The 72,089-nt window shown below is 37.1% G+C and overlaps 2 protein-coding genes and 1 pseudogene across 2 annotated transcripts; 2 read left to right on the top strand and 1 right to left on the bottom strand.

Annotated features, from left to right (window-relative positions):
- Nucleotides 1-34,047: 34,047 nt before the first annotated feature.
- LOC122732179 lies at nt 34,048-36,843 on the bottom strand (annotated as a pseudogene).
- Nucleotides 36,844-41,673: 4,830 nt separating this feature from the next.
- On the top strand, nt 41,674-46,027 carry LOC122732178 (probable E3 ubiquitin-protein ligase TRIML1). The gene is made up of 5 exons (XM_043972311.1): nt 41,674-42,090; nt 43,145-43,375; nt 44,196-44,218; nt 44,393-44,490; nt 45,480-46,027. The coding sequence occupies exons 1-5, from the start codon at nt 41,674-41,676 to the stop codon at nt 46,025-46,027; spliced, it is 1,317 nt and encodes a 438-aa protein (XP_043828246.1).
- A 10,354-nt stretch (nt 46,028-56,381) lies between these two features.
- On the top strand, nt 56,382-62,267 carry LOC122732177 (probable E3 ubiquitin-protein ligase TRIML1). Its single transcript, XM_043972310.1, has 4 exons — nt 56,382-56,798; nt 57,884-58,114; nt 60,661-60,757; nt 61,729-62,267. The coding sequence occupies exons 1-4, from the start codon at nt 56,382-56,384 to the stop codon at nt 62,265-62,267; spliced, it is 1,284 nt and encodes a 427-aa protein (XP_043828245.1).
- Nucleotides 62,268-72,089: the final 9,822 nt, after the last annotated feature.

The following is a 72,089-nucleotide window of genomic DNA, read 5'->3' as shown; positions in this document are numbered from 1 at the left end:
GTGAAAGAAGGGGGGAAAAAGTACAAAGGGGGTAAATAGAATGGAGGGGAAAAGACAGTCAGTAATAATAACTGTGAATGTGAATGGGATGAACTCTGCTATAAAACAGAAGCGAATTGCAGAGTGGATTAAAAACCAGAACCCTACAATATGCTGTTTACAAGAAACACATTTGAAGCAGAGAGATACACACAGAGTAAAGGTAAAAGGCTGGAGCATAATATATTATGCCTCAGCTAAAGTAAAAAAGGCAGGGGTAGCAATCCTTATCTCAGACAAAGTGCAGGCAAAAATAGATCTCATTAAAAGAGATAAGGAAGGAAATTACATCTTACTTAAAGGTACTATAGATAATGAAGTAATATCAATATTGAATATGTATGCGCCAAGTGGTATAGCATCCAAGTTCTTAGAGGAGAAGTTAAATGAGTTACAAGAGGAATTAGACAGTAATACTATACTAGTGGGAGATCTGAATCTCCCCCTCTCAGAATTAGATAAATCTAGCCAAAAAATAAATAAGAAAGAAGTGAAAGAGGTGAATAGATTACTAGAAAAGTTAGACATGATAGATGTCTGGAGAAAATTGAATGGGGATAGAAAGGAATATACCTTTTTCTCAGCAGTACATGGAACATTTTCAAAAATTGACCATGTATTAGGGCACAAAAACATCATAGTCAAATGTAGAAAGGCAGAAATAGTAAATGCATCCTTCTCAGATCATGATGCAATAAAAATTACATGTAAGAAAGAGCCAGGGAAAAGTAGAATGAAAATCAATTGGAAACTAAATAATTTCATTCTAAAGAATGAATGGGGCAAACAAGAAATCATAGAAACAATCAATAACTTTATCCAAGAGAATGACAATAATGAGACAACATACCAAAATCTATGGGATGCAGCCAAAGCAGTGCTTAGGGGAAAATTTATAGCTCTAAATGCTTACATGAATAAGAAAGAGAAAGAGGAGATTAATGAATTGGGCATGCAACTTAAAAAGCTAGAAAAAGAACAAATTAGAAATCCCCAATTAGACACTAAATTAGAGATCCTGAAAATTAAAGGAGAAATCAATAAGATTGAAAGCAAAAAAACTATAGAATTAATCAATAAAACTAAGAGCTGGTTTTATGAAAAAACCAATAAAATAGATAAAATATTGGTTAATTTGATTAAAAAAAAGAAAGAAGAAAACCAAATTACCAGTATCAAAAATGAAAAGGGTGATGTTACCACCAATGAAGTGGAAATTAAAGCAATAATTAGGAAATATTTTGCCCAACTGTATGCCAATAAATTTGACAATCTAAATGAAATGGATGAATATTTACAAAGATACAAACTGCCCAGGTTAACTGAAGAGGAAATAAAATCCTTAAATAAACCCATATTAGAAAAAGAAATTGAACAAGCTATTAATGAACTTCCTAAGAAAAAATCCCCAGGGCCAGATGGGTTTACGGGTGAATTTTACCAAACATTTAAAGAACAATTAATTCCAATATTATACAAATTATTTGGAAAAATAGGTGAAGAAGGAGTTCTACCAAATTCATTTTATGACACAAATATGGTGGTGATACCAAAACCAGGCAAAGCAAAAACAGAGAAAGAAAATTATAGACCAATTTCCCTAATGAATATTGATGCTAAAATCTTAAATAAGATATTAGCAAGGAGATTACAGCAAGTGATCACCAGGATAATACACTATGACCAGGTGGGATTTATACCAGGAATGCAGGGCTGGTTCAACATTAGGAAAACTATTAACATAATCAACCACATCAATAAGAAAACCAACCAAAATCATATGATTATCTCAATAGATGCAGAGAAAGCTTTTGACAAAGTACAGCACCCATTCCTAATAAAAACACTAGAGAGTTTAGGAATAGGGGGAGCTTTCCTTAGAATAATAAACAGTATCTACTTAAAGCCATCAGCAAGTATTATATGCAATGGAGATAAATTAGAGGCCTTCCCAATAAGATCAGGGGTGAAACAGGGATGTCCATTATCACCCCTATTATTTAATATTGTTCTAGAAATGTTAGCTTTAGCAATCAGAGAAGAGAAAGGAATTAAAGGAATTAGAATAGGCAAGGAGGAAACAAAACTATCACTCTTTGCAGATGATATGATGGTATACTTAAGGAATCCTCGAGAATCAAGCCAAAAATTACTTGAAACAATTAACAACTTTAGCAAAGTAGCAGGATATAAAATAAATCCACATAAATCATCAGCATTTCTATACATGACCAACAAAGTCCAGCAGCAAGAGATAGAAAGAGAAATTCCATTTAAAGTAACGGTAGGTAATATAAAATACTTGGGAGTCTACTTGCCAAGACAAACCCAGGAACTCTATGAACACAACTACCAAACACTCTTCACACAAATCAAATCAGATCTAAATAATTGGAAAGATATCAATTGCTCATGGATAGGCAGAGCTAATATAGTAAAAATGACAATACTGCCTAAATTAATTTACTTATTCAGTGCCATACCAATCAGGCTACCTAAAAATTATTTTATACAGCTAGAAAAAATAATAACAAAATTCATCTGGAAAAACAAAAAATCAAGAATATCCAGGGAAATAATGAAAAAAAATTCACAGGAAGGTGGGTTAGCGGTACCAAACCTGGAGCTTTACTATAAAGCGGCAGTCATCAAAACTATCTGGTACTGGCTAAAAAATAGAGTGGTAGATCAATGGAATAGGCTAGGCTCAGGAAAGGCAGTAGTAAATGACACTAGTAATGTAGTGTTGGATAAACCCAAAGACTCCAGCTTCTGGGATAGGAACTCAGTATTTGACAAAAACTGCTGGGAAAACTGGAAGATAGTATGGCAGAAATTAGGCTTAGACCAACATCTTACACCTTATACTAAAATAAGGTCAAAATGGATACATGATTTAGACATAAGAGGTGATACCATAGGTAAATTAGGAGAGAAAGGAATAGTGTACCTATCAGATCTTTGGAAAGGAGAACAGTTTTTGACCAAACATGAGATAGAGTACATTATAAAATGCAAAGTGGATGATTTTGATTATATTAAATTAAAAAATTTTTGTACAAACAGAAGCAATGCATCCAAAATTGGAAGGGAGACAGAAAGCTGGGAAACAATTTTTGAGGCCAGTGCTTCTGATAAAGGCCTCATCTCTAAAATATATAGGGAATTAAATCAAATTTATAAGAATCCAAGTCATTCCCCAATTGAGAAATGGTCAAAGGATATGAACAGGCAGTTTTCTGATGAAGAAACCAAAGCTATCTATTCCCTTATGAAAAAATGCTCTAAATCTCTAATGATTAGAGAGATGCAAATTAAAACAACTCTGAGGTACCACCTGACACCTATCAGATTGGCTAAAATGACAAAAAAGGAAGATAATAAATGTTGGAGAGGCTGTGGGAAAATTGGAACACTAATGCATTGTTGGTGGAGCTGTGAGCTGATCCAACCATTCTGGAGAGCAATTTGGAATTATGCCCAAAGGGCGATAAAGCTGTGCATACCCTTTGACCCAGCAATCCCACTTTTAGGTCTTTTGCCCAAAGAAATCATGGAAGGGGGAAAGGGACCCACATGTACAAAAATATTTATAGCTGCTCTTTACGTGGTAGCAAGGAATTGGAAGTTGAGGGGGTGCCCATCAATTGGGGAATGGCTGGACAAGTTGTGGTATATGAATACAATGGAATACTATTGTGCTGTAAGAAATGATGAGCAGGAAGAGTTCAGAGAAACCTGGAGGGTCTTACGTGAGCTGATGATGAGTGAGATGAGCAGAACTAGGAGAACATTGTACACAGTATCATCAACATTGAGTGTTGACCTACTGTGATGGACTATATTCTTCTCACCAATGCAATGGTACAGAAGAGTTCCAGGGAACTCATGATAGAAGAGGATCTCCAAATCCAAGAAAAAAAAAGAAAGAAAGAACTGTGGAGTATAGATGCTGATTGAACCATATTATTTCTTTTGTTTTGGGTGCTGTTGTTTTTTTTTTTCTATTTTGAGGTTTTGCATCACTGCTCTGATTCTTTCTCTTGTAACAGGATTAATGCAGAAATAGGATTAATGTTATTATGTGTATATATATATATATATATATATATAAAACATTAAACATATTTCTACATTAGTCATGTTATAAGAATCAGAACAATGAGGAAAAACCTCAAAATAGAAAAACAACAGCACCAAAACCAAAATAAATAGTATTGTTCAATCAGCATCTATACTCCACAGTTTTGTTTTGTTTTTCTGGATTTGGAGATCCCCTTTCATCATGAGGCCCCTGGAACTCTCCTGTACCATGGCATTGGTGAGAAGAATGTAGTCCATCACAGTTGATCAAGATTTTACACAGCTTTTAATGAACTTTTTTTTTCTTTTCTTAGCACAGTAATGTAGATTTATTTACCAGATCCTAGATATAGGGTTGGAAGGGTTGAATTCAATCCTTTCATTGTACATATGAGGAAATTGAGGCATAGAGAGATTGTGACCTTCTCAGATTCACACAGCATATAGTATATGAGGCAGGATTTGAACCCAGGCCCTCTTGACTCCAAGTCCAATGCCCTATCCACTCTACCCTTTTGCCTTAAATATAGAAATGGAGATGCTTATGATAGCACTTTAGCATCAAGTCATCATCATCAGAAATTACAGAAAAGCTGTCATTGAAGAACCAGATGTAATGATCAATGCAGATCAGTACAATGAATTTCCTGGTTGTTTCTGTCCATGTGGTGGTTTAGTCTGGAAAGGAAGGAAACTCTGTGCGTCCTCTCACAGGCCCCTGGTGACCAGCAGAGGGTGCATGGTTTTGGTTTGTCAAAAGGACAGAAAGCTTCCAGTTAACTCCCTTCCTCTGCAATACAAAGGGTCATTGAGAGTATGAATCCATGACTTCCAGTAAGGGTGAGGGGATGGTTGTCCTTTTCCCATTCTGATGTTGTGAAGACTCTTCGCATAGTGGGACTCTACTAGGGAATTTTGTGCTTGCCTTTTCCACTTTGTCCTATTTCCCAAGTAGTGACCAATCTCAAGATGCCTATTTCCAGACTTAACCTTGACTGCTATCAAGGGAAGTTGTTTCATCGAAAAAGAAACTCCAAGTTGGAAGGATTACCAGGAGCTGTTTGGACTGTGAAGAGATGAAATGAAATGTGGTCATGACAATCTGGCAGTCCTACAAGCTGCATTATGTTCTTATGAAGTTTAATTTTCAGTCTCCCAGGAGAAATTCTAAATTATTATTGAACCACATTTTAATTCATTCTATTAATATGTGTTATGGGGCTTTTGTGTTTAAGAATTCCTTTTGGGTATAGGAAATAAATTCTTGTTTCATAAAAGATTCTTATCATATATTTGAGCACCTTTTTACACCCCACTTTTGGAGAGACCTAGACATGAGCCAGAATATAAACTTTAGGGGCAGCTAGGTGGCACAGTGGATAAAGTACCAGCCCTGGATTCAGGAGGACCTGAGCTCAAATCTGGCCTCAGACACTTGACATCCACTAGCTGTGTGACCCTAGGCAAGTGACCCAACCTTCATTGCCTCCCTCAAAAATATTTACATATACACACGCACATATTACATATGTTTTAAATTATAGTAATTAATTATATCATATTACATATAAATATATGTATATTTGTGTATATATTTTTATATATACATACATATACATATATACATTTACATATATAAACTTTAAATAATTTGCCTCAGGATTTCAGGGTAGGGATTTAATGAACTGAAGATTGTGATAAAAGGGAGCCTAACTTCTCTCACTGGAGGGATACAGTGACACTTAACCTTGTTGGGTGGTCAGACTAAACACCTCTCATTTCTATTTGGAAACATGTCTAGTCAGTAGATCATTAGGTTATGGCAACTCTTATGGTCTCAGGCCCCCACCAAGACTGAGAGGCATAGACACTATGTGGCTGGGATTTATTTATTTGTTTGTTTAAATTTATTTATTGTGCTTCTAGATGACCAGGAAGATTTGTTAGAGAAACCTGGGCCAATTAGCTCCTGGACACAGCATTGTTTTCTTTTTGGTAAAGCCTTCCCATGCTGTTGTGGGAGGAAAGAAGTATCAGGAAAATGCTGGTCTATGATAGTATCTGATAAGATTTCTCTTTATACTTCTCTTGAGTCTTGTATTTGGAGATCAAATTTTCTGTTCGGTTCTGGGCTTTTTTTCAGGAAACCTTGGAAGTCTCCTATTTCATTGAATGTTCATCTTTTACCCTGAAAGAGAATAATCAGTTTTGCTGGCTAGTTGATTATTGGTTGTAATCCAAGCTCCTTTGCCTTCTGGAATATCATGTTCCCAGCCCTGTGATCCTTTAATGTTGAATCTGCCAGGTCCTGTGCAATCCTGACTATGGCTCCATGATATTTATTGTTTCTTCCTGGCTACTTGGAGTATTTTCTCTTTCACCTGATAATTATGGAATTTGGTTACAATATTCCTTGGAGTTTTCCTTTTGGGGTCTCTTTCAGGAGGCAATTGCTGGATTCTTTCAATAATAATTTTAGCCTCGGATTCTACAATTTCACGGTAGTTCTCCTTGATAATTTCCTGAAATATGGTGTCCAGACTCATTTCTTGATCATGGCTTGCAGGTAGTCCAATAATTCCTAGATTACCTCTCCTTGTTTTATTTTCCAGGTCAGTTGTTTTTCCAATGAGGTATTTCACATTTTCTTCTATTTTTTCATTCTTTTGATTCTGCTTGCCAGATTCTTGGTGTCTCATGGAGTTATTAACTTCCATCTACCCAATTTTAATTTTTAAAGAATTATTTTCCTCAGTAAGCTTTGTACCTCTTTTTCCATTTAAACAATTTTTTCTCCCATTTGGCCAATTTTTTTCTCTCATTTGGCCACTTGTATTTTTTTTTAAGAAATTGTTTTCCTCAGTCAATTTTTGTGCTTCTTTTTCCAGTGTAAATCTCATTTCTCTCATTTCTATTTCCATTTTTTCTACTACCTCTCTCATTTGGTTTTTAAAAGACATTTTGAGCTCTTCAAAGAAGGCTTTTTGGTCGTGAGACAAGATCATCTTCCCACTTGAGTCTTCACTTGTAGGCATTTTGACAATCTCATCTGAGTTTGTGTTTTGGCCTTCCCTTTCACCATAGAAGCTGTCAATGGTAAGGGTCCTTTGTTGTTGCTTACTCAAGTTGTAGCCTATTTTTTTTTCTTTCTTTTTTTTTCTTTTTGTTTTTTAGTGAGGCTGGATTTGAACTCAGGTGCTCCTGACTCCAGGGCCAGTGCTTTATCCACTGCTCCATGTAGCTGCCCCTATTTTTAAACTTATAAAGTTGACATCTGCTCCTGGGACATGGGGGTGACTGTTGCAAGCCTCTTACTGCTCCCAGTTGCCCCACTCTTAGCTGTGTCATTCTACTGCTCAGGGCCTGTAAGACTAGGCTGGGATCTTTCCCACTGAGCAATTGTGGCATCCTAGAAAAACTACTTAGCAGGGATGTATAACTGTAACAAGGATGGAGAAAAGAGGGAGAAAATGTCTCATTTCAGGGGCTAAAACTAATGTTCCCAGTAGCTCACCTCTACAGATACTTTGAGCTAAGAAAAGTCAAGTAGAACTGAGACTTGGAAACAAAAATGAAAGCTACTGAAATCAACCAATGAATGTTAGTATGCATGCACTGTGCTAAGGGTGAAACAATTCCTGTCCTGCAAGAGATAGACATTTAAGGGGGAAAGACAACATGCATCTACATAGAGAGATAGACAGGCAGGCAGGCACACCAAGAGAGATATAAATATACTTTATATATAATGATATAAATCATATACATAGATGATAGATCAAAGGACAGAACACTAATTTCTTTATATATGCCATATATGCAACAGAAACAGTTCATGCACTCAAGGTGTTTACAATCTACTGGAGGGAAGATGATATGATAAAAGGAGCTGGCAAGGGAGTAAGGATAACCCCTAGGGACAAAGTGGTTGGTAAGAAACATGGAAAGTGAATTAAGGAGTAATATAAAGTAGCAAACAGAAGTTGACCTTGGAGGTGAAAGCACTAGAAGCTAGAATAACCAGGAAAAGCTTCATGGAAAAGGCATCACTTGAGCTGTCAGACAATAAGCATTTATTATGCACCTACTTATGAGCCACATCTTTGGGATAAGAAAAGAGGTTAAAGATATTCCCTTCTCTCAAGGTTCTCACAACTTGATGAATCAATCTAATGAGCTCAATCTTAAGGGAAACCAGGGATCCTTAGAGATCCTGAGTTTAATCTCATTTTACAAGTATGGGGTGGAGGGGAGTGAATTATAGAGTGCTTAAGGTGATTAGACCAAGGTCACACTGGTATTTCATAATAGAATCAAGACTAGAACCCAATCCAGTTCCTTTTCTACAATACCCAAGCACTATCACCCATAGCTTTGGATGGAAACAGAACTTTGAAGGTCTCAGGACAAAAGATCCTATAAGAGTGATATTAAAGGTGCATGGTTGGGGCAGCTAGGTGGTGCAGTGGATAGAGCACTGGCCCCGGATTCAGAAGTACCTGAGTTCAAATCCTGCCTCAGACACTTAACATTAACTAGCTTTATTACCCTGGGCAAGTCACTTAACCCCAATTGCCTCACTAAAAAAAAAAGTGTATGGTCTACAACATATAGGAAACAAACATTATAGTTATAGCATATGATAAAGAGGACAGCATCAAGAGGGGGAGAACTAGACTAAGAGAAATTTCCTTTTTAAAATGAGATGAAAAATGGTAATGGTGTCATGCTCTTGGCCTTGTATTTAAGAGAGAGGGCAATCATTTATTTTAAAACTGCTAAAAAATAATGGGGGGGGCAGCTAGGTGGCGTAGTGGATAGAGCACTGGCCCTGGAGTCAGGAGTACCTGGGTTCAAATCCGGCCTCAGACACTTAACACTTACTAGCTGTGTGACCCTGGGCAAGTCACTTAACCCCAATTGCCTCACTAAAAAAAAAAAAAATAATAATGGGGGGAGGCAGAGCCAAGATGGTGGAAAGAAGCCAGCAAGTTGCTTGAGCTCTCCTGTTCCCTCAAAAAGAACATTATATCAGGACTCTAGACAGATTCTGAAACTACACAACCTGCAAAGAGACAGAGAGACACAGTCTTCCAACCAAAGATAATTTAGAAGACTTCAGGAAAGGTCAGTCTCATTGGGGCAAAAGGGAGGTGCAGTGCACAGCAGCACCGCACTGACAGGATCAGGGCAGGTGAGCAGGAAGCTGTGGGCTACAGCCAGGCAACCGAGGCCCCTGGATCCTAGCTCAACAAGCCCCACCTGCACCAGCCGAGAGGGCAGGTTGCCAGGTGGAGGGCCAACCACAGGACAGGCGCAACCAGGCCTACCAATCCCAGTGTGCAGCCAGCAAGCCCAGGGAAGTGAGAAATCCACAAGCCATAGAGACCTCAGTGTAGAAAGCCAGTGACACAGGACCTAAACCCTAGCACAAGAAGCTTGAAACAGGGACCCTGGTGCCCCAAGAGCAGTACTCAGCTTAAAAAAAAAAGAGCTGAAAAAGGATTTTAAAAATCAGTTGAGGAGAGAAATGAAAGCAACACAAGAAAATTATGAAAAAAGAATTGGCAGCTTGGAAAAGGAAGAACAAAGATTGACTGAAGAAAACAATTCCTTAAAAAATTCAGTTGGCCAAATGGAAAAAAAATGAGTGCATAATATCACTGAAGAAAACAATGCCTTAAAAATTAAAATTGGACAGTTGGAAGATAAGCAATCCATGAGACACCAGGAATCAGTCAAGCAGAATTAAAAGAATGCAAAAAAAATAGAAGAAAATATGAAATACCTAATTGGAAAGACAACTCACCTGGAAAATAGATCCAGGAGAGACAATTTAGAATCACTGGACTGCCTGAAAGCCATGATCAGAAAAAGAGTCTAGACACCATATTCCAGGAAATTATTAAGGAGAACTGCCTTGATATTATAAAATCAGAGGATAAAATCGTCACTGAAAGAATACATCAATCACCTCCTGAAAGAGACCCCAAAAAGAAAACTCCAAAGAATATTGTAGCCAAATTCCAGAATTATCAGGTAAAGGAGAAAATACCTCAATCAGCCAGAAAGAAGCAGTTTATATATCATGGAGCCACAGTCAGGATTACTCAGGACCTGGCAGCTTCAAAATTAAAGGACTGCAAGGCTTGGAATATGATATTCTGGAAGGCAAAGGAGCTTGGATTGCAACCAAGAATCTATTACCCAGAAAAACTGAGCATTCTCTTTCAGGGGAAAAGATGGATATTCAATAAAATTGGGGACATTTAAGGCTTCCTGATGAAAAGACCAGAACTGAATAGAAAATTTGATCTTAACATACAAGACTCAACAGAAGTTTAAAAAGGTAAATGGTGGGGGGAAGTTACTTAATAAGGTTAAACTGTTTGCATCCCCACACAGGAAGACAATACTTATAACTCTTGAGAACTGTATATGTATTTGGGCAGACAGAAGTTTTACACACAGAGGGTATAAATATAAACTGTCTTTGATGTGATGATACAAAGAAACTTAAGGGGTTAAAAAGGGAGTTTATGGGGAGAAGAGGAATGGGGAGGTGGAATGGGGTGAATTACATCATATGAAGAAGTGAAAAAAAACCTATTGCAATAGAGGGAAAGAAGAGAAGGGTGAACATTGTTTCAACCCTATTCCCACTAGATTTGATTCAAAGAGGGAATAACATTTACGTTCATTTGGATAAAGAAACTTAGCTTATTCTTTAGGGAATAAAAAGGGCAAGGGGAAAGGGGGGGACTGATAGAAGGGAGGGCAAAAGCAAGAGAGAAAATGACAAAGAAAAGGGAGGGGGGTGATAAAAAGGGAAGGCAGATTGAGGGAGGCAGGGGTAAGAAGCAAAACATTGGTGAGGAGGAATAGAGTGAAAGAAGGGGGGAAATACAAAGGAGGTAAATAGAATGGAGGGGAATAGACAGCTAGTAATAATAACTGTGAATGTGAATGGGATAAACTCTGCCATAAAAACATAACTTTGGAAAAATAAAGTATATTTGAAGATTTTGAGGAAAAAAATGATGAACGGCTTGCAGCTACACTATTTAGAGGCAGAGTTCTCAAGGTGAAAGGAAAAAAGTTTCCACTTTTGAACAAGGACTACTTAACCCTTTCTTGGCTCATAAAGTGAGAAAATGTTTGTATGAGTCTAATAAAATAATAAATTATAAATAATATAACAATGATGATAATGATAATATAATTATAATGCAAGAAGAGAGATAAAGTTATGTGAAGTCTTATGTGATTTTTTCATGAGATAATTCTCAGAGACAAATAAAGGAGGCAAGGTATTGAGAATTTATCCAGCTCTGTAAGGAAGTAGAAAACAAGGTAATAGAAATTTGGGAAATTGTCACCATTTGATGCTTAGAGAAAGAAAAGAAAATCCCTTTGTTTATTATTATTAATAATAATATTTTATGTGCTGCATATTAAGACTTGGAAATTAAATTTATTACCAGTAGTGATTATAAATCTAGTTTTGATTTGATTTAAGCTAAAATATGTCCTGAAAGAAATAAGAACTGGTACAAGAGTTTTCACTCTGTATCAAGATGATTACAGGAAAGTAGGACATAAAAAGATATTTCTTATATGGCTTTAAGAAATTTGTTGGCTGTAATTTATTTGCCTCAGTTTACTATTCTGTAATAATGTGGGAATTACATGATATAAAGTGTAAACTGTGTTCAGTATAAGTAAAATACTATATGAAAGTAAACTATTTTTTTATTTCTTTAATTAGATGTAATTGTTTCATACATGTTAACTTTATATGGGTTGTTAGAAGTGAATATTAATAATAGAAATGGTTTTCTGTGTAAGGTAATTTGGAAATACATTCAACTAAATTAAGTTCACCTGATTGGCAATTAATAGGCTTTATTTCAAGTTTTACATATATAAAATTGTTTAAGGGAGTATCATATTTCTAAATTTTCTTATTTGATAAACAATTGTTAGAAAAGCAATTTCTTTTATAATCTAGATGTTATTAGATTAAGAATTATACTGTTAAAATAAAAAGAGAGAAAAAGAAAGAGGAAATTCTTTTAAGAAGTAACATTTAAGGGGCAGCCAGGTGGTGCAGTGGATAGAGCACCCACCCTGGAGTCAGGAGTACCTGAGTTCAAATCCGGCCTCAGACACTTAACACACACTTACTAGCTGTGTGATCCTGGGCAAGTCACTTAACCCCAATTGCCACACTAAAAAAAAAAGAAAAAAAACTTAAAGAAAAAAGAAGTAACATTTAAGTTAAAAACATTTTATAAAAAAAAAACCCAAATCTTTTGTCTGTATATTTAAGTAAAAGATATTTTGTGTGATTTTAGAAGGGCTACTAAATTTTATTTGTAAGATAATGTATTGTAATAATTTGATATTGATAACAGTTATATCCAAATCTTCTGTGATTTGTGTGGCTTTATTAATTTCCCCAGACCTGCATATTCTCTTTGAGTTTCATTCTGAAGTTTTATATGTCCAGCTTTTACTATCATAGTATATTTGTGGACAAAACAGATGGTTTTATTGCAATACTGAATTAATTGGCTATTAGAATTGCTGCTAAAGCATCTCAATTACTGTAATGAATTGTGAGAAGTATCTTGCTGTTTTGATCTGAATCTATGGGTATTAAGCAATAGTTAAATTAATGCATGAACTTGTCATTTGTATAATTGATGTTAGTGAACAATAGTAACTTATGAACTATCTCGTATCAACTTAATGGGAAACATGGGTTTATTTATGATTGTTACTTAATTTGGAATTAGAATATGTGTAGAAATGCATGAAAACTAGTTGAGAAGATGTTCTCATTGTTTAAATGAATTCTGAGTGCAGTATCCTACTTTTATGCCTACATGGTCAGTAATTGAACCTGTTTTACTATGTGCTATTTATTATGTGAAATATTTTCTAGTTTGTACTCTGTATGCAATTTGGGATTATTCATGCTTATTTCAACTCTTATTGTTTGTTATTAACCATCTAAAAGCAAATCTATTTGTGTAATGTTAACTTAGGGATGAAAAGCATCAATTTAACATGGGTACAAGTATGGTTAATGCTTGCTACCCACAATATATGATCCTTGAGAAGTGAATTCACTTGAAGGACTGATTGTTGGAATTTGCTGTTTTTATTCTGAGTTTGACTCCAGGTATGATCATCAAGGCATGGTGCCAGCATCCTATGAGATTTTTACAGGTGTGCACTGCAGGTAGAATTCTTATGGGAAAAGCTGGGACAATGGCTTTTGGCAAAGGCTGAGGTTGCATTTTCCTGGATCAGTTTCCCCAATAATGAAAACCATCCCACCTGCCTGATTTTAAATCTGGACCACTTCAACTGGCTGTCTGCAGAACTCCTGCCTGGACCAGACATGAAGTTTGGGGAAATATTATTCCCTGAGAGCTTTGTTTCTTTTATGGAAAATTCCTATAATCATGTCATCTGAGCAGAATGAACACAATATTATCTCTCCATCCCTTAGGTTAATACTATAATATCTGGGTGAAATGTTTAACCTAGAAATTCTAGTCTCTGTTAGATTCTAAACAACTAAAGTATATAAGCATTGAGCTTTGTAAACTGTCTGTTATTGGTGATATATGTTTTAAACTTAATCAGAAATATTTTAAGTTTGTTTTGAAGAAAATAATTTTAATATAAATCAGAGGGGGTACCTTAGAGAATGTTTGGTTATACCGATGGAAATATTAACTTTAAGTTTATTATGTAATATGGAAATAACACTTGTCTGCAGAGCATGTTCTGTAATACAAATATGGTTTATTATGGACAATTTATTTCACATGCACTGTTTTGAAACTAATTACTTAACTGCCATCATAAGTTCTTTACTACAATTAAAGGTAACGGTAATTTTTATGGAAGTTCATTTGTAGTCATTTTCTTACAAAAGTATTCTGTAACCTAAGTTTTGTTTGAAGTTTAGATTTTAAACAATTGAGTCGAAATTTTTGGAGAAACAAAGTCAAATGGATATGCACGCATACACACACATGTAATTTGGAAATGTTTAAAAGTTCTGTTTTCTGTATTATTATGAAATATTTAGCTTATATATCTTACATGTATCTCTTTGGCTTGATATTAACAATGTTTGTGTGAGATACAGAATTAGATAAAGTTGTGAACCACACGGGGCAATCATGCTATAAACACTTATGGACTAGTTGTTGGGAAAAGGGATTTGAGAGACTGTACCAATTTGTATTGAGATCTGTTTTGCAAGAGATTTTAACATGACTATCTGAGGAGTCTTTACAAGTAATTTAAAACTAGAGAAGTGAATCTACTGAAGAGAAGAGGTGTTCTGGAGACATCTTCCAGACTGCACCAAGAAAAGGAGTTCCAGAGAACAGACAACTATATGGGACATCTGAGATCCAAGATGAAATTGCTTATTAAATTGACAATGGGAGTGTATTACTGAAATTGTAAAGGGGTTTGAAATTAGCTAACACTGTTAACCATGCTTGCTGTTATAATTTTGGTAGATATAGACATTTGTTTCTTGTGCTGTATGAGTAGGATATCTTAGAAAAATAGAATGAGAAGATTCCAATATGTCCAATTAGTAAAGGAAGGATTGTGAGAAATGGTGATGGTTTCATACATGGTAGAATCTTCTCAGAATAGCTTGATACATAGTTAAGGGGAAGCAATATACCCCTGATGAAATAATAAGCAAAGCATTAAAAAGAAATCATTTTTTGTATGTGAATGTAGAAGGTTTGACAAGAAAGGAAAAACATGGAAAAACTACTTAAGACTATCTTACCTGCACAAAAAGTGGTAGAAGCCTGGAGGCTAATAAATGGGAAGGTACTTTCACTTTAATAATTTGGGGAAAAGGGTATGCTTGTATCTACCTACCTACAGATAAGACACAGTGGGTTCCAGTGAAAAGAATCTGGCTCTTCCACCATGAGCTGGACCAACAACATGAGGAATCCAATTCCACAACTGAACAATTTGCAGCTGAATCTGGTCCTTAACATTGAACCTCAAGAAAGGAAGCTGCTAGGGGAAATCACTGGAAACATGAATGACAATTCAACTTCCTCAGGGCTTACCTCTCCCAAACTTGTTATGTTTCATACTAAAAGTAGATTGTAAAGCACTGACCCTGGATTCAGGAGGACCTGAGTTCAAATCCAGCCTCAGACACTTGATACTTACTAGCTATGTGACCCTGGGCAAGTCACTTAACCCTCATTGCCCTGCAAAAAAATAGACTGTATTCTCCCATACATAACAAATTCTGGAGAATGGAGTACCCTTCTATGGGAGAGAAACTTACAAAATATTTTTCTCATAAATATGCTATCATTAGCACCCCTCTTCTGAACTTCACTGCAATAACTATTTGTACTACCCATCCTTTTGTTTTTCTTCTAGACCCAGATTTTCAAATATCTCTTATGGATGATAATGAAACCTTAAGATTATATTTTGAAACCTCTAATTTTGCTGATTGTATTTATCCAGAAAATCTCACTGCCTTAGATATCAATTATATATTTGCTTTTAGGAAACAATCTTTTCTATGTGTCCCAGTACAATTAGGTTGTCCATGGCAAGATCCTCTTTTGGGCTTTGGTTACCTTACCCTTATAGAATGGAAAATTCAGATTAGGAAAGACCAGGAAAAATGTGTACTCTTTACATTGATTGCATTAATAGTTTCTTCTCTTGTTATTATAGCCTCAATTTCTGTTGCTATTGTATTTCTTAATCAGTGCATACTGCTAACATTATACAAGCTGTAATGATAGATGTGACACAGGAAATGCTTGAGCAAACAAAAATAGAGGAGCAGATATTATCTAAACCTGAAGCCTTAGAGGCTGCTGTACTATATTTAGGGGAAAAACAAAATGCCATATTAGAAAGACAAAATAATTTATGTGATTCCAGTTATCATGGAAAAATATGTTTCTCCCCTTTACCTTATAATGAAAATACACATAATTGGATTATAGTTCAATAAATGCTCCATAGGTCTTCCTCTGCTGTATTGAAAAGACAAGTGAAAACCTTAGCTAAGGAGTTACTATCACAATTGCATACTCTACAAAATGAATGGCCTTTACCATTGACAAATGAATTGTCCCAAGGTTTTGACTGGCTACAAAATTTGTTTTCTAATCCCTCTTGAATGTCTTGGATGGCAGGAGGAATATAAATTATCTTACTTCTCCTGTTCTTACCTACTATCCTTTAGGTTTTCCAATGTCTATGCTAGAAATCTCCATAAACTACTAGGAATACTGCATTTTATTATTCTCTTTGCTATATAAAAATGGGGGGATGTGTGGGCTAGTTAGGAATGGGTTAACAAAATATAGTATGATTTCTATACTTGAGCAACAGCCCCTGTGTCATCACCTGAAGACCAGCAGCATGATGTCAGGGCTGTAGCCAAGATATAGAAGTACAAGATATCAAGAACAAGGGACAACCATATGATTAGATAGAATGCACTAACAGAGTGTTTTGGTCATACTACCCCTAAAATACCCCCTTCCTCATAATCATCATTGTGAAAGTTCTAATGTTACATTGCTTAAGTTTGCTCCACTGAAATAGATACACTGACTTGTCTTCTGATAGGTTTTTGTATATATGCTCAAGATCCTTTGATTAAACTTTGCCTTTTGTGGATAACTTGATATCCCTGCTCTTCTCATTTGTGAACCCTGTAGATTTTCATGATGCTATTTTACACTTTTGCTTGTACCCTGTAGATTATCCTCTCCCTCTTAAGAAATGATTTTAAAACAATAGTGGTAGCTTCACTATGTCTCCAAGAAGTAATGGGATCTGTTGTTCCCAGTACCCACTGGTTTAATGAATTCAGAGTAAAATATCTCTGGCCTGAAGGTCTAGTATGTGAACACTGTTGAAGAATTGTAGACGGAGGTGATACAAAGGTGAGAATTCAGTCCTATACTAGACATAGAAAACATTGTAAAAACATAGAAGTTCTCACCTTTTGTGGGCAGTATAAAGGAAAGACAGAAAAGGAAGTTATATATGAAATTCAGTTCTAAAAAACTTCTGATGACAGAGCTAAAGAGAAAGGGCTTGCATTATCTATCCTAAGAGGAATATCTCAAAAGGAAGGAATCAGAGGTAAGCTTTCCTTGGAAATGGGGGACAAGAGAACTCCACCCTGAAGGTCTTAGGTGTGAAAATCATTGTGAATTATAGCTCATTATTATGCAAAAGGATGAAGATGAGAAGCCAGCTCTAAAGGAGTTACTAAAATACCATCAAAACTCAAGAGATGGGGCAGCTAGATGGTGCAGTGGATAGAGCACCAGCCCTGGAGTCAGGAGGACCCTGAGTTCAAATCCGGCCTCAGACACTTAACACTTACTAGCTGTGTGACCCTGGGCAAGTCACTTAACCCCAATTGCCTCACTAAAAACAAACAAACAAACAAACTCAAGAGATTTTATCTTTTATAGGTGGAGTAAGGGGAGGACCTAAACAAAGGAAGACATATAAAAAGACTCCAACAAGTCACTGCTACATACCTTTGCTGCTGCTAGAAATTGAGGGGAAGAGTGAACATTATCTACCTTGAGAGGAATATTGGGGAAGGATAGAATCAGAGGAAAGCTTCTCTTGGAAAAATAGTTTTTCTATTTTGGAAAAGACTTTCTTTTACCAGTAAGGAAATAATAAGCTAAAAGAAGACACAAAAAAAGAGAGACCAAGGAAAGAAATACCTGAGTTTATTGCTTGTATTGAGGGGGAAAGTTAAAAGAATTAGGACAATGATTTGGGATTTTCCTTGTTTGTTCCAAATTTTTTCTCCCTCTCTCCCTTCCACTTCTCCAAGAAAGAAAGCAAGAAATATGATATACTTTATATATGTGCAATCACATTAAACATATTTCTGAAATAGACATGTTGTGAAAGAAGAATTAGAACAAAAGTGAAGGGAAAGAAGGAGAAAATATGGAACTCAAAATTTTATAAAAAACAAATTTTGAAAACTAACTTTACATATAACTGGAAAATAACAAGTTCTTTTATGTTATAGAATAATAAAAAATACAAACAAAAGAAATGAGGAAGAGAAGGTACATGCCCTGTCACCTAGAACACTACAAGAAGGGTCTCATATCCATTTAGTAATAGGGGTCAGTTCATTTTTCAATGGATTCTCCAAATGCATTTTTCTTTTCTGATGAGCATGGCTGTGTACAAATCTATTGTAGCCAGATCATGCAGAGGACAGGCGTTCTCAAAGATCAGGGCCCTTCAGCACAAAAGTGTGTTATTACTTTCAATACCTATCTCATATTAGGTAGAATTTAAATTTTCAATCACATGAACATTCTTGTATCTTTTGCTTCTCCCAGAATGACCACATGCCTCATTCCTTCTTGAAAATGTTGTTAGGTAGATTTTCCCTTGACATTCCTTTTCAGAAGAAATAGCTAATAATTCCATACTTTCATATGGCAAAACATAATTTTTGAGCATGAGCAACTATATTAAAAATGCAACCAATCAAGCATTTATAAAGTACCGATTGTGGCCTCAGTACTATACCAGTCTTGGCAGATTACAGTAAAGAAAATGAAAGAGCCCAGCCTGATAAGCTTCCTCATTTGCTCTTCTCTCATTCAGAGTAAGTAAAAGATGACTTTCAAGTGAGTTTTCTGTTTAAGGGAGGGAGACAGAAGAGCTGTGTAGAATGGCACTCCCCTCACAATGAAGTCATATCTTCATCTTTAGGAGGCAGGCAGAGGCATGAGGCCAATCTAAGAGTAAACAAAGGTGAATTCTAAACAATTCTGCATAAACTTAAATTGTGCAGATATGGTAATGTTTCTGGTAAAAACTTCTAAGGGAGTGATAGATATGTGGGGAGGTGAGTCTGGGCTCTATGAGAAAGACAATATTGTAGAAATAGATTAAGGAACTGAACACTAAGTCTCTTTATTTTCTTCCCTCAGGTTATGAAAATCCCATTGGAAAGGTAAGTTTACATTCTCTTTTCAACTAATTTCAAAATTCAGAATCAGTGGAGAATGTGATTATTAGAAGTGGCTAATTGGGATCTCTTCTGCTGGAACATAATGAAATATTTGATCCAGATAGAGCTCTGGAGCATTGAGTTGAGCAAATTTAACCAAGTGCATCCTATTTGTAGTAATAAGGAACAACTACATCAAGAACTGAAGGTTGAGAATGCTACCTGGAGCAGAATACGCATCACCTGATTGAGAGAAATACTCATGAATTAACAGAGTAAGTTACCCATATCACTCTCAACTGATATTTGGGAAATTCTCAGGACTTCCCATGTTCTTTGCATTGGATTTGCCCAGTGTGATAGCATGAACAAATATCCTTAGCCTCTAAAATACCATTGGAGGCTACTCCAGTTTTCCTGTTCTGTATCTTGCCACTGGACCCAGATGGCTCCTCAGGAGACAGTCAGGCTCATGACATTGCACAGCACTCCCTCACTTAAATCCAATTCACTTGCAAGTCATGTCATCTCCTTCTGATATCATGGCCCCCTTTGAGAATGAAAGACATACAATTGCAGTCCCATATAGATTATTTCAACCTTCACATGATTTATTCAGTAATTTCAGTTTTATCTGTCTCTTTGTGACCCGATTTGACATTTTCTTGACAAATTGAATGAATTGGTTGGCCATTTTTTCCTCCAGCTCATTTTACAGATGAGGAAACTGTGGCAAACAGCATTAAATGACTTCCCTAGGATCACACCCTAAGCAAATGTCTGAGGACAAATTTGTGCTCATGTATTCCTGACTCCACTTCTGATTCTCTAGGACTATGCCACCCAGTATTCTACCCACTGTGGCACTGACGTACTCCCACAAGGCTACTAAGGTGCTTTCTTGTTTTCCAGTTGGTTATGTCACCAGGTCTGAATGAGCCTATTTATTTCACTCATTAACTCAGCTATTTTCCTAAATAGCTGGACCATTTCATAGCTGTTCAATAAGTAAGTTCATATGCCTAGAAGATCTCTTAATTTTATATACAATGAGACTATGCCACTGGAAACCTATGTTGATTTTCCAAGTATAGGTGGGAGGGGGAGGATGATCTCTTCAAGAGTTCTTATAAAATCCCACTTAGACTGTAACTTTAGTCTCAGTGTGAGATTATCCAGCATTAGAGAACTTTTCTTTTTTTAACCCTCTAAGGTCTGCAACCCAAGGCTAATCATCGATTTTTTTCCCTTTTTTTTAGGAGATATAACTATGGATCCTGAAACATCCCATCCTTGTCTCATCTTGTCTGAAGATTTGAAGGATGTCAACTGTGGAAGTGATTCACAGGACCTACCTCACAAGGAAGAAAGATCAGATGATGCTTTCAGTGTTTTGGTGGACCAGACTTTTACTTCAGGCAAACAGTATTGGGAAGTGGAGTTGGGCAATAATACAAAGTGGGAAGTAGGTGTCTAAAGATTCGGGTAGCCAAAATGGGAACCCCTCCATATTACCTGAGAATGTAACTGCCCTAAAAGGCTTAGATGTGTAAAGGATGTCATGACCTGGAAATAACAAAATATCATTATTTTGAGTGAGCCCATAAATAAGATGGGCATTTTTCTTGATTGTGAAAAGGGAAATATAGTATTTTACACTGTTACACCCTTATTTTGCTCTTTCCATTCAGGATAAAGAAAGAATTCCTGCATCACTCAGTATATGTCCCAGGAGAAATACATGACAAGTGACTAGAAATAACTCTAAAAATGACTTTCTATTCATTTGAACTCATGTTGAAATGATCAGTAAAGTTATGTATGATTATCAAAAACAATGACAATAAAGTTCGTTTTGTTTGTATTTTGTATCAATAATAGTGTGCTTCGTTTTGTATCAAAATTAATTATTTAACTACATTCAATTTAATTGTATAGCAAATACAAATGGTATTTCTAAGATAGAATCATATTTTATATATGTGTGTACATACAACCAAATATAATCATATATGAATGGATACACATTTGGTTCTATGTAAGCACAAATAAGTGTGTATGTGTTTATCATTCTTCATTCTCCAAAGTATGTATTTTTTTCTTTTAAAAAAAGTGTTTTGGGGGGCAGCTATGTGTCCCAGTGGACAAATCACTGGCCTTGGATTCAGGAGGATCAGAGTTCAAATATGGCCTGATACACTTGACACTTACTAGCTGTGTGACACAGGCCAAGCCACTTAATCCTCATTGCCATGCCAAAAAAAAGTTTAATTTTATTTTTCTCAATTACATGTAAAACCAATTTTAAAAAATCATTTTTTTTTATCATTTTTGAGTTCTGGATTCTGTCCCCCTTCTCCTTTGAGTGTCAAATTCCCTCCTCCTTTTTGAGAAGGCAACTATGTTGCTGTAGATTATACATGTGCTGTCAGGCAAAACATATTTCCATTTTAGCCATGTTGCAAAAGCAGACAAAAATTTAAAAAATGAAATTAAAAAACTATGCATCAGTCCACCTTTAGAGTCTTTTGGGTTGTTCTCTTGGGGTGGATAATATTTTTCATTATAAGTCCTTTGAAATTGTGTTTTGGCATTATATGGCTGAGAATAACTAAATCATTCACAGATGATCAGCATACAATATTACTATTAGTATGGATGATGACCTGGCTCTGTTCACTTTACATAAGTTCATAATAATCTTGGGTAAAGAAAGCACAAAGAATTGTTGTTGGTTTTTTTTTTAAGTTGAACAAAAATTGACTGAAAACAACTCATTAGGATGCAAAATTGGCCAAATGGAAAAGTAGGAACAAGAAGTAACTGGAAAAAAAATAACTCCATAAAAATTAGAATAGGCTACTTAGAAGCTACTGACTGCACGAGATATCAAAAATCAATAAAATGAAATAAAAAAGAATGAATAAACAGAAAAAATGAAATATATTGATGGACAAATAACTTATCTGGAAAATAGATCCAAGAGAGATAACTTAACAAAGATTAGACTACTGGAAAGCCATGGTCCAAAAAAAAATAGCCTGGATATAATCTTTCAAGAAATTATCAGAAAAGACTGCCGAGATATACTACAACTAGAAAGTATAATGAAAATTATTATTTTTTCCACTGCACATGACTTTTTATTTAAAGTTATAAATTCTAAATTCTATCCTGCTCTCATTCCCTCTCTCCCTACCCTCTCCCTCCCCCAAAGTTTCAAGTAATCTGTATAGGTTGTACATGTACAGTTATGTAAAACAGTAACATATTAGTCAATTTACATAAAAAGACTCAAGTAAAGGAAAGAGAAATCTCAAAATAGCATGCTTCAGTCTGTGTTCAAGCAATATCAGATCTTTCTCTGGCGGTGGATAGCATGCTTCATCATTAGCCCTTTGGGATTGTCTTGGATCATTGTATTGCTGAAAGTAGTTAAGTCATTCACAATTGCTCATAGAGCAATAATGCTATCACTGTACACAGTGTTCTCCTGGTTCTGCTCACTTCACTATACATCAGTTCAAATGAGTCTTTCCAGATTTTTATGAAATCATACTTATTGTCATTTCATTTTTAAAATTTTTTATTTTTTTATTTTTAGGAGCAGTTAGCAAGTTTAATTTGGTGAAATCAGAGAGGAGGTAGGCCAAAGAGGACATGTGGTGGGGGTTGGAAGGAAGGATGTTGGTAACTCTGACAATATAGTTAGTTGCTTCAGGGGCAAGAGGATCATTTTCCCACTGAGAAAGTTAGGGGATTCTTTGTGGAAAGGGAACTTTTGTTCTCATCCATTCAGCACCATCTGGACTAGCTCTTCATAGTTGATAGAACCGTTGCTGTCCTCATGCCCTGCCACCAACACTTCCACTTCTTCCTCGGTCATCTTCTCACCATCACTCTTGGGATTCCCTAAGACCTTGAGCACCTCAGCATTGATGGGATTCTGGCCCAAGGCCTGCATCATGTCCCCATACTGGCTGTATAAGATCTTTCCATCCCCTGTGAGGTCAAACAGCTGGAAGACCTCTTTGAACTCAGCAGGCTGATCCTCGGTGAAGTCACACATCTTGGCCGTGCAGCTCTGTTTCTGCTGCCGCCTCTGCTGCTGCTGTATGTAATGGCTCCCTGTCATTTCTTATAGCACAATAATATTCCATCACAATCATATACCACAGCTTGTTCAGTCATTCCCCAACTGATGGACATTCCTTTGATTTCTAATTCTTAACCACCACAATGAGTTGCTCTAAATATTTTTTGTACATTTTTTTCCCTTTTCTCTTTTTCACAATTACTATTGTTAACTGTTTCCCTCCATCCTATTCCCTTCCACATGATATTTACTGCATTATTTATCTTCTTTCACCCTATCCCTCCTCAAAAGGGATTTGCTTCTGACTGTCCCCTCCCCCAATCTTCCCTTCCTTCTTTTACCCATCCCTCCTGATCTCCTTCCCCTCCTGTTTTCCTGCAGGGTTAGGTAGATTACTTCACCCAATTGAGTGTGTATGTTAATCCCTCCTTGAGCCAACTCTGATGAAATTAATGTCTTTGAGCCTATTCTGATGAGTGTAAGTTTCATTTACTGCTCTGCTCCTCCCCATCTCTCCCTCCACTCCATAAGCCCTTTCCTGTTTCTTTCATGTAGGAATTGACCCCATTCTACCTCTCCCCTTCCCCCTCCCAGTTTATTCCTCTCAGCCCTCAATTTTACCCTAAAGATGTAATCATGGGGCAACTAGGTGACACAGTGGACAAAGTACCCACCCTGGACCCAAGGAAACGCCAAGCCTAAATCCAGCCTCAGACACAAGACACTGAACCATTGCATGACCCCAGGCATGTCATACTGCCCTCTATTTTTTCAATTCATTTGAATTTGTTTTATTGTGCCTTTATATCTCATAAAGTCATTAGCTTTTATATGCTCAATTCTAATTTTTAAGCAATGATTTTCTTCAGAGAGCTTTTGTACCTCCTTTTCCATTTGACCAATTTGGCGTTTCAAGCTGTTGACTTTTTTTCACACCTTTCCTTCACCATTCTCGTTTCTCTTTCCATTTTTTCCTCTACCTCTCTTACTTTATCTTCAAAGTCCCTTTTGAGTACATCTATAGCCTGAGACCAGTTCATATTTTTCTTGGAAGCATTGGATGTAGGAGCCCTGATGTTGCTATCCTCTTCTGAAGGTGCACTTCACTCTTCCTTATCACTAAAGAAACTTTCTATTGTCCTCACCTTTCTCTGCTCATCTTGCCTGTCTTTTACTTGACTTTTAGCTCCCTAAAATGGGACACTGTTTCCAAGCTGTACTGTCCCAAACTTCAGGTGGTCCCAGGTGGTATGATTTAAGGAGGGGCTGGTTTTGCACTTACCTGTCCTGGTCCCTGGTCCCTAGATAACCCCAGGCCAACTCGCTAATTAACCAGACAGCAAAACTTGTTGTGCTGTGTTTGTAAGCTCCAACAAGCCAGCATCCCTTCCCAACCTGGGCCACTGCTACTCAAACCTACTTCCTGTTTCCCAGCATGGGTGAAAAACCCAAGTTCTGCCTCAGCACCAGAAGAGACCCTAGTAATCTGCCCACTGCCAACCACTCAGCCCTCTCCCCAGACTGTGAGCTTAGTTCCAGAGGACACTGTCACTGCAGCTGATTCAGAGTCTCTGGGGGTCTATTTCCCTGGCTCAGCCTGCCTGGGACTGAATCTGTATCAGTGTGTCTGTGTATTTGGGCTCCACTCCTATCTTGGTACAGCAGCCCACTCCTTCTGACCTTCTAAGCTGTCTTTGGCTTGAAAATGATCTCAACACATTCTTTTGTGGGTTTTGTTGCTCCAGGAATTGTCCTATGACATTATTTGGAGGTTTTTTGGAATGATCATGTTGTTAGTTCAGATAGCTTACTGACTTTCCTCTGCCATCTTGAATTCTCCAGCACCACTGAATATAATCAAACTTAAAAGAATCCACCAATCACCTCCATAAAGACATATCAAAATGAAAGATTCCAATAATATTATAACCAAATTCCAGAACCCTTATATTAAGGAGAAATTAGTGCAAGAACTCAGAAATAACTCAAATGTCATGGAGCCATAGTAAGAATTATGCAGAATTTAGCAGCTTCTACATTAAAGGATCAGAGGGATTAGAATATGATAGTCTGGAAAGCAAAGGCACCTGTATTACAACCAAGAATCAACTATCCAGCAAAATTGAGAATTTTTTTTTGGTGGGGGGGGGGGATGGATATTCAGTCAACGAAATAGAGGACTTTTAAGAATTCCTAATAAAAAGACCAGAGGTGAACAGAAAATGTAACTGTCTAATACAAGACTAAAGAGAAAAATAAAAAGGTATACAAGAAAGAGAAAACATAAGGAATACAAGAAGATTATGCTGTTTACATCCCTACACAGGACAATGATTCTTGTAACTCTTAAGAAATGTATCACTGAGCCAAGATGGTAGAGGAAAGGCAATGACTTCCCCAAGACACCTTCAAATATCTTAGGAAGTTTCTCTGGTGACAAGGAAGATCAAAATATATCCTCCAAGAAAAATAACATAATCAAACTCCTACATCCAAAGCTTCCAAGAAAAATATGAATTGGTCTCAGGGCTCAAAAAGGACTTTGAAAATAAAGTCATAGAGGTATAGGAAAAATGAAAAGAGAAATGAGAATGATGCAAGAAAATCATGGAAAAAAGTCAACAGCTTGGGCAGCTAGGTGGTGCAGTGGATGAAGCACCGGCCCTGGAGTCAGTAGTACCTGAGTTCAAATCCAGCCTCAGACACTTAACACTTACTAGCTGTGTGACCCTGGGCAAGTCATTTAACCCCAATTTCCTCAATTAAAAAAAAAAAGAAGTGAAATTTTGGGCAGCTAGATGGCACAGTGGATAGAGCACTGGCCCTGGAGTCAGGAGTACCTGAGTTCAAATCTGGCCTCAGACACCTAACACTTACTAGCTGTGTGACCCTGGGCAAGTCACTTAACCCCAATTCCCTCACTAAAAAAAAAAAAAAAAAGTCAACAGCTTGGTAAAGGAGACACAAAAAAATACCAAGGAAAATAGAACCTTGAAAACAAACTGGGCTTAATGGTAAAAGAGGTACAAAAAAATAGTAAGGAAAAGAATGCCTTGAGGGTGGAGCCCAGATGGTGGAGGAAAGACATTAAACCCACAGGGCTCCTGATACAATTACCCCCAAAATAGCAATAAAAGAACCCTTAGGGGCAGAAAAACACACAAAAATATGGGCTGAGAGTTTTCTCCAGCTATAGATAGATTTCAGGGGGCTGTGCTGGGCCGTGAATAAAGCCTAACCCTGCAATTGGGCCGACACAGCAGACACCCGCCAGAGGAATTTGCCACTGAATCAGCTGCAGCACCGGTGTCTTCTGGAACCGAGTGCACGGTCAGAATGAACAGGTGGCCTGGGGAGGGGGGGTAAGTGCAGGGGTATGAGTGAACTGGGGGGAAGGTTTCGACTGTCCCGCCCCAGCGGGGAACCAGGAAGAAATCCTGAGTGGTGCGAGACCCAGTTTGGGGAGGGGAGCAGGGGAACAGTCTCATAGGAAGCTGAGAACCACACCACAGAAAGCTTTGCTGGTTGCTTGCTTAGTAAAGTAGGCCTGAGGTTATCTCTGGACCTGAGAACAGGCCAGGTGAGATTAAAGCCTGACCACCCTCAGCCCAAACACCTGGGACCCTCTGAAGCTGAGAACAGGAGTGGAGCCAAGAAGCAGCCCCCCCACGCCCCCACCCCCCAGTGGAGAGTTTAAAATCAAATGAAAGTGAGGCCAGGCAGGCTGAGAAGAAGCCCAACCATCCCCCGGGCCACTCTGTAGCTTGAACAGTGTGTCCTGGAAGCAGCGCTACACTTTAAGAAGGAGATAAAAGCCAAGAAATAGTAAGCCAGGACAAGTAGGCAGAGAAAGCAGAAGACGATTGAAAACTTCTTTGGGGGTAAGGTAGACCATAATACAACCTCCGAAGAAGAAGATAATAACAGGGTCAAAGCTCCAACATCCAAAGCTTCCAAGAAAAATATTAACTGGTCTCAGGCCATGGAAGATCTCAAAAGGGATTTTAAAGAGAAAGTAGGAGAAATAGAAAGAAGATGTAAAGATAAGGAGGAAAGAATGGAAAGGGAAATGAGAGCAATGCAGGAGAGTCATGAGAAAAAAATCAACAGTTTGAAAAGCCAAATGGAAAAGGAGATTAAAAAACTGTCTGATGAAAATAACTGCCTAAGAATTAGGATTGAACAAATGGAAGGTAGTGACCTTATGAGAAACCAAGACACAGTAAAGCAAATCCAATTGAATGAAAAAATAGAGGGCAATGTGAAATATCTCCTTGGAAAAACAGCTGACCTAGAAAATAAATTTAGGACAGATAATTTGAAAATCACTGGACTACCTGAAAACCATGACCAAAACAATACCTCAGACACCATCCTCCAAGAGATTGTGAGGGAAAATTGTCCTGATATTCTAGATGCAGAAGGTAAACTAAAAATTGAAAGAATCCACTGATCACCTCCTAAAAGAGGTCCCAAAAGGAAAACCTCCTGGAATATTATAGCCAAATTCCAGAACTCCCAGGTCAAGGAGAAAATACTACAAGCAGTTAGAAAAAAGGAATTCAAATACCGTGGAGCTCCAATAAGGATAAAGCAAGATTTAGCAGCTTCTAAACTAAAGGACCGAAGTGCATGGGATATGATATTCCAGAGGGCAAAGGAACTGGGACTACAGCCAAAAATCACATACCCAGCAAAACAACTGACTTGGAAAATAGATGCAGGAGAGATAAGTTATTTTATCAACAAACATTTATTTTATTTTTTCCAGTTACATGTAAGGGTAGTTTTCCACATTCATTTTCATAAGTTTTAGAGTTCCAAATTTTTCTCCCTCCCTCCCTCCCTTCTTCCCTTTCCTCCCCCTTCCACAAGTTATCAACCAGGATATATGTACAATACACAAGTGTTCTTTTTTTTATCAGTTCTTTCTATGGGTGTGCATAGTAAGTTTCCTCATTAGTTCCTTGGGATTGTCTTGGATCATTGCATTGCTGAGAGTAGTTAAGTCATTCACAATTGCTCATTGAACAATACTGCCGTCACTATGTACAATGTCCTAACAGCTCTGCTCACTTCACTATACATTGATGTTCATTAGTCTTTCCAGGTTTTTCTGGTATCATCCTATTTGTCATTTCCTAAAGCACAAGACCATTCCACCACAATCATATAGCACAGCTTCTTCCATCATTCCTCAATTAATGGACATTCCCTGGATTCTCAATTCTGAGCCTCCATAAAGAGTTGCTATAAATAGCTTTTGTACAATTTTCCCCCCTTTTCTCTTTTTCATGATTACTATTGTTAACTGTTTCCCTTCCATCCTATTCCCTTCCCCATGATATTTATTCTATTATCCATGTTCTTTCATCCTATCTCTCTTCAAAAGGGATTTGCTTCTGTCTGTCCCCTTCCCCACTCTGCCCTTCCTTTTTTTGCCCTTCTCTCTTTATCCCCTTCACCTCCTATTTTTCTGCAGGGTTAGAGAGATTACTCCATCCAATTGAGTGTGTACATTATTCCCTCCTTGAGCCAATTCTAATGAGATTGAGGTCTTTGAGCCAATTTTAATGAGTGTTAGGCTCATTTACTGCCCAGATTAAATAGATTACACCACCCAGTTGGGGGGGGGGGTGTTAATCCCTCCTTGAGGCAACTCTGATGAGTTTAAGATCTTTGAGCCTTTTCTGATGAGTGTAAAATTCATATACTGCCCTGCTCCCCTCCTATCTCTTCCCCCACTCCATAAGCCTTTCCTGTTTTTTTAATGTAGTATTTCACCTCTGCCCTTCCCCCTCCCCCAGTGCTTTCCCCTCACCCCTCAATTGAACCCTAAATATGTCATCATGAGGCAGCTAGGTGACACAGTGGACAAAGCATCACCCCTGGACCCAGGGGGATCCCAGGCAAAGCCCAGCTTCAGACAAAAGACAGTCACCCACTGTATGACCCCAGGCATGTCCCCCAACTCCAATTTCTTATAGTTCTCTAGGGTGTTGTATTTGAAAGTAAAATTTGCTATTCAGTTTAGGTCTTTTCATCACAAATATCAGAAAGTCCTCTTTTTCATTAAAGTCCCATTTGAATATCATATTCCATGCCCTCTGGTTCTTTAATGTAGAAACTGCTAGATCTTGTGCTATCCTGACTGGGGCTCCACAGTACTTGAATTCTTTCTTTTTGGCAGCTTGCAATATTTTATCCTTGACGTGAGAGCTCTGGAATTTGGCTATAATATTCCTTGGAGTTTTCCTTTTGGGATCTCTTTCTGGAGGTGATCAGTGGATGCTTTCAATTTCTATTTTAGCTTCTTCTTCTAGAATTTCAGGGCAATTTTCCCTGACAATTTCTTGGAAGATGATGTCTAAGCTCTTTCCTTGATCATAGTTTTCAGGTAGACCAATAATTTTCATATTATCTCTCCTGGACCTTTTTTCTAGGTCAGCAGTTTTTCCCAGAAGATATTTCACATTGCCCTCTATTTTTTATTCATTTAGATTTGCTTTATTGTGTCTAGCATTCTCATAAAGTCATAAAGTCACTGACTTCCATTTGTTCAATCCTAATTCTTGGGCATTTATTTTCCTCAGAGAGCTTTTCCATTTGGCTTTTCAAGCTGTTGGCTTTTTTCTCATGTCTTCCCTGCATCACCCTCATTTCTCTTTCCATTTTTTCATTTACCTCTTTAACTTTATCTTCAAAGTCCTTTTTAGTGCCTCTATGGCCTGAGACCAATTCATATTTTTCTTGGAAGCTTTAGGTATAGGAGCCCTGATGTTGACATCTTCCTCTGAGGGTGCACCTCGGTCTTCCTTGTTACAGAAGAACCTTTATACAGTTCTCACCTTTCTCTGTTTGATCATCTTGCCTTTCTTTTACTTGACTTTTAGCTCCTTAAAGTGGGGCACTGTTTCCAGGCTGCAGTATCCCAAGCTTAAGAAGTCCCACATGGTATGATTTTTTTTTTTTTTTTAGTGAGGCAATTGGGGTTAAGTGACTTGCCCAGGGTCACACAGCTAGTAAGTGTTAAGTGTCTGAGGCCGGATTTGAACTCAGGTACTCCTGACTCCAGGGCCGGTGCTCTATCCACTGTGCCACCTAGCTGCCCCCACATGGTATGATTTAAGGAGGATCAGGTTCTTCACTCACCTGACCTGTTCCTTGGTCCATACATGACCAAAGACCATCTTGCTAATCAATCAGCTTTGTGTGTTGTGGTCATTAGCTCTGACGAGCCTGTGCCCCTCCCCCACCTGGGCCATGGCTACTCAAGCCTACCTCCTGGGTCTCAGCAGGGGTAAAAATCCAAGTTCTACCTCAGCACCAGCATAGACCCTTGTGGTCTCCCCTCTGCCCAGGGCTCAGCCCTCTCACCAGACTGTGAGATTAGTTCCAGACGACACTGGCACTTCAGCTGATTCAGAGGCTCTGGGGTTCTCCTTCTCTGTTGAGGCCATTGTGGAGCTGGATCTGTGTCAGGGTGATTGTGGGGTTGATCTTGACTCCTGTATCAGCACAGCAGCTCCCTCCTTCTGACTTTCCAAGCCATTCTTGGTTAGAAGATGATTTTAGCACATTCTTTTACAAGTTTTACGGCTCCAGGTATTTTCCTATGGTGTTATTTGGATGTTTTTTGGAGTGATCATGCCATGAGTTCAAGAGCTCACTGCTTTTCCTCTGCCATCTTGGCTCCTCCCTGGAAGTCTCCAGGAGAGATAAGTTGAAAATAATTAGACTACCTGAAATCCATGATTAAATGAAGAGCCTAGATATCATCTTCCAAGAAATTGTTGACAATCTAAATGAAATGGATAAATATTTACAAAAATACAAACTGCCCAGGGTAACTAAAGAGGAAATAATATCTTTAAATAAGCCCATGTCAGAAAAAGAAATTGACATGCCATTAATGAACTTCCTAAGAAAAAATCTCTAGGGCTGGATGGGTTTAAAAATGAATTTGACCAAATATTTAAAGAACAATTAATTCCAATATTATTCAAATTACTTGAAACAATTAACAACTTTAGCAGATTAACAGGATATAAAATAAATCCACATAAATCATCAGCATTTCTATAAATGACCAACAAAGTCCAGCAGTAAGAGATAGAAAGAAAAATTTCATTTAAAGTAACTGTAGAAAATATAAAATACTTGGGAGTCTACTTGCTAAGACATACCCAGGAACTCTATGAGCACAACTACAAAACACTTTTCAGACAAATGAAATCATATCTAAATAATTGGAAAGATATAAATTGCTAATGGACAGGCCTATCTAATATAATAAAAATGACAAATCTACCTAAATTAATTTACTTATTCAGTGCCATACCACTCCGACTATAGAAAAAATATTTTATAGAGCTAGAAAAAAGGAAATAATGAAAAAATAATGCACAGGAAGGTGGGCTAACTGTACCAAATCTGAAGGCTTACTATAAAGCGGCACTCATCAAAACTATCTGTTACTAGCTAAGAAATAGAGTGGAGGATCAATGGAATAGGTTAGGCACAGTAGTAAATGACTTTAGTAATGTGCTGTTTGATAAACCCAAAGACTCCAGCTTCTGGGATAGGCACTCCGTATTTGACAACTGCTGAGAAAACTGGAAGATCATATGGAAGAAAACTAGGCATAGATCAAACATCTTACACCCAATTCTAAAATAAGGTCAAAATGGGTACATGATTTAGACATAAAAGGTGAAACCATAGGTAAATTAGGAGAGAACGGAATAGTTTACCTCTCAGAAATTTTTGAAAGGAGAACAGTTTATGACCAAACAAGACTTAGAGAATATTATGAAACGCAAAATGGATGATTTTGATTTCATTAAATTAAAAAGTTTTTTGTACAAACAGAAGCAATGTATCCGAAATTAGAAGGGAGACAAAAAACTAGGAAACAATTTTTACAACCAATTCTTCTGATAAAGGACTCATATACTGGGGACTAAATCAAACTTATAAGAATCCAAGTCATTCCCCAATTGAGAAATGGTCAAAGGACATGAACAGACAGTTTTCAGATGAAGAAATAAAAGCTATCTATTGCCATATGAAAAAATGCTTTAAATCACTATGATTAGAGATGCAAATTAAATCAACTCTGAATGTACCATTGACACTATCCGATTGGCTACTATGACAAAAAAAAGGAAAATAATAAATGTTGAAGAAGCTCTGGAAAAATTGGAACACTAATGCATTGTTGGTGGAGCTGTGAACTGATCCAACCATTCTGGAGAGCAGTTTGTAACTATGCTTAAAGGGCAATAAAGCTTTGCATACCCTTTGACCCAGCAATACCACTTTCGGGTCTTTTCCCCCAAAGAGATCATAAAAAAAGGGAAAAGGACCCCACATGTACAAAATATTTATAGTTCATCTTTTTTGTGGTGGCAAGGAATTGGAAATTGAGGGGTTGCCCATCAATTGGGGAATGGCTGAACAAGTTGTGGTATATGAATGTAATGGAATAGTATTCTGTTGTAAGAAACAATGAGCAGGCAGATTTCAGAGAAACCTGGAAGGACTTGCATGAACTGATGATGAGTGAGATGAGCAGAACCAGGAGAACATTATATACAGTATCAACCAACATTGTATGTTGATCAACTGTGATAGACTCTCTTCTTCAGGCAATACAATGGTCCCCAGACAGTTCCAAAGACTCATGATGGAAAATGCTCTCCAAATCCAGAAAAAAAAGAAACTGTTTAATCTGGATACGATGAGCCATACTATTTTTATTGTTTGTTGTTGTTGTTGTTGTTGTTGTTTTTGAGGTTTTTCCTTTTTGCTCTGATTCTTCTCTTTAAAAAAAATAAAAGTATTTTATTATTTTCCAGTTACATGTAGAAGTAGTTTTCAAACATTTTTATATAAGATTTCCAATTTAAAATTTTTCTCCCTCCATCCCCTTTCTCCCCTCCCTTCTCCCCTTCCCAGACAGCAGGCAATCTGATATAGGTTATACATACACAATAATATTAAACAAATTTCTGCATTTGTCATGTTACACGAGAAGAATCAGAGAACAAAAGAAAAACCTCAAATCAGAAAACCAACAGCACCAAAAACAAAAGAAATTTTATGGTCCAATCATCATCCATATTCCACAGTTCCTTTTTTTGGTGCTGTTGTTTTTCTTTTTTGAGTTTTTTTTCCCTTTTTGCTCCTATTCTTCTCTTATAACTTGACTAATGCAGAAATATGTTTAATATTATTGTACATATATATATATATATCCTATAGCAGATTACTTGCTGTCTTGGGGAGGGGGGAGGAAGGGGGGGAGGGAAAATATTTGAAACTAGAAATCTTATTAAGACAAATATTGAAAACTATCTCTACAAGTAACTGGAAAATAATAAGATACTTTTATAATTTAATAAAACAGTATTTATGTTGTCTGAGATATAGTAATATCATAAGACAAATTTAAAGTAATATTTCTACCACACACCTGCTTTATTAGCTGTTACTGCCTTTAGATTTCATATAAATTAGTTTAAAAACATGGGCAGGTAGGCAGATATAGGACGAAGCATTTTTTCTTTCAACTTTAGCAGCTTTTAATTTTTAAGAAATTGAACCTATATCCCGTAATATGTTAGATTTTTCATATATATACATACATACATATATATATACTTTTTAAGAATGATAAAAAAATAAACATAAAACACTACTTGATGGCTAAACGTTGACTCCTTCCATTCTGTATAAGTTAGAGCAATGCAGCAGGTATGTGACAAAAATATTATACACTAGACATGGTCCAAAGTAGTTTTGTTTTTTTAAGGGGTTCAAATTTCATTGCAGAACTATCTCCATTCATCATCATCTTGGCATCTTTCTCATACCAAGGAGGCATGAAAGCCAGAGCATAGGGGAAAAACTTATGGCAATTTGCTCAATAAGTTTCAGCAACTTCTTTACAGTCTCAAAGGCTCCCATCACGCAAGGCTCCCAAGGCCTCCATGCATGTCTGGAGGTTCCTGTTAGTTAAAAATTCATCAAGTGTTGTTGCCAACTCTACTGCTTGCTGCTGACTAGAGAGAGGGATCCGAGTAATATACATTTTGGCAGCTGATAACCTGTGTGGCAATGAATCAAAGTTCTTCTTCAGGAACATTTCATTAAAGTTCTTTGGTTTGGTTGCACCAAAAGCTAGTTCATCTATTGTTTGCATCCTGTCCTCACTGCCTCAGGCAGGTCTTTGCTTTCAGACCCCAGCACTGAAGAGGTAAATCATACACTCATGAAGCCAAGGAGGATTGGGAATCAATAGCAAATGCCTTCTTTACTGACTGAAGCATCAAAGAAAATCTTTCTTTCCTAAAGTAAATCTCAAAGGCAAAAAGATGGGTCTCTGTCTTGTTCTTTACTAAGTTCTTCAATGATGTTAAATTTAATAGCTTCTTCCAATAGAGTTTCAACCTTGGCCAGTTTCTACAGGATAAGTTCCTTTTGTACCTCCAATCTCCTCCTCCTCCTCCTCCTCCCTCCTCCTCTCTCCTCCTCCTCCTTCTGATTTCTCTGTTGCTTCTCTTTCTCTACATTCTTTTTTCTCTCCTTCAAGTTGAGCTTTCTTTTGAGCTCTTCTTTGTTTGGTATGTCATTTCTTTAGCTCTTTGTCTGACATGTTGGCTGTATCAGCTTCATGTGCTTTATCCTCATCTGTTAGTGGGTTATCATGAAATTTCAAATAGATCTCTACAGCAATCCTCATAGCCTTGAAGTAAAATGTATGCTGTCAAAGTACATTTTCTAGTTTCAACAGGTCCAAAAAGACCTAAGTGTAATCTTCCTCATATAGTATGTATGAAAATCGAACTGGTCATCAGTGATTTCTATAAAATGCTAACATAATACAATGTTTCTCTCAATTTCATGATATTCTTAAAGTACTTCACGAAATATATTCATTGCCTTATAAATCCTGTCTGGAACCACATGCACTGCATTTCATTCCAATTTTCCACTGCAGATGTCCCTTCCATTGTAAACTTAGAGCCCATTTCCTAACCTTCTTTAATGAGGTTGGCTTTCAACATGTACTTGGAATATTTGGAATTGATAAACCTGTCTTCTGTGTCCAGGACCTGAGCCTCATCCATCCACCTAGCAGCTTCTTTAATATTACCAGCATGCTTATGGATTTTAGCTTTCACAAGAAAGAGTTCTATCAATGTAGGTGTACTTTCCATAGCATCATTTATATAACCCAAAGCAATAGATGTCTGCCCAATTTGGTAATAATGCTGTGCCAAATAGCACACTGGACCCAAAGTAATGTTGTAGGAGGCTCTTCCTTGCCCTCATCACTGGGGTTAGATAACCGACAGATTTTTAGAGGGCTTTTATAGCCTATTCCTAATTTTTCTATTATTGCCACCTTGTCTTTAACTTTGTATAATGATCTCAAAATATTAAAAACTGGTGATTGACCTTGACTGAAATTCATCCTTGGGAAGTTATCCAAACATTCCTTAAACTTCTCAACAGATAAAAAAATTGAGTGGCAGCCTTCTTGGTACTAATCTCCTAGGACACTTGTGTCCAGGCTTCCTCATAAATTTTTAACCACTGTAGCATATTGATTGCCTTGAATGACTTTTTCAGGCCTTTGTAGTATACCCAGTTTCTGGGATTCCTCTCTAGTAAACATCTATATACATCAGTAGCTTCATCCAATTGGTACAGTTGTAACAGAAGTTCCCCTTTGGTTTCTTCAACAGCAAGTTTATCACATATCTGCTTTTCATAGGTGCCAAGGTGTTCCAAGGCTTCTCTAGAGAGCCCTCCTTTCCTCAGGACTTTATTTTGATACACAGGAGCTCACTATATTCATAATCCACTTTATCAGGAGATGTCTGCTGTGTTTTCCTAAACTCTTCTAAAATTATTGTTGCCATTTCATAATCTTCTAATGAATGGTATGCAATAGCATAGCCAACCCATGAGACATTTTGTGCTGGTCGAGGCACAAATAACAGATACCTCCTTTTCCCATAACCTACAAGATCCCTCATCTGAATCTGTAATAAAGAGAGGGTTCTTAAGATCTGAAGATTGTCTTTATCCCACTTTAGCGCATTTCTGTAACACTTGATAGCGTCCTCATACTTCTTGTCTGACCTTTGCAGAAAACCATAAACATGCCAACACAAAGGGCTTTTCAAATCATTTCTTAAGCCTTTATGAATCAGTTCATATGCCTCTTCTTTCTTTCCCAAGCAGTTCAACTTTAGTCCCTTCATGGCCAGAGAGTTTCTCCATGCTCTGCAGATTTGGGGTTTGAGAGGATTTGTTTAGAAAAGTTCAATCCATTTCTGTATTGTTTGTGTTCATAGCCTCTCTGGATCCCCTGGAAGAGAATTTTCTCCTTGGGGTGGAGGCTCATGGCCAGCAGCGTACTGGCTCCTCCCGTGGCTGCTGCCGGCCAGGGTTCGGTCAGGTCTCTCTGGGATGCTGCAGGTATGTGGGTGTGTGTGCGTGTCCGCTGCTGTCCCCTTGCAGCCTCCACAGCACCCAGTGCCCACCACCACCACATTTGAGCTGTGGTGCCCGCCTGCCTGCTGACCTGGCTCCCCCTCCTCCACTGCTTTATTCTTGCTTCATTTCCCTCCAGGATGTGCTTCACTATGACTCAGCCAGCTTCTCACCCCAGAAATTCCCTCAGTATCTGGTGTCTCCTCATCTTTTTTATGCCTCTCTTGAATTTAGATTGAATTTTATGTTTAGTTCTTGGATTGTCATTAGGAAAAATTTTAAAGGGTCCCTCTTTCTTTGAGTGCCCGTGTTTTCCCCTGAAAAGAACATGCTTAATTTTGCTGAGTAGTACATTTTGGTTATAATCCAAGGTGTTGTTGAAAATTAAAATACAGTTTTCATACCGATCCTTTTACAAGATAATAAAAGAGACATCAATAATATCTCCTACAATTTGTTCACCCAGATCAGAGAAGGCTATTTCTGCCTCTCTTATCAGAAGTAGGTACCTCACAGAAACCAGATCAGAGAATGGATAGGAAAAACATAATAACAATCAATTTATTTTGTCCCAAGAAGAAACCATGATCATGTAGAGACCCTTCCCAAAAGGGCTCAGAGACTCCCTCTATCTGAGGTATGTATATAAGGTTTTTGTGTCCACTGTTTGTTTATAGGGAAGTGTCATTTTCGATAGTATGATAGAAAAATCAACCCAGAAGAAAAAGCAGTTTAACAATTTCAGTTATAACAAGAATGGAGGAAATACAGAAGCATCATGATAAGATTACAGGATTCCAAAAAAGGGTTTGGCAAGGTTGAAGACACAGAGATGTCCCCATAAGATAGGGAATTACTATCCTGATGGAAAAGAAGTTACCAGGTAGGATCTTTTTATCTGCTAGCTATCTGTGTTCTCAGTTTGGAGTTCAGCTGAAGGACATTTTGCTCCTTTTAATCCAGGGTTTCCTAAAAAAATACTTTTGGATAATAAGGCACCTCCATCAAATCCAGGTGATCCATATATTCATATCAACAATGTAATCCATCATCTTGGTTCTGCCTCACCATAATTCATTATTTATAAGGTGTTATAGACTATTCACCTCTGTGGTATACCTTTTCATTCCCCTTTGTGACATTCTCATTTTCAAGGCCACATGCATATTTCCAAGCCATATCCTTGCTGATGGTAAGTATGGTGTAGAATTCCAGCCTAAAGTCTAAGCTTTTGATAAAGTATAACACTCATTACTACTAAAAACAACACTTCAAAGTATAGGTATAAATGGATTTTTCCTCAAATAAATAAAATTAATTTATCTGTTTCTCTTTGTCTCTCTGTCTCACTCCACCCTGTTCTCTCTGTCTCTGTCTGTCTTTCTGTCTCTTTCTGTGAGTGTATATATGTATATGTATATAAACACATGTATACAGATATACAGATGTACATATATTTCTTTTTGTATATGCACACATATAAACTTATATCCATTTTGATATGTGTACATACATTAGTGTATATAAATACACATTTTTGTCTAATGGTTCCCATCTACAGGTTAAGGGCAGGAAAGAAAAAAACATTTTTAAAAGACATTTACATGATAACTTTATTATACCTTTAAGAGGGATACCAAGTTGTACATAATAGATTTTCAGTTTCATGAGCAATGATTTTTAAAATTCTACTATATTATGGAACATTATTTTTATATATTGAAAATAAAATAGAAATACAGTTTATGATGAAAGAAGTTTTCCTCAAATTATGTTATCTCCCTGATGATTCATCTTGTTCTGCTATTTTCAAACCCTAGAATACTGCAGCATTATTTGATATGATTCATAAACACTGGAATTTTTTCAGCACAATCATCTATATAGAAAATCCAATTGAACAAAAAGTTAATATTTTGTTAAATGTATGTATGTATGTATGTTTGTATGTATCATTCTTTCCTTCCATTTCCATCTTCCACCCAGTGGTGTAAATGTGTCACCTGTGTCCCACCTCTCATTTTTCTCATCTTCCTTCTATGTTCTTCTATTTCTTCCCCTCCCCTTTCTCCCTTCTTTATACACTTTTAAATTTATTCTTTCCATTCTTTAGTTATTTCATCTTCTTTGTTCCCTTCTTCACTTTCCTATGATTTTACCCCTTTTGTTCAGTCTCTCCCAAAGGTTCTTGATCAAAGTCAAATATCCATAAAACTGAATACTCACCTCTATGCCAAAAAGAAAAAAAAAATGACAGCAATTTTTTCAATTAGTAATGGCTAGTACTGGTGTTTCTAGGCTTTATTTTTGAAACATGAAGGCAGCTAGGCAATGAATGGTAAGCTGAAGGCTTTGTTCTTCCAAGTACTCACACTAGAATAGGATGACTGCAAGTGTGAACACACATTCTTGTAGGTCAATAAGCCATTTCTAAACCATCCAGAAGCACTTTACTGAAGAGGCCTGAATCTCATGAACAATCAAACAAAAAAGAGATAAAGGAATAAATAAGGGAATGAATGAATGAATGATTGAACCAATAAATAAATGTTTGATTGAAGAATAAACAACTATCCAATCAAATAGTTAATGAATACATAGATATAGAGACAGACAAATGAAGGGAAAAAGTGTAATAAACTAGTGACCAAACAAATGCACAGAGGAATGATGAGACAGAAATGTGTCAGATAAATATACAGACATTCAAATAAATAAACAAAAACAAATCACTCAATTAACAAAAAAAATAGAAACAAATTAATGGGAAAGCCATTTGTTGATAAAGCACTGAGAACTCAATGATGATAAGTGAAAGCAGTGGTTGCTGTTCTGAATCACAGCTCCAGATCCCCTCAGCCTGGGCCAGGGCAGAACAGAGATTTGTTAAAAACAAAATGCTTCTAAGACAGCCTACCTCCAGGTTTGTGCATCCAACTCTTTCTAATCATTTTCTCAATCGTTCTCTGAGTGTTTCGACTCCAATGACCTAACCCAGATGTCTGGGTTTTGTTTTCCCTCCTGAATTCAGGTCCTGGTTCTTTATCCAATGTGCCACCTAGCTGCCACCCTTGTACTCTCCCTTTTAAGAAATAGCAGGTAACTGGGGGCAGGCTAGGTGATGCAGTGGATAGAGCACCAATCCTGGTGTCAGGAGAACCTTGAGTTCAAATCTGGCCCTCAGACACTTAACACTTACTAGCTGTATGATTCTGGGCAAGTCACTTAACCTCAATTGCCTCACCAAAAAGAGAAGAAGAAGAAAGAAGAAGAAGAAGAAGAAGAAGAAGAAGAAGAAGAAGAAGAAGAAGAAGAAGAAGAGAAGAAGAAGAAGAAGAAGAAGAAGAAGAAAGAAAGAAAGAAAGAGAGAAAGAAAGAAAGGAAAATTGGTACCTTCACTATGTCTCCAAGATTAATGGGATCTATTATACTCAGTACACAATGGTTTAATGAATTGAGGGGCAAGAGATCTCTGGCCTGAAGGGTCAATGTGTGAACACCATTGCCTAATTGTAGCACCAGAGGGGATACAAAGGTGAGAACTCAAGCCTTATACTAGAGATAGGACAGCACCATAAAAACACAGGATCCTCCAATTTCATGGGCAGTATAAAGGAAAGACTAAACAAAGGACGATATATAAACTGCAGTCCTTAAAAACTTTTGATGACAGAGCTCAAGAGAAATAACTAGTATTATCTATCCTGAGAGGAATATCTAAGAAGGAAGGAATCAGAGGTAAGCTTTGCTTGGAATTGGGGGACAATACAACCTTGGATCTGAAAGTCTCTAGGTTTGAAAATCATTGTGAATTGTAACTCTTTACTATGCAAAAGAACAGAGACTAAGAACTCAGCCCTGTAGCAGAGGACTGGAAATACAGTGAAAACCCAAGAGTTCTCACCTTTTGTGGGTGGAGTAAGGGGAGGACCTAACCAAAAGAAGACATAAAAAGACCCCAACAAGGCCCTGCTACAAATTTTGTTGCCAGACCTACAGGAAAAGAGAGAGCATTATCTTCCTGAGAGGAATATTAGAGAACGATAGAATCAGAGGTAAGTTTCTCTTGGAAAAAAAAAATTCTCCATGTCATATTTTGGAAAAGGCCTTCTCTGACCAGTAAAGAAATGATAAGCTAAGAGAGGGCACAAAAAAGAGAGAACAAGGAAAGAAATATCTGAGTTATGGTTTGCATTGAGGGGGAAAGTTAGAGTACAGAAACAAGTACATAGAATTTTGCTTACCATGTTGCCTTATTAGATAATCAGAAATGAGATTATTCTGAGCTATTGAAATAAGATCATGTATTCCTAAACTACTCAATAAAGTAATGTTTGGCCAAAGCAGAGATTTTCTGTAATACTAAAGAAGAAGTAAAGATGTTTTCTTCAGAAGATGATGACCCTGATGTGTAGCTTAAGAGGAAGAGAAGGTGAGGGTAAAAAATATTCTAAGTGAACCCCCATTACCTAGGTTCTTTGAAGTAAAGAACTCACACTCATCACTGTGGCGGCAGGGAGGGGGTGTGCATCATCTACCATTGGGACACTAGCCTTATACAAGAAATCAGCTCTTTAGCCCCTTCAACATGACTAGGGATGAGACCTAATTGTAACACAGTCTTAGTGTTCTCTGCCTTAGCCCACAATCTCTGAGACCCAGAATTCTTAGGTTCCCTGGTTCTATTTGATGGCAGGCCCTGATACTTAGGATCCCGGGATAGATTTGCTGAGCATGTGTCATTGATTGTGGAGCACCATTATTTCGAGCTTACTATTGAATTGGCCTCCTTGCAACACAAATTGTACAAAACTTTTGAGATGATGTGGATAGCAAAGGCGAATATTAAGCCTCTATTTATCACTTACTCTTTCTCCATAGGTCTAGGAACATGGATGTCAGAGGGTTAATTGAAAGCCTAAAGGAGGATCTCACTTGCTCTATATGTCTGGGCTACTTCACTGACCCAGTGACTGTTAAATGTGGCCACACCTTTTGCACACAATGTCTTCTCCAGTGCAGGAAGGGAGGTGATGACACATTTACCTGCCCAGAGTGCAGAGGACTCATAAATTACAGAAATTTCACACCCAACAAGAGCCTGCAGAATCTGTCCAACACTGGCAAAATGCTCAGGCCTCATTTACTGCAGAGCATGGTGCACCTGACCACCTGTGATCAACATGGGGAACAAGAGAAGCTCTTCTGTGAGGAAGACCAGATATCCCTCTGTGAGTCTTGTTCATTAGCCCCAGAGCACAAACATCATCATGTTCTTCCCATGGACAAGGCTGCTGAAAATTGCAAGGTAGGAGTGTCTGCTCACTAGATAGCCATGCCAAAGGAGAAATTCTGTCTGCTCATTCAACTCTTTGTGACCACTTGGGGACACTGCCATATTAGGCACACAGGTTGATCTCCATAGCCCAGAGAAAATCCAAAGGCTTCACTACTATCTATGGATGCAAATCCAAATTCACACTCTGTTTATTGTCACTTGGCCTTCCAAATTCTTCTGTTTCATTTTCTTTATCTATAAAATTCTGAAAAGTATAATAATGTCAATCTCAGAGTTATTGTCAGCATCCAAGGCACAACAGACATCAGATTTTGGATGGACTTAAAATGCTGTATAAGTGTGAAGTATTAGTAGCTAATAAATATCAGATATCCAAATCTCTTTGTTCTAAAAATAGTTTTGAAAAGACTCTGCTTTTCTTGAAGGAGAAGCTCCAGGAGACACAGAATATCTTGCAGAGAAAAGAAGAGAAAAATTAAATTGCATTGAACAAAGTGAAAAGGAGAGAAGATATTTGTAAGGTCAGTGTTTATCTGTTTTCCTGTGCAAAAGCTATGAGGTACCCTTGTCGCTTTGAGGCCCTTATCAGAAGGAATAAGGAAATGGCAGGCAAATCATGTTTTTGCAAAGAATCAGATTCATATTCATGATCAAGGGATGAAATATATTTTTGCAATGACCAAGTAAAACAATTTAATATCTAATACCTGAAGAAGAACTTTGTTTCCTGTAAACTGCCCAAATATATTGTTGAAGTCACAGGTTCCAGCAGCCTTTGGGTATTTGTGGTGAGAAAATTATCTCTGGGACCGGATTTTTGAGAACCTTTCCTTATATAAACTATTTCTCTCTATTATTTCCATCATTCCCTACTCCTTAAGAAAAAGATCTTCAAGAAATAGTTCACCTCAAAACTGCTAAAATGAGAGAGATGGGCCTAGCAGTCATAACTAAGTTTATGAATCCTCTTAGAAAACTACTAATATTTAATAGAGAGCACAAATGTTTGCCACGTCTTCTGGACTTTTCATTTCTTTCTCTATCCTGCTTTCTTTTGCTACAGGAGGATGTGAAAGTTTTTAAACAATCCATTATTTGTGAATATGAGAAAATATGCCAGTTCTTACAGAATGAAGAAATTCAACACCTGCTAAAATTGGAGGAGGAATTCAAAAACAACATGGCAAAACTTAAGACAAACCAGGCCAAACTATCACAACAGCTCCAAAATGTAAAAAGAATGATATTGGAAGTAGAGGAAAGTTTGGACAAGGCACCATCACAAATGCTCGAGGTGAGTGCATAAAATATGCAGGTACAGTTGCTTTAGAAATGAGGAATAGAAGGTCCATGCACATGTCCGATGTGGTCATTTCCCTGCCGTGGGAATTTTCTCAAAGGAGGCTTATTGACCACTTTTGTGAAGTTCTTCAAACATCACTCTTCTACAATTGATATGTTAACCGAAGTGACCTCTAACATATTTTCTAATGCTCAGGTTCTGTTTTTAACCCTCCACCCCCAAATAGTCAGCACAGCATTATCTTTCCGGTGCTGGATAATGCTTGGCAAGTTAATGCCTCATTGCCGAAAGTATCCTGGAACTAAATCTCAGTTTGAGCTTCTGGACCCTATTTAAATTTCAATTTTGTGAAGATGAGACCATGTTTCTTCAGTATCAGAACCCACAATTCATATTCATATCAAACAAAGAAGGATGGTTACCAGCTCCCAGACTCCCAAACCTTTTCCATCTTCCTCCTTGGCTCTTCTCTCATTCAGAGAAGGTAAAAAGTTGACTATCAAATGTGTTTTTTGTTTAAGGGAGGGAGAGAGAAGAGTAGTATAGAATGGAAATGTTCTCACAATGAAGTCATTTCTCCATCTTCAGGAGACAGACAGAGGCACGAGGCCAATCAAAAAAGCAACCAAAGGCTAGTTCTAAACAATTCTTCAGAGACTCAAATTAACTACATATGGTAATGTCCCTGGAAAAGAGTACTAAGAGAGTGATACACCTATGGGGAAGTGTGTCTGGGTTCTATGAAAAAGACAATGGTATAAAAATATACTAAAGTGCAGAACACTAAATCTCTTAATTTTCTCCAATTCAGGTTATGAAAATTCCATTGGAAAGGTAAATTTCCATTCTCTGTTCAACTAAATTAGAAATGTAGATTCAGTGGGGGAATGTGATTTTTGAAGGGGCAAATTGGGATCTACTCTGCTGCTACACGATGAAGTATCTGATCCAGACAGGGCTCTGGAGCTCTGAGTAAAACAAATAAAACCAAGTGTTTTCTGTTTGTAGGAAGGAGGAGCAGCTACTTCAAGAAGTGGATCTTGATTCCTCTACCTGGAGCTCCTTCCCCATCACTGGGTTGAGAAAAATGCTCATGACCTTCCAGAGTAAGTTACCTGTGTCACTCTCAATTGACATTTGGGAAATTCCTAGAACTTCCTATGTTCTTTGTAATGAATTTGCTCAGTGTTCTAGCATGCACAAATATCATCTTCTGTTATCCCATAGGAGTCATCTCCATTTATCCTGTTCATTATCTTCCCACTGGATCCAGATGGCTCCTGAGGAGAGAAAGGCTGATGACTTTGAACTGCCCTCCCTCACTTAAATCAAATTCACTTGCAAGTCATGAGATCTTCTTCTTGACATTATGGTTTTCTTTGAGAATTAAGGACAACCAATAGCTATCCCATGTAGATTATTTCAACCTTCACACGATTTATTCAGTCATTTCAGTTGTATCTGTCTCTTTGTGACCCAATTTAGTGCTTTCTGGACAAATTTAATGAACTGGTTTTCCATTTTTTTCCTCCAGCTCATTTTACAGATGCAGAAACTGTGGAAAACAGCATGAAGTGACTTCCCTAGAATCACTCCCTTAGTAAATGTCTGAGACCAAATTTGTGCTCAGGTCTTGCTGACTCCAGGCCTGATGTTCTAGCACTATGTCACCCAGTACTCTATCCACTGTGGTACTGAGCTACTCTCACATGGCTACTAAGGTGCTTTCTGGTTTTCCAGTTTGGTATCTCAACAGGCCTGAATGATCCTATTAATTTCATTCATGGACTCAGCTATTTTCCTAAATAGCTGGACCATTTCACAGCTATTCAAGCAGTAAATTCATGTGCCTAGAATATCCCTTTATTTTACATACAATGAGACTATGCCCATGGAATGACAAGTTGATTTTCCAAGTACAGGTGTCAGGGGAAGGATGATCTCTGCAAGAGTTCTTATATAATCACATATGGATTGTGACTAGAATCTCATAGTGTGAGATTGTCCATGATTAGAGAATTTTTCTTCATTTTTACTTTTAACCCCCAGGGTCTGCAACCCAAGGCTAATTATCCATTTTTCCCCTTTTCCCCAGGAGATATAACTCTGTATCCTGAAACAGCCCATCCTCATCTCATCTTGTCTGAAGATTTGAAGCATATTAAGTGTGGAAGTATCCCACAGTACCCTCCTGACAATGAAGAAAGATCTGCACTTGCTTTCAGTGTATTGGGTACCCAGACCTTTACCTCAGGCAAACACTATTGGGAAGTGGAGGTGGGCGATAATACAGACTGGCTAGTAGGTGTCTGTAAAGATTCAGTCAGCCAAAATGAGAAACGCTCCATACTACCTGATGATGTAACTGCACTAGGAGGCTACAGATCTATAAATGATTTCTTCATCTGGAAATTACAAAATGGCTTTTTCATAAGTGAGTCAATAGATAAGATGGGCATTTTTCTTGATTATGAAAAGGGACATATAGCATTTTACAATGTCATAGAAGAAACCCTTCTCCACAGTGCCACAGACATCATCTTTCAAGGGACTCTTCGGCCTTACTTTGCTCTTTCCCTACATAATGAAGAAGGAACTCCTGCATCACTCAGTTTATCTCCAAGAATAACAAGTGACCAGTAACTGGAAATGACCCTAAAAAAGACTTTCTGTTCATTTGAACTCTTGTTGAAATGGTCAATAAAGTTATAGCATGATTATCAAAAGCAATGACAATAAAGTTAATCTTCTTTGTACTTGGTATCAATACTAGTGTGCTCTAGATTATACATGGCACTCAGGCAAAACATATTTGCATTTCAATCATGTTGCAAAAGCAGACATAAATCAAAAAAGAAAAATTTTTAAAAACCTATGCACCAGTCCACTTTCAGAGTCTTTTGCATCTTTCTCTTGAAATGGTAACATTTTTTTTTTTTTGCAGGGCAATGGGGGTTAAGTGACTTGCCCAGGGTCACACAGCTAGTAAGTGTCAAGTGTCTGAGGCCAGATTTGAACTCAGGGACTCCTGAATCCAGGGCTGGTGCTTTATCCACTGCGCCACCTAGCCGCCCCGAAATGGTAACATTTTTTATCATCAGTCCTTTGAAATTGTCTTGTGGCATCGTATTGCTGAGAATAACTAAGTCATTCATAGATGATCATCATACGATATTGCTATTACTGGGGTTGATGGTGTGGTTCTATTTACTTCACATCAATTCAAACCAATCCTGAAAAAGAAAGAACAAAGAAAAATAAAAAGATAAATTAAAATTAACTAAAATAAAAACTACTTCAAAAGTAAAATTGGCCAAATTGAAAATGAGATACAAAAACTAACTGAAAAAAAAATCCTTAAAATTTAGAATAAGCTAATTAGAAGCTAATCACTATATGAGACATCAAGAATCAATAAAACTGAATCAAATGAATGAATAAGTTAAATTGAAATACATTGACTGACAAATAACTGATCTGGAAAATAGATCCAGGAGAGATACTTCTAAAAATATTAAACTCCTTGAAAGCCATGATCAATAATAATAAAAAAAAGAGCCTGGACATCATAAGAAATTATAAGAAAATACTGCCCTGATATGCCACAATTATTAGGTATGATCAAAATTAAAATAAATCACTAATCCCTTCCATAAAGAGGTCTCAAATGACACCTGTAATCTCCTTCAGACCAGTTGTTTGACCCCCTCACCTTCTATGAGCTGAGAGCTCTGGAAACAGGCTGATTCCATTGTAGATTCTGTTGCTCTTAAGACCTACTCTTGGTTTACTGGGGCCTATCTATGCTAACACAGCCTGTTGGACTGTGCTCCATTCTCACAAATGTGCAACAAACACTTCCTGTCCATATTCTAAGTTGGTTTTGCTTGGAAAATTATTTCACCCCACCCTGCCGTGAGTTCTGCTTCTGAGGCATTTTGGGGAGAGCTCTGTTAAGTCCCTGAGTTTTCTTTGCCACCTTGGCTTCTCCTGTTATTTTTCTTCAGGTAATTGTTTTTTGCCTTTTTAAAAGAGCTTTTAGTGAACTTTTTCAAAATTTCTGTCCTTGACTCATTATTTTACCTTATTTTTCCTCTGCCATTCAGATTTTTAAAATCATTTCTAGATTTTTCAAAGAATTCTTCTTGTCCTTTCTTTTAGCTTGCATTTTTCTTTGAGGCTTTGCATGTAGCTGTTTTGACTTCATTGTCTTTTTGGGTATTTGTGTCTTAGTTGTCTCTGTCACCATAGTGGCCTCTTGTGGTTAGGTCCTTTTTTAGTTGTTTGGTTGTTTTCTTATTTTTTCAACCTACTTTTTAACTTTGAATTTATAAAAAAGTTGGTTGTGTTCCCCATATTGTGGGGGATGGGCAAAAAAGCTTTAGGTTTTTTTACACTGTTGTTTTCAGAGCTAATTCTGGGTATTTGGAAGTTTTTGGTGCTTCCAAGGTAGGGTGATCTGGGGCGAAGTGTAGTGACTACTCTCATAGTCTTCACTTTAGACTTTACCCAGGAAATGCCCCATGTCCTTCAGGATTGCATTCAGCACTCCTTTTAATTACCCAGGATTTCCTTGCAACAATAAGTGGTACTGTCCCTCAGGGCCCTTGCTCCCTTGAGACTGAAAGGCTTATTGCTCCTTCAGGTTCCTGATCCCTTATTATCAAAAGAAATAATGCTCCTCAGGGTCCCTGCTCCGTCTTGATTGAAAGTACTCTTCTGTGCCCTTGACTTGTGACACAGAAGTGAGTATCGGCAATGGAGCTGCCAAACAACATCTGTTCCTATGTCCATTGGTCTACTGCTAGCACAACAGTCCAAGTAATCTCTTTCTCTCTGGTTGCCAAAGCAAATTAATGTCTCTGACTAAAGGGCTCCCAAAGTTGCTGCTTTTTCATTCAACACCACTACATAGATTCACCACTAATATTTCATCCAGGTCTTTCCAGACCAGCTCCCACCTCAAAGTTAAAGATCTTTTCTTTCAACTTTCTACATTGGCTTAGACAAGAATTATTTCCCAGCCTGACTTTTCATTAGCTCTGCACTACAGATTTTGACTTGAGGAGTTATTGTAAAGTTGTTTAGAGGGGGATGTTGGGAGATATTCTCTAAATACTTGCTCTGGCTGTACCCCATAGAAGTCCATAATTCATTGTTCATTTTTTTTTAATTTGAAGAGTGTAAAATAGTCCTGAGACCATTTTTCCCCCATCTTAATAATATTTTATTTTTCCAAGTTAAATATAAAGATAATTTTCAACATTAGCTTATGTAAGATTTTTGGGTTCTAAATTTTTCTCCCTCCATCCCTCGTCTACTACAAGACAGAAATGAATAGGATAGAGGTTATATATATATATATATACAATCAGGTTAAACATATTTCCACATTAATTATGTTTTGAAAGAAGAATCAGGAAAAAGATGGAAAACTTTAAGAAAGAAAAATATAAGAGAAGTGAACACAAAATGGTTTAATCTGCATTTAGATTTGACTGTTCTTTTTCTGTATGTGGCAAACATTTTCCATCATTGGAGACCAAATATTTTAAGGACCATTGTATAAATAAGTCAATTCAGGCCCAGAGAGGCCAGTGAGCCAGTCAAAAGTTAGGTGAATATCAAATAGTAGAACTGAGACTCAAATTTAATTTTTGGATAACCATAGCAAAATTTAAACTTCCAAGTCAAATTAACCTATCCACCACTGAGCATGGCTTTGAGCTTCTTTCTTCTGCCATTCATTTCATGTGTTCAGAAATTGGAAATTAATTTTATATATAAAAATAAATATAAAAGTAAGCTTTCTGAGGGGGTAAGGGGTAGTACCACAGGTAGAATCACATACTTCACTTCAAATATAAATCTAATTCATTTTACCCAGGTAAATAATCAGGAGGACCCAAATTCAAATTGTGCTTTAGATATGTTCTAGCTGTCTGAATGTAGGAAAGTCACCTAATGTCTCAGTTTTCTCATACCTAAAACATTGTCATAGATGACTGCTATGGTCCTTTCAAGTTCTAAATCTATGATTCTAATTTTTTGAAAATTATTTGATATTTTATACTACCTGTCACCCTGGCTCTAACACAGTAGGGAGACAGTGTTGCATAATGGATAGCTCAGGGGACTTGGAGTGAGAGACTTGTTGTCAAATCCTGATTCAGTATCTATTAGCTGTGATTATGGGCAAGTAAAAAACCTCATAGGATTTTAGTCCTGGAAGGTAATGCAGATATGGCCAAGGCCTACATTTTACAAATGAGAAAACTGAGGCTCAGAAATATAAAATGAATTCCTTAAGGTCATTTAGCCACTCTGAGACCCAGTTTCCTCATCTGTAAAATGTAGCTAACAATATATGTAGTACCTTTCAGCGTCCTTATGAAGATCATGAGGGAATATATGCAAAATTCTGTCTTAAAGCCTTAACTATGTTCCAATTATTATCATTAGCCCCTAAGAATTTATTAAATTGAGTATTTTAATATTCTCATTTCTTGAATTACATACCCCTTCATTGACAGAGACTCAAATTACTAGTACTTGTGTAATGATTGGAATGATGCCACCTGCTGGAGACTTACTGTAGAAGAGTTCCGCCCATGAAGCGAAGGTCTTTGAGGGCAAGACCAGGAGTCTTTTCTTTGGCATCAGGAAGTGATGTTGGCTAGTGGGAGGAAGAAGGAAGAGCTGGGTACTCTGACTTGCGCTCTTTCCTTTGGACTCTGGCAGAGAAGGGAGCTAGAAATGCGCTCTCCCTTTAATAGATAGGAATTTAGGTCTTTCTCTCTCTCTTTATCAAATTCTTATTCTCCTTAATAAATGCTTAAAAGTCTAACTCTTGCTAAAGCTTATAATTTATTGGCGACCACTCATTAGATATTTTAGACAATTTAGCTAGAATTTTAGCCCTTAACACTTGGCAGTACCTAGTAAAGTTCAGGGAGACAGTCAGGTAAAGGATGAAAGAAAGTTGGAGAGAAATGCAATCAGAAACCTTTGCCAAACTTTAATGTGGAGAACACTGCTTTACAGTCCAACTACACATAGCTACCTCTCCCCTCAGGATGTTGAGATTCCACTGTTCAGTGCCTGGAAGACTAGGCTGGGATCCATCCAAATGTGATCCTTCCCACTGAGCAATTGTAGGGCCCTAGAAAAACTACCTAGTAGGGATCAATTAACTGTAACAGGGATGGGGAAAATGGGGAGAGGATATCTTTTGTTTCAGGGGTTAAATCTAACTCAGTAGCTCACCTCTACTGATACTTTGGGGTAGGAAGACTCAAGTAGAGCTGAGTGTTGGAATCAAAGAAGGAGAAAGCTACAAAAATCAATCAAGGAACTATTGTTTACTATGCATGTACTATGTGCTAAGCACTGTTCTAGAAGTGAAACAATTCCTGTCCTGAAAAAGATAGACATTTAAGGGGGAAAGAAAATATGTATCTAGATAGACAGACAGAGAGGCAGATATAAATATACTGTATATATATAAATATATAAAACAAATAGATAGATGATAGATTGATAGATAGAGCATTAATTAATATGCCATATATGTAACAGAAACAGTTCATCGATTCAAGGTGCTTACAATCTACTGGGGGAAGATGATATATAAAAGGAGCTGGAAAGGGAGTCAGATATCCCATAGCAACAAAGTGGTTGGTGAGAAGCATGGAAAGTGAATTAAAGAGCAGTATGAAGTAGAAAGTGTAAGGTGACCTTGGAGGGGAAAGCACTAGCAGCTAAAAGAACCAGGAAAAGCCTCTTGAAAAAGGCATCACTTGAGCTATCAAACAATAAGCATTAATTAAGCACCTACTATGTACCATGTCCTTAGGATAAAAAACAGATTAAAGATTGTCCCTGCCCTGGAAGTTCTCACAACCTAATCAATCAATCAATTGTTGAATATTAAAATATAGTTTCCATACACATCCTTGTACAAAAATAATAAACAGATCAGAGACATCAATAATATATGCTACAATTTTTTTTGCCCAGATCAGAGAAGGCTATTTCTGTCTCTCCTACCAGAAGTAGGTACCTCACAGAAACCAGATAAGAGAATAGATATGAAAAACATGATAACAATTTATTTTTGTCCCAAGAAGAAAGAACCATCATCATGTTGGAGACTCCCCTCCTCAGAAGGAAGCTCAGAGACCCCACTCTTTCTGAGGGCATATAAGTTTTTTTGTCCATGGGTTACAGGGCATTGCCAGTTACAGATTAACCCAAAAATAAATACTATAACAAGAATGGATGTAACAGAGGCATCATGGTAAGATTACAGGATTCCAAAAAATTAAAAGGTTTTGACAAGGATGAGTTTTGCTGAGATGTCACCATAAGATAGGGATTTACTATCCTGAGAGAAAAGGAGTAGGGTCTTTTATCTGCTAGCTATCTGGGTTTAGTGTGTTGTTCAGTTGAAGGACATTTTGCTCCAATTAACCCAGGGTTTCATAAAAAGTACTTTTGGATAATAAGGCACCTCCATCAAATCCAGGTGGTCCATATATTCATTTTAACACAACCTAATTAATCTAATGAGCTGAGTTTTTAGGGAAACCAGAGACCCTTAGAAATCCTGAGTTTAATCTCCTCATTTTAAAAGTGGGGAGTGGGAGTCAGGAGAAATTACACAGTAGTTAAGGTGATTAAACCAAGGTCACAGAGGTATTTCAATATAGAATCAAGACTAGAAGACATTTCTACTATACCCAAGTAATATCACCCATAGCATGGGATAGAAACAGAAGTTTAAGGGCCTCAGCAGAAAGCATTCTATAATAGTGATATTCAAGATGGGTAGTCCACAACATATGATGACCAAACATTATAGTTATAACAAATGATAAAGGGGAAAGCATCCAGAGGTATAAAACTAGAGTAAGAGAAACTTCTGTTTTAAAAGGAGATGAAAAATGGCAATGTTGTTAAGCTTTTGGCCTTGTATCTAGGAGAAAGGTCAATCATTTATTTTAAGACTGCTAAAAGGATAATGGGGAGCATCTGTTTCTGTAACAAAGCACCATATTTCTCAAAACAGACACACCAAAGTTATCATTACCATTTGTACAGCAGTAATATAGAGTCCTTCATAGCAAGAGGCATGAGTTATCCATGAACTTCTAAATGAATCATGTAGCCAGAGTAACATAGTCAAGAGTTTTCATTTTGGCAGGAGTCTTAGAAATCAACTATCTTAATTTCTACAACTTTTTAAAAGAGGATGAAATTGAACCCCAGAAGTAGACTTATCTAAAGTAACTTTTAGAAATTCAATTCATTTAAACTGATGTGACCATTATGTCCAGTTCACTGTGCTGGGTACTGGTATACAAAGATTAAAAAATGAACTAGACATTCACAAACTTGTAGACAGATAAACAATAGATGCCAATAAAAATAACACAAGAATAGGTTAAGGACATGCGAAAGGTCAAATGATGATGTTCTTTGGTGAGTTCCTTTGAGGGTCTCTATTTTATGGATGGGCCCAGGAAGATTATGCTTCACTTCCCTCCAGGTTGTGCTTCTGACTTTCCTGGGTAGCATCACCATTACTCAGTTACCTTCTGAACCAAGAAATTCCCTCAGTGCCTGGAGTCTTCTCATCCTTTTTATACTTCTCTTGAATTTTTTATTTGTAGATTGAATTTTCTTTTCAGTTGTTGGATTTTCATTAAGAAAGTTTTAAAGTCTCCTATTTCTTTGAATGTTCATATATCCCCCAAAATATTGTGTTTGATTTTGGGGGGTACTACATTCTTGGTTGTAATCCAAGTTCCTTTGTCCCCAGGAATATTACAATCCAAGCCCTTTGATGTGCTAATGTTGAAGGTGCCAGGTCCTATGTCATCTTGATTGCAGCTCCTTGATATTTAAATTGTATCTTTCTGGCTGCTTGCAATATTTTCTCCTTTACCTGATAATTCTGGAACTTGGTTAAAATATTTGTTCGAGTTATCCTTTTAGTGTGTCTTTCATGAATTGATGGGTGGATTATTGCAAAGATTATTTTATCTTCTGGTTCTAAAAAATTGGGGCAGTTCTCATAGATAGAGTCATTGTAATATGCTCTCCTTGCTCTTGTTTTTATTGTGATGCTCAGTTAGTCCAATAATTCTTAAAATGTCCTTCCTGGATCTATTTTCCAGATCTACTGTTTTTATGACGAAGTATTTTATGTTTTCTTCTATGTTTGTCTTCTTTTGAATCTGCTTTATTTCTTCCCGTTATCTTATTGAATCATTAGCTGACATCTGCCCAACTCTGATTCTATAGGAATTATTTTATCCAGTCACCTTTTGTACCTCCTTTTCCATTTGTCCAATTGTATTTTTAAGGTATTGTTTTCTTTTTCCAAGCTATTGCCTTTCTCTATAACTCTCATTTCTTTCCCCAGTTTTTCTTCTACTTCTTTATTTGGTTTATAAAATCCTTTTTTGAGTTTTTCCAAGAGGGTTTTTGGTCTTGAGACCATTTCCTCTTCCCCTTTAAGGCTTCATGTGTAGGCATTTTGATATTGTTGTCTTCCTCTGAGTTTATGTTTCTCTGTCTTCCTAGTAATTTTCAATGGTATAGGGTTTTTTTTTTCTTATTCATATTTTAGCCTATTTGTGCCTTCTAGAGTTGAGTTATGCTCCTGGGGTACAGCATATACTGTCCCAACTTTCTTTTGCCAGGTGCTGGGGGCCCAGTCACTGGCTTTCTGCTCTGAGGCCTCAGCAGTTTAAAGCTTGTAGCTTGCTCACTACACTAGGGCTGGAGGCCTCACAACTGGCCTGTTGTGCCACTAACTTGTTGAGCAAGGTAAAAATGTCCTCAGCTGCTTACCTGTGATGTGATTACCAGACATAGGCAAGTTTGCCAAGACACCCTCTACACTGAGCTATGCTTCCCTTTTACCCAGGTGAAACAGATTTTTCCTGAAGACCTTCTTGGTTATATTAATCTACAAGATTGTTTCACTCATCTTTTTTGTAACTTCTGTTGCTTCATGATCCATTTAAAGGCTTAATTTAACATTGATCCCTAGGGAAATTTGGGAGTGCTCAGGCAAATCCCTGGCTTGACTCCACCATCTTGGCTCTGCCATCTCATTCATAGAAGAGTTGAACTAGGATTACTATACCCCTTGGGAGAAGAATTCACCTGATGCCTAAATGGATACCATTCAAAAAAGCATTTGGTAAGTTACATCTATGTGTCAGGAAAAAGTTAAGCCCTGAGTGAGAGTTGAGGCAAAATGAAGAGCTAAGTAGAAATTTCACAAATATAAAGCATAAAATTAAATAACAGCATTACAAAGGGGATCATAATAAGAAAAGACAGTTACAAGCAAGGTGACAATAAAATTAATAACAAGACGAGATGAGTGAGAAAAGATATTTTAAAATTGATTTTCATGCTGATTTTTTACACTTTTGCTTGTACCCTGTAGACTTTCCTTTCCCTCTAAAGAAATGACTTTAAAGCAATATTTGGTATCTTCACTATGTCTGCAAAAATTAATGGGATCTATTGTACCCCAGTGCCCACTGGTTTAATGAATAGAGGGGCAAGAAATCTCTGGCCTTAAGGTCCAATATGTGAACACTATTGAATAATTGTAGACAGAGGTGATACAAAGTTGAGAATTCAGACCTATACTAAAGATAGGAAGCACTACAAACACAAAAGAGTTCTCACCTGTCATGGCAAATATAGAGGAAATACTTACCAAAGGAAGATATATTAAACTAAGCCCTAAAATCTTTTGATGACAGAGCTCAAGAGAAAGGGAAAGAATTATCTATCCTGACAGGAATATCTCAGAAGGAAGGAATCAGAGATAAGCTTTTCTTGCAATTGAGGGACAAGACAACTCTGGACTGAAGGTCTTAGGTGTGAAAATCATTGTGAATTATAGCTCATTAGTATGCAAAAGGATGAAGGTGAGAAACCAGCCCTAAAGGAGATACTGAAAATACCATCAAAACTCAAGAGTTCTCACCTTTTGTGGGTGGAGTTAGGGGAGGACCTAACCAAAGGAAGATATAAAAAGACCCCAACAAGGCCCTGCTACAAATCTTTCTTGCCAGAACTCCAGGGAAAGAGTGAGCATTATCTTCCTGAGAGGAATATTGGAGGATAGAATCCGAGGTAAGTTTCTCTTGGAAAAAGTCTTTCTCCATGCCATGTTTTGAAAAAGGACTTATTTGGCCAGTATAGAAATGATAAGCTAAGAGAGGGGACAGCAATAGAGATGGAGTAAAGAAATATCTGAGTTTATGGTTTACACTGAGGGCGAAAGTTAAGAGTACAGAGACAAGTACTTGGGATTTTGTTTGCCTTGTTGCCATATTAGATAATCAGAAATGAGATACTGAGCCTTTGAAATAAGATCAGTTATTCCTACAGTACTCAATAAAGTAATAAGTTTAGCCAAAGCAGAGATTTTCTGTAATACTAAAGAGGAAGTAAAGATATTTTCTTCAGAAGATGGTAACCCTGAAGTGTAGTTTAAGAGGAAGAGAAGGGGAGGGTAAGAAAATATTCAAAGTGAATCCCCATCATATAGTTTCTTTGGAAGAAAGAGCTCAAATTCAGCACTGTGGGGGCAGGGAGGGGGTGGGCATCATCTTCCATTGGGACAGTAGCCCTATACAATAATCAGCTCTTTAGCCCTTTCAATATGACTAGGGATGTGACCCAATGGTAAGACAGGCTTAGTGTACTGCCTTAGCCCACAGTCTCTGAGATCCAAAACTCTTAGGTTCCCCAGTTCTATTTGAAGGAGTGAATTATACTTTGGATACCTGATGGATCTGCTCAGGATGTGTAATAGATGTAGAACCACCTTTGTTGCAGGCCCATCATTTCATCTGCCTCCTTCCTACTCAACTTGTACAAAAGTTTTGAGATGCTATGGAGAGCAAAGGAATACCCTTGTCTAATTTCTCATTGACAGTTTCTCTACAGGTCTAGGAACATGGATGTCAGAGGGTTAATTGAAAGCCTAAAGGAGGATCTCACTTGCTCTATATGTCTGGGCTACTTCACTGACCCAGTGACTGTAAAATGTGGCCACACCTTTTGCACACAGTGTCTTCTCCAGTGTAGGAAGGGAGGTGATGACACATTCACCTGCCCAGAGTGCAGAGGACTCATAAATTACAGAAATTTCACACCCAACAAGAGCCTGCAGAATCTGTCCAACACTGGCAAAATGCTCAGGCCTCATTTACTGCAGAGCATGGTGGGCCTGACCACCTGTGATCAACATGGGGAACAAGAGAAGCTCTTCTGTGAGGAAGACCAGAGACCCCTCTGTGAGTCTTGTTCATTAGCCCCAGAGCACAAGCATCATCATGTTCTTCCCATGGACAAGGCTACTGAAAAATACAAGGTAAGAGTATCTGCTAATTAGAAATCCATGCCAAGGGAGAATTGATGTCTGCTCATTCAATTCTCTTTGTGACCACTTGGGGATACTGCCATATTGGGCACACAGCTGAAGCTTACAATGTTCAAGGAAATTCCAAAGGCCTCATTATTATCTATGGATTCAAATCCAGATCCACACCCTATTTATTCACACTTGGGCTTCAAAATTCTCCTGTTTCATTTTATCTATAAAATTCTGAAAATTTTTAAATAGTGCCAACCTCTCAGAGTTATTGTCAGTATCCAAGGGATAAGAAATTTCAGATCTTTAATAGACTTCAAATGCTGTCTAAGTATGAGGTGTTATTATCTAATAATTCTTAAATGTCCAGATCTCTTTGTTCTAAAAACAAGTTTTGACAAGTCTCTACTTTTCTTTCAGAACAAGCTCCAGGAGATACAGAATACCTTGCAAAGAAAAGAAGAGAAACTTAAAACTGCATTGAAGAAAATGAAAAGGAGGGAGGCACATTGTAAGGTCAGTATTTATCTGTTTTCCTGGAGTAAAGGTATGAGGTACATTGTCCCATTGAGGCCCTTCCTAGAAGGAATAAGTAATGATGAAAATGGCAGGCAAACCATGTTTTTGCAAAGTTTCATATTCATATTCATAATTAAGGGATGAAATAGATTGTTTCAATGCCAGGTAAACATTTTGATAGCCAATGCATATAGAATAACTTTGTTTTCATGTAAAATCCTAAAATATATTTATGAAGAAATGGGTTCCAGACAGCATTTGGGTATTTTGTTGGAGAAAATGATCTCTGGTAGATTTTTGAGAACCTTTCCTTTATATAATATTTCTTATTATTATTTCCATCATTAAGTACTCCTTAGCAAAAAGACCTGCAAGAAATAGTTTACCTCAAAAGTCCTGAAATGGGAGATGTGATCCTAGCAGTCATAACGCTGTGTCTGGAACCTAACTTTATGAATTTTCTTAGAAAACTACTAGTATTTAATAAAGAGCCCAAAGGTTTGCCACTCACCTCTTCTCTTCTGGACTTTTCACTTCCTTCTTCATTCTGCTTTCTTTTGGTACAGGAGGACGCAAATTCTCTCAAACAATCAATTTTTTCTGAATATGAGAAAATTTACCAGTTCTTACGGAATGAAGAAAACCAACACCTGCTAAGATTGGGACAGGAATTCAGAAACAACATGGCCAAACATAAAGTGAACAAAGCCAAACTATTACTAGAAATCCAAAAACTCCAAAGAATGGTATTAGATGTGGAGGAGAATTTGGACAAGGCACCATCAGAAATGTTTCGGGTAAGTATGTAGAATATACATGTACTTATGCTGTAAAAATGAGAAATGAATATCAATGCCCAGCCACCCACAGAACACTAAGACAGAGGTCTCAGAACTATTTGGTAGTTTGAGTCAGTTCAGGCTTTTCACTAGATTCTCCAAATGCCTTTTTCTTTTCTGATGAGCATGGCCAGAAATAAATCTGTTGTAGCAGAGCACAGGCATTCTCAAAGACCAGGAACCTTCAGCACAAAACTGTGTTATGACTTCCAATACCTTTCTCATAATGGTTTAAATTTAAATTTGCAATCACATAACATTCTTGTATCTCTAGCTTCTGCCAGAGTGACCATATGCCTCATTACTTCTTGAAATACTTATGAGGTAGATTGTCACTTGATAGCTCTTTTCAGAAGAAATATTTACTTATACTTCCTCATTGGCAAAATATAATATTTAATCATGAGCAAAATTATTAAAAATATATTTTTACGCATTTATAAAATACCTACTGTATGCTAGGTCTTATACTAAGCTCTGTAGATAACAGTAAAGAAAATGAAAGCTTTCAGACTGATAAGTACCTGGAAATTTACTTGAAAAGACATCAAGGGTCTTTGTAAAGAAATGTACAATTAACAGAAAGAGATATAGCATATGTTAGTTTGAAGGAGAAAGGCAGAGCAGTTGGGAAAGGATGGAATGAGGAACAATTGAAAATGAATAGCAAACTTTAGTCATATCTTCAAGGAACTGTGGAAATTCTAGCTCTATGTTGTTGAGTTAAGAGAGTTCATTCCTGGCTTGGTATATTTCCACAGAACTTGTTCAAGAAATTTGAAAACCATTCATCTAGTAGCTTCATTTCTCTTTCTGGGGCAAAATTCAATGAGTCACATTAAGGTTGGTGAATAGGTCAAGAAGAAAATATCCTGAGTGGAAGGGAGGATTGAATTCTATGTCCCAGGGTATCTCTTTAACAACTGTGAATGTCTACCATTAGAGAAGTTTTAGGTAGGAGAATAAAGGTCTATTCAAGTACAACTGTATCACTGGGCCATTAGACTTGATCTTCCAGGTACAAGAGGGCAGAACCAGGACAAATGGATTCTATAAAAAAGCAAAAGAAAACAACCATGATAATTACATAATTAATCTAAGGAGTTTGATGCTTTTGAGTTTCCAACTTGGCTGTCATATTTTCTTATTTATGAGTCATTGTTATTCTTTGAGTTAGGCTAAAGAGATTTTATAATCCCAGTCCTACAGAGGACACTGAGCTGCAGAGCAATTGAGGAGTTCCCCTATGGTCATATTTATAGTATCAGAAGTAATGTCTAAGTTTTTGTCTACATTGCTCAATGTCCTATATCAAGCCATATTACCACCAGCAGAGATGTTTTCCAAAATAATTGCATCTGCCTTTGGATGTGCTAAGTTCCCTGGCATGCAAGTTTCTTAAAGGAGTCTTAATGACTATTTTTGTGAAATTCTCTCTGCATCCTTCTTATAGCTGTGATAGGCTGACCTGGGTGATTTTTGAGGTCTTTTCTAATGCTAAAGTTCAATTTTTAACCACCCCAAACCCCAAATAGCCAGGACTGCCTTATCTTTCTAGGGGGCAATAGATGTGGACTGATGATTTCTTAGGTTTGGGCATGACAGTACTTGACAAGTAAATGCCTCATTAACAAAAGGACCCTGGAAGTAAACCTCAGTTTGAGTTCATGGGCTCTATTCAAATTTCATTTTTGTGAAGATAACATCATGTCTCTTCAGTCTCAAAACCCAAATTTCCCATTCATATCAAACAAAAAAAAGTGTGACTACCAGTCTCCCAGAATCACAACACTTTTTTTCCCACTTCCTCATTTTTCTTCCATCATTCAGGGTAAGTAGAAATTGACTCTGTCAAATAAGTTTTCTGTGTAAGGGAGGGAGACAGAAGAGCAATGAAGCCATTTCTTCATGTTCAGGAGAGAGGCAGAGGCATGAGGCCAATCAGAGAACAACCAAAGCTAGTTCTAATCAATTCTGCACAGACCTAAATTGTGCAGATGTTGTAATGTCTCTGGAAAAGAGTTCTAAGGGTGACAGGTCTGTGGAGAGTTGTGTCTGGGCTCTATGAGAAAGACAATAATTGTAGAAATGGACTAAGGAAGAGAACACTAAGTCTCTTTATTTTCTTCCCTCAGGTTATGAAAATCCCATTTGAATGGTAAGTTTCCATTCTCTTTTAACATAATTTGAAAATACAAAATCAGTGGGGGAATGTGATTTCTTCGAAGGGGCTAGTTGGGATCTACTCTGCTGGAACATAAAGTATGTGTTCTGGAGAGCTGAGCAGAACAAATGTAACCAAGTGTTTCCTGTTTGTAGGAATGAGGAGCAGCTACTTCAAGAAGTGAACGTTGATTCCTCTATCTGGAGCACCTGGCCCATCACTTGCTTGAGAGAAATGCTCAAGAACTACCATAGTAAGTTACCCAGATCAATCTCAATTGACATTGGGAAATTCCCAGGATTTCCCTTGTTCATTGTAATGGATTTGTTCTGTGTGCTAGCATGCACAAGTGGCCCCAACCACTGTTATGCCATCGGAACCTTCCAAGTTGTTCTGTTCTGTATCTTGCCAGTGGACACAGATGACACCTGAGGAGAGTGAGGCTGATAGCTTTGCACAACCTTCCCTTACTTAAATCCATTTCACTTGCAAGTCAAAACATCACCTTCCAGATGTCATAGTGCTCTTTGAGAATGAAGGACAAACAAGAGCTATCCATCATAAATAATTTCAAACTTCACATGATTTATTCAGTCATTTCAGTTTTATCTATCTCTGAGCATATTTAGGGTTTACTTGGCAAAATTAATGGAGAAGTGGGGCAGCTAGGTAGCACAGTGGATGAAGTACTGGCCTTAGATTCAGGAGGACCTGAGTTCAAATCCAGCCTCAGACACTTGACACTTCTTAGCTATGTGACCCTGGGCAAGTCACTTACCCCTCATTGCCCTGCAAAAAAAATTTAAAAAATCAATCATAGAAGTTCACTATTTCCCCCCTCAAATTCATTGTACAGATGAAGAAACTAAGGAAAATTGCATGAAGTGACTTCCCCAAGATAACATAGCTAGTAAAGATCTGAGGCCAAATTTGTGCTCAGGTCTTCCTGACTCCAGGAAGCCTGATGCTTTAGGATTATACCACCCAGTACTGTATCCAATATGCCATTGAGCTTCTCTGGCATGACTTCTAAGGTAATTTCCAGTTTTTCAGTTTGGAATTTCAACAGGCCTGAATGCTCTTACATATTTCACTCATTAACTCAGCTATTTTTCTAAATAGCTGGATCATTTCACAGCTGCTGAAGCTGTAAATTCATGTGTCCAGACTATCCCTTCATTTTACATAGAACTGAACTATGCCACTGGAAAACTAAGTTGATTGTGCAAGTATAGGTGTAAGGGGGAGGATGATTTCCTCAAGAGTTCTTCATAATCCAAAATGGAGTATGACTTGAGTATCATAGTGTGGGATTGTCCAGGATTAGAGAATATTTTCTGTTTTGGTTTTTAACCCTACAGGGTCTGCAACCCAAGGCTAATTATCCTTTTTATACCCTTTGCTATAGGGGATATAACTCTGGATCCTGAAACAGCCAATCCTCATCTCATCTTGTCTGAAGATATGAAGCATGTCAAGTGTGGAAGTTTCCTACAGATCCTGCCTGACAGTGAAGAAATATCTGTGGATTATTTTATTGTATTGGGGGCTCAGACCTTTACCTCAGGCAAACACTATTGGGAAATAGAGTGGGGAGATAATACAGAGTGGGAAGTGGGTGTCTGTAAAGTTTCAGCCATCCAAAATGGGAACCTTTCCATATTACCTGAGGATATATGTGCACTAGAAGGCTACAGATGTGTAAATGATTTCTTCTTCTGGAAATTACAACATGGCCATTTTGTGAGTGAGCCCATAGATAAGATGGGCATTTTTCTTGATTATGAAAAGGGACATATAGCATTTTACAATGTCGTAGAAGAAAACCTTATCTTCAGTTCCCCAGAAATGAACTTTCAAGGGACTCTTCGCCCTTACTTTGCTCTTTCCCGTCATAATGAAGAAGGAACTCTTGCATCACTCAGTATATGTCCCAGGAGCAAGTGACAAGGGACTCTAAATGACTCTTAAAAATCATTATTTATTGGAACCCATGTTGAAATGGTCAATAAAGTTATGTATGATTATGAAAAGCAATAATGATAAAGTCCATCTTGTTTCTACTTGGTATCAACAGTAGTGTGCTTCATTTGCATCAAAACATATTCTCTTCATATATCAAATCTAATTGTATGTCACACAAATACGATTTCTAAAACAGAAACATACATATACACATATGTACATACATATTTGCTTCTATGTAAGTACATATTTGTGTAAATATGCATATCAGTCTTCGTTATCTAAGGTATATACTTTTTTGAAGTGTTTTATTTTTCTCAATTATACATAAAAACAGTTTTTAAACTTAATTTTTTATCATTTTTGAGTTCTGAATTCTGTCCCCCCTCTCCTTTGAGTTTCAAATTCCCTCCCATTTTTTGAGAAGGCAAGCATTATGCTATAGTTATACTCATGCAGTCATGCAGAATGTATTTCCATTTTAGCAATGTTGCAAAAGCAAGAACAAATCAAAAGAGAAAGTTTAAAACTACATATCAGTCCACATTCAGAGTCCTTTTGATCTTTTCTCTTGAGGTGGAAAACAGTTTTCATTATAAGTCCTTTTACATTTTCTTGTGGTACTGTATTGCCTAGAGTAACTTAATCATTCACAGATGATCATCCTAGAATATTGCTGTTAGTTTGGGTGATGATCTAGATCTGCTCACATTACATCAGTTCATAGCAATCTTGATAAAGAAAGCAGAAAGTTTTTAAAAAGATGAACAAAAATTCACTGAAACTCCTTAAAAAGCAAAATTGGCCAAATGGAAAAGGAGGTACAAAAACTGAAGAAAATAATTCATAAAAAATGTGTATAGGCTAATTAGAAGCTAATGATTGCATGAGGCAACAAGAATGAATAAAAGAAAATTAAAAGAAAGAATAAATAGAAAAGAAATGAAAAATACTGATCAACAAATAAGGGACCTGAAAAATAGATCCTGGAGAGTTAATTTAAAAAATATTAAACTACTGGAGAGCCATGATAGAAATAAAAGAATCTGGACATCATATTTCAAGAAATTATCAGAAAAAAAACTGCTGGGTTATGCAACAACTAGAGGGTATAATAAAAATTCAAAGAATCCAACAATCACCTCCATAAAGAGACCTTAAATGGAAGTTTCCAGTAATATTATAAATAATTTCAGAACTCCCAGGTCAAGGAGAAAATAGTGCAAGCAACCAGAAATAAATAATTCCTATATCATGGAGCCACAGTCAGAATTATGGAGAACATAGTGACTTCTACATTAAAGGATTAGAAAGCCAAAGAACTTGAGTTACAACAAAGAATCAACTATCCAGGAAAACTATATATATATAGTGGTGTAACGATTGGAATAACGCCACCTGCTGGATACTTACTGTAGAGGAGTTCTGCCCATGAAGGGAAGGTCTTTGAGGGCAAGACCAGGAGTCAGGAAGTGACGCGGGCTAGTGGGAGGAGGAAGGAAGAGACTGGCGCTCAGTCTCGCTCTCTTTTCCTCTGGACTCTGGTGGAGAAGGGAGCTAGAAATGTGCTCTCCCTTTAATAGATAGAAATCTAGGCCTTTTTCTCTCTCTTTACCAAATTCTTATTCTCCTTAATAAATGCTTAAAAGTCTAACTCTTGCTAAAGCTTATAATTTATTGGCGACCACTCATTAGATATTTTAGACAGTTTAGCTAGAATTTTAACCCTTAACAGATGGCTGACCACGAAGAGGAAAGCTAACCCTCAGTCTTCTTCTGATCTACTGGTTGGGTAAGAAATTTCCCCTCCCTCTCCCTTTAACTGCTAAGTACTGGTGTACTGGCTGTGTTTTCCTTTAAATTTTTTCGAATGGACCTTTTAAACTCCCTAATTACCCTATTTTTGATTTTAGTCTGTTTAACCAGACAAATGGGAGATAAGATCATGTTAATGCTTTGTTTTTGTGGATTTTCTATTTTTCTTTTTCTTTTTGTTAAAAGAGCCAGCAACTTACTCACACAAGGAAATATCTCTCCCTCTCCCAACCATGCTTTTTCAGAGAAACCTGAAGAGATTCCTGCAGCTTTTCCCAGTTCTAACACTAATTGTTGCTTTAATTTTGCATGCCTGGAGGCAATGACCCACCCTCTAGAAGCTTTTAATCCCCTAGCACCTGGAGGCCAAGTGGGGGAAGAGGAATCCAGGCCTGAGTTCAAAATCAAGCCTGATTCTAATTGCTCTGGTCCCTCCCCTCCTCTCCAAACCCCACCCTCTACTCCTCCCATGGCCAAGCCCATTGCTTCCCTGGCCCTGGAAGTCCAAAGATCTAATGCGCATGCTCAACTTTCTCTAACTGCATTTGCAGCTTCAGGCTCACCCCTTCCCCAGCCTGGCTGTGCTTCTGAGACAACTTTAGAAAACCCTTTAAATTCCAGATATGCTCGTTTTGTTCATAATTTTGCTAACCTGCTTTTGTCTTTAATTAGTAATCTTATAAAGCATTTGTATGGTGAAAAGGCTGACAGACAATATAGAGGGGTTAAAGAAGAAAAACTTAAGCCGAATAAGAATGACAATCATCAACATAGTTCAAGACTCCGCTTCTTTTGCCATGGAAGGGTATATATTTTACAGAAATGTAGAAGTAAGCAGCAAGGTATTGATATGAGTATTGGGGATTTTAGATATCGGAATCAAAAGTGTTCTAAATTCACTCAGATTATTAATAGTATCAGTTCAGAGGTTACATAGGATTTCTATGCTATTACATATACATTTTGAAATTAATGGTATGGGTTTATTTTCATAGAGATTTTCATGCTTTTGAGATTGTGTCTTATACCTAGTTTCTAAAACAAGGAGAATATTTGTAAAAGCTTTTTATAGTCATGTGATCAAGTTTATATTTTATAATACTCTTATTGATATTAAGTTCATATTCATTTAGATTTCCTTAGTTTGAATTTCATTGTCTTTTATTGTTCCACGTGTATCTTCTTCTATTCATTCATCTATCTAATTTTGAAACATGGTTTTGATTTCATAATACAATGTTAATTCTAGGAGTATTGTGCTCCCATATTCTGAGTTATTTGTTTTTGTTATTTTTTCTCAACTGATTATTTGATCAAACTCTTTAAAGCATTTCCCTAGCAAATTGTTTGCCATGGCAAGTGTAAATTGATTCTAGAAGTATTATTTTTGATAAGCATATTCCAAAAAAAAAAAAAAAAGAGGGGAACATTTGTAAAAGTTGTCTTTGAGATTGTGTTGTGCTTTAACTTGTATTTAAATATGTTCAGATTTTTCAAAAAAGTAATTGTATGCTAAGTAAAAAAAAAGGTATTATTTGAAATTGTTGCATAATTATATATTATATTCTGAGTCAAGATGTATTCACATTTTTTGCAATCATTTATTATCCTCAATTTTTAAATCCATATGAGACTTGGATTATGGGAACTTATCATTTAAGACATTAATTGCCTTTATTCTGAGTTATCAGATGCCAGTTGGCCAAGATGCCATCCAATCACAAGAGGAATACATGCAAGAGCAGACACTGAACTGTCACATGAGGGGAGACATGCATGAAGTCAAGGTATGGCCGAGGGAACGGCTTTTGACAAATGTTGAGGTTGGATTCTCTTGGTTTAATATTTTATTCTCTTTTTCCCCACAATATTGTACAGATGGCTGGAAGTATTCATCCCACCCATCTCACTCCTACACCTGGCTTCTATGCTCCCTCCTATATGCCTGATGTCATGGACATCTTAATCCCATGGATCTGATTAAGTCTGACTCAGTTTCCTCCAATATGTTCGGTGGCATGGACGTATATTCCATCCACCTATTTTAAGCCTGGCATACTGTATGGGCAGTACATATTGCTCAAGTGTGGGAATGCTCATATCCCATCATTTCTCTGTTCTTTTATGGTAACCCCCATAATTATCTCAGGTGTCATGATAAATACAGTGTTGAATTTGGCCTTGACACCTGTTACCAATTATATTAGATTTTCTAATGTCTCATAATGGCATGAGGATAATTAGGCAGATGATGCAAAAAGTGATGAAACAAAGACAAAAATTATTTTAAAAAATTAATATCACAGCAATTGTCTTCTCAATTACCCTCCATAAGGGGGGACTATAGTAATATTATAATTTTAAAGAATGTTTCAATTTTTGTTTTATTATATGTTTCATGTGTAACAACTAAGATTCTGAATTCCCTTAGACATGTTTTTGAGAACTTTCATTGTTTGATTTGATTATTGACAAAGCTATTTTAAAGTTGTGTTAAGCTCAATTTTGTAGGAAATTTTCCTGGCTGATTACCAGCATCCACACATCAACCCCTGAAAAGACTTCCATTCCACGACTACACCTAGAGGACATCTGAGAAAAGACTTTCAGAGACTTTAAATGAACAGTTTTGATTTGTTCTTTTTGTTGGTTTTTTTCTCTTTCTGTTATAATATACACCATCTGTAACATGTATTCTCTGCAGAGGCCCTCCCTTTGCAAGACTAATGTCAAAGCGTCGGTTCATGAGGACAAAAAAAATCGCCCCTCTGGACAAAACTTTCCTCTCTTCCTTTTCTATATTGTTGTTCACATATTATTAGTTAGCAATAGTTATCATATTGTTTTTACTGTTCCGTCAAGGAAACATTTTGTTTCTTGAGGAACAACAGGGGGGACTGTAACGATTGGAATAACGCCACCTGCTGGATACTTACTGTAGAGGAGTTCTGCCCATGAAGGGAAGGTCTTTGAGGGCAAGACCAGGAGTCAGGAAGTGACGCGGGCTAGTGGGAGGAGGAAGGAAGAGACTGGCGCTCAGTCTCGCTCTCTTTTCCTCTGGACTCTGGTGGAGAAGGGAGCTAGAAATGTGCTCTCCCTTTAATAGATAGAAATCTAGGCCTTTTTCTCTCTCTTTACCAAATTCTTATTCTCCTTAATAAATGCTTAAAAGTCTAACTCTTGCTAAAGCTTATAATTTATTGGCGACCACTCATTAGATATTTTAGACAGTTTAGCTAGAATTTTAACCCTTAACAGTGGGGAAATGTATATGTAGTCAATGAAATATAGGACTTGCAAGAATTCCTGATAAAAAGACTAGAGGTTGAACATAAAATGTGATTGTCAAATACAAGACAAAAGAGAAACATAAAAAGGTACATAGGAAAGATAAAACAAGAAATTAAAGACAGATAAACTACTTACTTCCCTATGCAGGAAGATGTTACTTGTAACTCTTAAGATTTGTATCAATATGAGAGCAGTTAAATAGACTATTTATAGAAAGAGAGTTTGGATACACATTGATTTTATAAAATCATATCCAGCTCCCACCCCCAACAAAAAATAATTCAGGGGTCAGAAAGAGGATTGACTTAGTATGAGAGAGAAGGAAGAGGTAGAATGGTATGAATTTTCATACATGAAGACATGGAAAAGACCTATTACCATGGATGGAAATAATTGGTGTGGGCTAGAAGATGGATAACACTTGAACCTTACTCTCATTGGAATTTGTTCAAAGAGGGAAGAACACACATATTCAATTGGGTAGAAAAATCTATTTTACCTTATATGGAAGTAGGAGAGGAGGAGGGTGATTAAAAGTGGAAACTGATAAAAAGAAGGGCCGATTGTGGGAGGCATGGGTAAGAAGGAAAACATTGGTTAGGAGGGATGGGGAAAGGAGATAGATACAGATAAAGAGGGGGTAAATTGAATGGATGGAAATACAGAGTAATCATAACTGTAAATGTTAATGGGATGAACTCAGTCACAAAATGGAAGGGGATACTATTAACTCTCTTCATAATTTTCTTGCATCACTCTCATTTCTTTTCCCACTTTTCCCTCTAACTCTCATATGATTTTTATTTTTTCCATTTATTTAGAATTTTATTTTTCCCCAAATTACATGTACAATTTTTAATGTTTATTTTTAAACTTTTATTTCCAAATTCTCTTTCTCCCTCCCTCTCTACACCCATTAAGAATTCAAGCAATTCAATGTAAGTTATGCATATGTAGTCATGCAAAACATTTCCACATTAGTCAGGTTGTGAAATAAAACAGCAAAAAAAAGGTTAAGAAAAAGGAACTAAAAATTATGCAAAAAAAAATGCTTCAATCTGTATTCAGACATCAGTTCTTTCTCTGGAGATAGTTTGCATTTTTCATAAGTCCTTAACAATTATCTTGGATCATTGTATTACTGAAAGTAGCTAAATCATTCACAGCTGATGTTTCTTCTAGCATATATATATATACATATATACATATATATAAGTATTAAGGAAAGAGAGATATTAATCATGAGATGTCCCTTTTGTTAATGTAGCTATTACTCAGTGGTATTCAGATATGCTAACAAATAAAAATGAAATAGAGTAATAAACCTTTATTACAGAAGATATGCTTACACAAATAGTTTTTTGATAGGGGAAATCATTCAAATCACTAATGGAGGAGGGAAGGAAAATATGCATTTATGTATTGCCTACTATGCATCCAAAATTGTGCTACTAAGTGTTTTACAAATATTATCTCATTTGAACCTTACAAGAGCTCTGAAATGTAGTTGCTGTTATCCTCATTTCACAGGTGAGGCAACTGAGGCAGTTAGGGTTTCACAGTTCTTCAACAATATTGCTGTCACTGTGCACAATGTTCTCCTGGTTCTGCTCACTTCGCTATACATCAGTTAATACAAGTCTTTCTAGGCCTTCCTGAAACCATCCTGTTAATCATTTCTTAGAGCACAATAATATTCCATCACCATCATATATCACACTTTGTTTAGCCATTCCCCAATTTATGGGCATTCCTTTGATTTCCAATTCCTGGCCACCACAAAAAGAACTGCTATAAATATTTTTGTACAAATAATACTATTTGTTTTGGGGGATTTCTTTGGGGTATAAACCCAGCAGTGTTTTTGCTGGATCAAAGGGTGTGTACAGTTCCATAGCCCTTTGGCATAATTCCAAATTGCTCTCCAGAATTGTTGGATCTTTTTTATAACTTTACCAACAGAGGATTAGCATCCCAGCTTTCCTACATCCCCTCCAACATCCATTCTGTTTTTGTTATATTTGCCACTCTGATAGGTGTCAGGTGATACCCCAAAGTTGTTTTAATTTGTATTTCTCTGATCAAAAGTGATCTAGAGCATTTTTCATCTGATTATGATGAGCTTTGATTTCCTTGTCTGAAAACTGCCTGTTCATATCCTTTGAACATTTATCAATTGGATAATTACTTGTATTTTTATAAATTTGACTCAATTATCTATATATTTAAGAAATGAGGTCTTTATCAGAAAAATTTGTTTCAAAAACTCTTTCCCAGTTTTCTACTTCCCTTGTAATCTTGGTTACATTAGTTTTGTTTGTGCAAAAGCTTTTTAATTTTATATAATCCAAATGACCTATTTTATATTTTATTTTACTCTCTATATCTTCTTTGGTCCTAAATTCATCCTCTGCCTATAAATCTGACAAGTAAATGATTCCATACTCTCTTAATATCATACAGTATCATACAGGTGTAACTTCTAAAGATGGAGAGCACAACACATTTGTTGTTTTGTCAATTTAGCTATGTCACACTTTTCATAACATCATTTAAGATTTTCTTGCCAAAGATACTAGAGTAGTTTACCATTTCCTCTTTCACCTTACTTTGCAGACGAAGAAGAAACTGAATCAAATGTGCTTAAGTGACTTGCCAAGGGTTGCACAGCTAGTAAGTGTCTGAGGCCAAATTTGAACTCAGGTCCTCCCGACTCCAGGGTCAGCACTCTATCCACTGTGCCCCCTAGTTGTACAGCACAATGCATTTAAGTGTGACTTTTTTCTGTGATTCTTCTCTATATTATCCTTTAAATTCAGCTTCAGGTAATCTATTTATCATGCTAGGGAAACACTTCAATGTTTCATGTTTTTTTGATGGTGCTAGTTGTGAGTCTCATTTTATTTTCAATGGTCTACTTACACAAAGTCAAGTTCTCCTTTGTAATTCCTTTGTAATGGGGCATTACAACTCCTCACAGCAAGAATGCACTTTCCATGTCCTTCTGGAACATACTCCTGTTTAAGGCCTTGGGGACTACTGCCCCTCTAGGGGGAATTCAGGAACTCACCACACAGGTGGGGGGGGCAGGGTCAGACAAGTGGTCAGAAAGATTACAGGGGATGCATTGTTGGCACTGGGTATAGGAACCTGTTGCATTGTCCATACATAGTTCTGGGTAAAAGGCCCCAAGGTGTAAAGCAACACTAGAGCACTAGTTCTTATGGTCCCCGGGGAGTATGAACCCTGGTCATGGAGCCAGGGAAGTCCTTATGATTGCTCATGGGAGAGCAGGGATGCTTGTCTCAGGTCCAAGGCAGAAAGGAGCAGTATTGTTGGCTTAGTTGCATTTACAGGGCCAGAAGGAGTGATAATATTTGCAGCCATAGGGGAACAGGGTCCCTGGTTGCACTGCTGGGGCATGGAGTAATGCTTATGAAATCTCATGGGCTAGAGAGCACAGGCAGGAGAGCAGTGTACTCAGTTCTCCTTTCATTATAGAACCTATAAAGAACTTAAAACATTCAGACTCTCAGAACTAGCCACTAAAAGAAGCAGTACAAAAAACTTGAAGCTGGGGCAAAGCCCCACCACCCCAGGAGCTGAGCCCAACTTGAACATAAAGTTAAACATAAAAAGGTGAAAAAATGAACAAATAATAACAACAACAAAGAATATGGTCATAGAAAATTATTCTAGAAATGGGGAAGATCAAAACACAAATCCAGAAGAAGATAACCAATCAAACAGCTACATGAAAAACCACAAAGAAAAATGTGAATTTAATATGAGCTCCCCCCCCCCAAAAAAAAGAATTCCTAGAAGAATTCAAAAGGGATTTTAAAAATCATATGAAAGGTAGAAGAAAAGTAGGCAAAAGAAATGAGAGTGATCCAAGAAAATTATGAAAAGAGAGTTAATATTATTCCCTTCCATTTTATGGCTGAGTTCATCCCATTCACATTCCCAATTATAATTACTGTATATTTCCCTCCATTTAATTTCCTGCCCCCCCTCACTGTTTATCTTTCTATCTTTGTCTTCTTTCCCCCTGTGGTTCCTAACCAGTGTTTTGCTTCTTACCACTGTCTCCCACAACCTGCCCTTCTTTCTATCACTTTCCCCCATTAATTATCATCCCCCTCCTTTTTCCCTGTAGGCAAAATAGATTTCTATACCCAACTAAATATGTATGTTATTCCCTTTTTCACCAAATTCCAATCAGAGTAAGGTTCAAGTGATGTTTATCTTCTCCCTCACCCCCAATATTTTTGTCCATGGTAATAGGCCTTTTGCATCCCTTCATGTGAGATAATACACCCCATTCTACTTCTCCTCTCTTCTACTAATCCAATCCTATTTTAGACCTCAATTCTTCTTTTGGGGGTTGTGGGGGGAAGGTTGGATATGATTGTATCAAAGTCAACTTATATCCACACCCTCTTTCTTTTAACTGCTCTCATAGTGATATACTTCTTAAGAGTTATAAATATCATCATCTTTGTGTAGAGTTGTAAACAGTTTGCCTGTCTTGAATTCCTTATATTTTCTTTTTCCTGTGTACCTTTTTATGCTTCTCTTGAGTCTTGTATTTGACAATCATATTTTCTATTCACCTGTGGTCTTTTTATAAAAAATTCTCTATTTCATTCATCGCATATTTATACCCCCCAAAAATATTTTCAGTTTTGCTAGGTA

This window comes from Dromiciops gliroides, chromosome 6, assembly GCF_019393635.1.
Source record: "Dromiciops gliroides isolate mDroGli1 chromosome 6, mDroGli1.pri, whole genome shotgun sequence".
NCBI classification, from domain to species: Eukaryota; Metazoa; Chordata; class Mammalia; order Microbiotheria; family Microbiotheriidae; genus Dromiciops; species Dromiciops gliroides.
The sequence above is the reverse complement of the archived record's forward strand: the minus strand, read 5'-3'. Positions and strand labels throughout refer to the sequence as shown.

Coding starts and splice junctions, on each gene's coding strand:
- LOC122732177 (XM_043972310.1), top strand. CDS start 56,382: ATGGATGTCAGAGGGTTAATTGAAAGCCTAAAGGAGGATCTCACTTGC. Junction 56,799..57,883: donor AGGCTACTGAAAAATACAAG/GTAAGAGTATCT, acceptor CTTTTGGTACAG/GAGGACGCAAATTCTCTCAA. Junction 60,758..61,728: donor ACAGATGACACCTGAGGAGA/GTGAGGCTGATA, acceptor CCTTTGCTATAG/GGGATATAACTCTGGATCCT.
- LOC122732178 (XM_043972311.1), top strand. CDS start 41,674: ATGGATGTCAGAGGGTTAATTGAAAGCCTAAAGGAGGATCTCACTTGC. Junction 42,091..43,144: donor AGGCTGCTGAAAATTGCAAG/GTAGGAGTGTCT, acceptor CTTTTGCTACAG/GAGGATGTGAAAGTTTTTAA. Junction 43,376..44,195: donor CACCATCACAAATGCTCGAG/GTGAGTGCATAA, acceptor TCTCCAATTCAG/GTTATGAAAATTCCATTGGA.